At 41.7% G+C, this 70,973-nt stretch overlaps 6 protein-coding genes and 1 long non-coding RNA gene across 8 annotated transcripts; 5 read left to right on the top strand and 2 right to left on the bottom strand.

Moving 5' to 3' along the window:
- Positions 1–5,392: 5,392 nt before the first annotated feature.
- H1-2 (H1.2 linker histone, cluster member) lies at positions 5,393–6,165 on the top strand. The gene has a single exon (XM_033219527.1). It carries the CDS (start codon positions 5,435–5,437, stop codon positions 6,074–6,076), a length of 642 nt encoding a protein of 213 aa, XP_033075418.1. The 5' UTR covers positions 5,393–5,434; the 3' UTR covers positions 6,077–6,165.
- Positions 6,166–18,038: 11,873 nt separating this feature from the next.
- On the top strand, positions 18,039–18,703 carry LOC117088340 (histone H2B type 1-B). Its single transcript, XM_033219544.1, has one exon. The coding sequence runs from the start codon at positions 18,087–18,089 to the stop codon at positions 18,465–18,467; it is 381 nt and encodes a 126-aa protein (XP_033075435.1). The 5' UTR covers positions 18,039–18,086; the 3' UTR covers positions 18,468–18,703.
- Positions 18,704–28,589: 9,886 nt separating this feature from the next.
- Positions 28,590–29,320, top strand: LOC117088334 (histone H2A type 1-B). Its single transcript, XM_033219537.1, has one exon. It carries the CDS (start codon positions 28,848–28,850, stop codon positions 29,238–29,240), a length of 393 nt encoding a protein of 130 aa, XP_033075428.1. The 5' UTR covers positions 28,590–28,847; the 3' UTR covers positions 29,241–29,320.
- A 1,008-nt stretch (positions 29,321–30,328) lies between these two features.
- On the top strand, positions 30,329–37,895 carry LOC117088347 (histone H3.1-like). Its single transcript, XM_033219550.1, has 2 exons — positions 30,329–30,705; positions 35,875–37,895. Exons 1-2 carry the CDS (start codon positions 30,374–30,376, stop codon positions 36,197–36,199), a joined length of 657 nt encoding a protein of 218 aa, XP_033075441.1. The 5' UTR covers positions 30,329–30,373; the 3' UTR covers positions 36,200–37,895.
- A 604-nt stretch (positions 37,896–38,499) lies between these two features.
- LOC117088343 (histone H4) lies at positions 38,500–42,084 on the bottom strand. Its single transcript, XM_033219547.1, has one exon. The coding sequence runs from the start codon at positions 41,368–41,370 to the stop codon at positions 41,059–41,061; it is 312 nt and encodes a 103-aa protein (XP_033075438.1). The 5' UTR covers positions 41,371–42,084; the 3' UTR covers positions 38,500–41,058.
- A 3,390-nt stretch (positions 42,085–45,474) lies between these two features.
- On the top strand, positions 45,475–46,282 carry H1-1 (H1.1 linker histone, cluster member). The gene has a single exon (XM_033219874.1). The coding sequence runs from the start codon at positions 45,579–45,581 to the stop codon at positions 46,224–46,226; it is 648 nt and encodes a 215-aa protein (XP_033075765.1). The 5' UTR covers positions 45,475–45,578; the 3' UTR covers positions 46,227–46,282.
- Positions 46,283–53,351: 7,069 nt separating this feature from the next.
- Positions 53,352–65,928, bottom strand: LOC117086834. Of its 2 annotated transcripts, none has more exons than XR_004438594.1 (3): positions 65,665–65,928; positions 60,350–60,732; positions 53,352–54,292 (listed from the first exon to the last, which is right to left on the bottom strand). It is a non-coding gene; the product is annotated as an uncharacterized LOC117086834 (long non-coding RNA). The 2 variants fall into 2 exon arrangements; XR_004438593.1 differs by lacking the exon at positions 53,352–54,292 and adding an exon at positions 58,411–58,933 and having other exon boundaries at positions 60,564–60,732; positions 65,665–65,885.
- Between the last annotated feature and the right edge of the window lie 5,045 nt (positions 65,929–70,973).

The raw sequence follows: 70,973 nt of genomic DNA, 5'->3' as shown, positions 1-70,973 counted from the left end.
GGGGTGGCTGTTATTATTAGCCTCATTAATTGGTGAATCAGGTAAAAGCAGCTTTAAATCATTCAAAGTTCTGGCCTATACAGGATATATTAATATCAGGTTAGCTACATCCAAAAGCTGAGGGAGCCTTACTCAAGGCTGGGCTTGGTGGTTCACACCTATAATCTCAAAACTTTGGGAGGCTGAGGCAGGAGGATCACTTGGTAGCAAGAGTTTGAGACCAGCCTGAGCCACATAGTGACCCCTGGTAGAGACCCCTGTCTCTACCAAAAACAAAGAACTCTAACTGGTATAGTAGAAGGAGAAAGTGAAAGAAAAACCACTGTCACCCTCATTCCTTACACCTGTCCCAACAACTCCTGTCACTCTCTTTTGAATGTATCTTGGCTGTTTGAGTCTCTCTCTAGCCCCATTACTGCTGTTTGGACTTGACATTTTGCTCTGCATTTTTAGCTTTTTCTACCAGGGTTTCCAGAGCCTGAAAAATGTGGCATGAAACAAAACTAGTCAACCTATAATATTTATGATGTGTGGTAAATACAAGAATACACAATATATTGCATGACAATATTTTAACTGTGTCCTTTTAATTGTGGCTTTCTTGAGGACATCAGTTTTGAGTGGGATGACCACATCCTTAATCTGAACTTTCCTTTGGAGGTCAGTCTTTTTTTTTTTGAAATGGAGTCTCGCTCTGTCACTCAGGCTGGAGTGCAGTGGCACAATCTCGGCTCACTGCAACCTCCGCCTCCCAGGTTCAAGTGATTCTCCTGCCTTGGCCTTCCGAGTAGCTGGGATTACAGGTGCACGCCACCATGCCGGGCTAATTTTTGTATTTTTAGAAGAGACAGAATTTCATTACGTTGGTCAGGCTGGTCTTAAACTCCTGACCTCGTGATCCGCCGGCCTTGGCCTCCTAAAGTGCTGGGATTACAGGCATGAGCCACCCTGCCCGGCTGGAGGTCATTCTAATAGACTTTTTTTTTTTTTTTTTGAGACAGAGTCTTGCTCTGTCGCCTGGGCTGGAGTGCAGTGGCTAGTTCTCAACTCACTGCAAGCTCCGCCTCCCGGGTTTACGCCATTTTCCTGCCTCAGCCTCTGAGTAGCTGGGACTACAGGCGCCCGCCACCTCGCCCGGCTAGTTTTTTCTATTTTTTAGTAGAGACGGGGTTTCACCGTGTTAGCCAGGATGGTCTCGATCTCCTGACCTCATGATCCGCCCGTCTCGGCCTCCCAAAGTGTTGGGATTACAGGCTTGAGCCACCGCGCCCGGCCTCTAATAGACTTTTTTTTATTGTTGCTCACAGGCTTGTTCAATCTTATTTCAAAATTTGAGAAATACAGTTTCCATGGAACACCAACCAGATATCAGGTTGCTATGGAGTTGACAGTCAAAAACTTTGTATCTTCCAGTTTTTCAGAATGGCTTCTAAAGGTTCTGATTCAGAGCTCTTAGGCCAAATTGAACAACCAAGTGTCAAAGTACAACATTCAGGAAGTTAAAAACATGACTGACATACATGTACTATATATAGTGAGCTTGTGTATGTGTCAAAGAATGATTTAACTCATTGATGATGAGGAAGCAGAATCACAATTAGGTCAAAGGAAGATACGGGAGAACAAAATATGTATTTGGTCAGGGAAAGAATGAATACGGGAAAAGGAATGGCAAATCAGATATAAAGTTGTTTAATGTCTTATTAGGCAATACAATAATAACTTTTGGGGTCATTTTTTCTATACTAAGAATTCATTTCCATCTCTATGACAAAATCCTTACTAATTTATTAAACTTCTACAAGTGAATGTTTACTTTTAGATAATATGGGCCCAATAAAATATAAACATCAAGTCAGAGTTACTTTCACATAGAACAGTGTTGTCCAATAAGGTACCACTAGCTACATGTGATCATTGACCATTTGGACTGTAGCTAGTCTGATTTAAAATGTTCTAAAAGTGTAAAATACACACCAGGTTCTGAAGATGTATTATTTAAAAAAGAATGTCAACTGTCTTTTTTTTTAGCTTATTTATTATGTTGAAGTGATAATAGTTTCAATATATACATTTAAATAAAATATATTAAAATTAATTTTACTTGTTTCTTTTCATTCTTTCAATCTGACCACTAGAAATTTGGAAAGTATGGCTGGGCACGGTGGCTCACGTCTGTAATCCCAGCACTTTGGGAGGCCGATCACGCGACGTCAGGAGATCGAGACCATCCTGGCTAACACAGTGAAACCCCGTCTCTAATAAAAATACAAAAACATTAGCCGGGCATTGTGGCGGGCGCCTGTAGTTCCAGCTACTTGGGAGGCTGAGGCAGGAGAATGGTGTGAACCCAGGGAGGTGGAGGTTGCAGTGAGGTGAGATCAAGCCACTGCACTCCAGCCTGTGCGACAGAGCGAGATTCTGTCTCAAAAAAAAAAAAAAAAAATGTGGAAAGTTTTTATGTGATTCACATTCTCTTTTACTGTCTAGTATTGCGTTACATCATCAGGTACACCATAAGCAGACTTTTTAGATAATTCTCTAATATAGCTTGGAAGGATATGGAGAAATATTTTTGCCTGGCTTTTAAGTTTTGCATAACTTTTTCAACACACTTTACAAGGGATCTAGAAAGGGCTTGGTTACATATTTCTCTGTCTTCTGGCCTCCACCATGTTGCCAGCAGGCTGGGGACAAGATTCTGGGTGGCTGGATGTCCTAATGGCTTGAGGTCTTCAGACTTGCATGTAAAGAGATGTGATTAGCTTGAGTTGACCGGAAAAATCATATTAGAGAACTGAATCACAGTGATTAAATTTACATGTCGATTTATAAACCAGGATACCAATTTATAGTGAAAGGAGGTCCAGTTACCTGGTAATCAAGACTCCTCATAGCTATTTTCATGGTGGATACACTTAGCTGAGTTTTAAATGAGAAGGGGGTTCATTGCATCTAGAATAAGATCTACATCACATGTTCTTTTTTTTTCTTTTTTCTGTTGAGACAGAGTCTTGCTCTGTTGCCCAGACTGGAGTGCAATGACACAATCTCAGCTAACTACAACCTCCATCTCCCAGGTTCAAGGGATTCTCCTGCCTCAGTTTCCCGAGTAGCTGGTAATACAGTTGCCTGCCACCATGCCCAGCTAATTTTTGTATTTTTTTAAGTAGAGACGAGGTTTCACCATGCTGGCCAGGCTGGTCTCGAACTCCTGACCTCAGGCAATCTGCCCGCCTCAGCCTCCCCAAGTGCTCCCAAGTGCTGGGATTATAAGCATGAGCCACCAAGCCCGGCCTAAGTGACATGTTATTATATTGTTGCTTTCTTTTCTTTTCTTTTCTTTTTTTTTTTGCGACTAAGTCTCACTCTGTCGCCTAGGCTGGAGTATAGTGGCATCATCTCGGCTCATTGCAACCTCCGCCTCCTGCGTTCAAGGGATTCTCTTGCCTCAGCCTCCGGAGTGCCTCCACCCTCAGCTAATTTTTGTACTTTTAGTAGAGATGGGGTTTCACCATGTTGGCTAGGCTGATCTCAAACTCCTGGCCTCAGGTGATCCACCCCCGTGAGTCTCCTAAAGTGCTGGGATTACATGGCCTGGGCCACCGGGTCCAGCCTTATATTATTTCTTTTACTACAATATATTAGTATGATGCAACTGTTTCAATTGTTTATATACTTTACATAATTTTGTATAATTCTTATACCCTGTCACTCTGAGGAATGGCCGGTCTAAAGTGTTTTTCCACCACTGCTAATTCATCCGTCACTAATCTCATTAGACTGTTAATTCCCAGAGGACATAAGCACACAAGTAGACAATGTTTCCAAATGTTGGACAAATGTTATTTACTAAAACAAGGGGGTCACCCTTAGTCTAAAAGATGTTTCACTTTTCATTCTTCATTGAACTCAATTTATAGGATACCTTTTGACTTTCCCACAATCTAAGGCTGTTCTCTAACACATACTTTCATGAAAACATATATCTGAGTAGAAATTGTTGGTGAGTTGTAATATTACCTTTGTCCCTAAATATAAATCTATAATTATATCAAATGTATGGGCAGACAATTTACTTTGCCTTTAATCTCTAGGAAAAAAATAGCAATTATTTGGGTTCGGAGAATAAAATAAGAAGTAGTGAACCTTAAAGTAGTAAACTTTAGAGCAGAATAGCTTCAGAGGGGAAAAGAAGAGGTGATTTTCAGTTCATCAACAACAGATCTTATAATAAACTACATGTTCTGGTACTTTTCCTATCTTTCTGTGTAAATTTTTGCTATTTAAAAAATAAATTTCAAATATATTGTTCATCTTAAAAGTCAAGAGTGTGTTTTATTAAAGTCAGTTGCTTTATTTGCAATTCAAAGATATATTTGAGTTTCAAACTGGAGATTGTCCTGTACAGTAACTTGTGTAAGGTATGGTTACTGAAAGTAACCTCTAATTTTCATGGGCTGAAATTCATCTCTAATATTGCAATGTACAAAAATAAATAAATAGATACATGCTTGTTTTCTTTGAAAACATTATCTCAGTGCCTGTAACTGCCAAATCTATTGGCTTTCTTTGCAGGCTTAAGGGATCTCCCTTTTTCCTTTATATCTCTATCTTGAGGGCCAGACCTCCTGCCTTACACAACTCAGAGGGGGACCTCAGAGCTTTTTAAAAAGAGCCCAATTTCTCGCCTGTAGAGAAGTGAAAAGGATGCCCCGCCCCCATCTATGAAAAGAAGGATTTGATGGTTTCAATGTCTTCAAATCAAAGATTTAAGTCTCTAGCCCCCCACCACACCGGACCCTACCAAGGCTCATGAACCCCCTCCCATCCCGCCCTAATTACTTTGGACTGGCCCTGGAATCCTTGTCCCAGTCCACAGTTCCTGTGCGTCTGCAGGAAGAATTCACAGAGGACCTGTGTTACTTCCCTTGTGAAGAAACAGAATTATCATGAAAATTTAGGTGGAAACCATTTCGTTTTTATTTTCAAAAATAAGGGAAGCATGTGCCCAACCACCCCTGGGAAAAAGAACTTTCAGGGGCAAAGGAGCGAACAGGTAATTTATAAGAAAAACAGAAAGTGGTCTCTGACTGCCCCAGACTTCCTTCGGAGTTGGGGGAATTGGGGACGCCTGGAAGCGTTGTTTTTGTGGTTGTGGAAAAAATAAATGAAGAGCATGAAGCCCGAGGCTTCTGAGATCCTTTCCTGACCAAATCCGGGTGATTTGGTGCGGGGAATTTTAATATTTTTCCCCTTTTGTGAGGTGGAACAAACACAACTTGGGAGCAGCGCAGCGGCTCAGAGCCTGCCAGCCAGGCGGGCTACCAGAGCACCAATCAGATCGCTCCTGCGCTCTATATATACAGCGGCCCTGCCCAAGCGCTGTTTCATCGGCGCTTTGCCACTTGTACCCGAGTTGTTGATCCTCAACATGTCCGAAACTGCTCCTGTCGCTCCCGCTGCTGCGCCTCCGGCGGAGAAAATCCCCGTAAAGAAGAAAACGGCCAAGAAATCTGGGGGGCCGCCTCGTAAGGCATCCGGTCCTCCGGTGTCAGAGCTCATCACCAAGGCGGTGGCAGCCTCTAAAGAGCGCAGCGGGGTTTCTTTGGCTGCTTTGAAAAAAGCGTTGGCTGCTGCCGGCTATGATGTGGAGAAAAACAACAGCCGAATCAAACTTGGTCTCAAGAGCCTGGTGAGCAAGGGCACTCTGGTGCAGACGAAGGGCACCGGTGCTTCTGGTTCCTTCAAACTCAACAAGAAGGCAGCCTCTGGCGAAGCCAAACCCAAGGTTAAGAAGGTGAGCGCAGCCAAGCCTAAGAAGCCGGTTGGGGCAGCCAAGAAGCCTAGGAAGGCGACTGGTGGCGCTACCCCCAAGAAGAGCGCTAAGAAAACACCGAAGAAGGCGAAGAAGCCGGCCGCGGCCACGGTGACCAAAAAAGTGGCCAAGAGCCCAAAGAAGGCCAAGGTTGGGAAGCCCAAGAAAGCTGCCAAAAGTGCTGCAAAGTCTGTAAAGCCCAAGGCCGCCAAGCCCAAGGTTGTTAAGCCTAAGAAGGCGGCACCCAAGAAGAAATAGGTGGACGCCTGCTTCTAAAAACCCAAAAGGCTCTTTTCAGAGCCACCACTGATCTCAATAAAAGAGCTGGATACTTGTTTTTCCCAGTTGCCCTTGTTTCGTTTTTTGCTCACCCCTGCTACTTAAGGTTAGTCGCACGGGAACCTTATGATAAGACATAAGTAACGGGGGCTGGAGAGTGGCCGTGGTGAGGTTATAGCATTTAAACCTTTACTGCGACTTCCATGTCCCTGACTGCTGCTTCGAGGCGTTTCCCGCTGGCGGATGTTTTTGGGATGGCAGTCAGCCACGCCCCAGGCCTGTGAAAAGCAGAAAAGATCGCAAAACAAGAGCCAGTTTCTTCGTCTAAAGGGATATCCGGATTGGACTAAAAAGTAATTCAAAAGTCCCGCCCTGCTCCTGGGTTGGTCCGTCGTTCTAGTCCATGACTTTCATTCTATATTTAATTGGATGGTGGCAGACGTTGCTTATTCCGTGTGTGTTGCTTTACTGTGACTTAAAAGTTTTGCCTCCTCTTGATACTAACGTCCGGGATTTCGGACGCTTTCTATGTAGTCGGTAGTCAAGTTGATGTCTCCTGGAGGTAGTGGCAACATCCAGCCCTGGGAGGAGAGTGCGTGTGCAGCTACCTTTGTCCTACATTCCTCTGCTGTTAATTTCTCATTCCTGTGGCAACAGGAATGCATTTGAAAAAACAGCCACTACAGCGGCAATAGCCCTTCCTCCACCCAAGGCAATCGTGAACCTAGGGAGCTTTTTGTTTCTCGTATCATGCATGTAGCGTTCCGCTAAACTGACAGATTTGAGCGTATCGATTTTGAGCGTATCGAAAGCACAACTTTTAGCCAGCCATTTTGTCCTCGCATGACGGTTACTTATCCTCAGTTTAAGCAGACATCAACATTTAAATATCGAAGTTCTTTTAAACGTATTTTGTTTGGCAGTACAAATGTTTCTACGCGGGGAACAATTTGTACTATTAACTATTTAAAGTGTATGGATAAATGAGAGACATTTCTAATAAAGGCCTTCGTTAATGGTTCCCTCTATTTGATATCCATGGTGCTTCTGAATACAGAAAACCTAGCGTCTTATATTCGCTTCTTTTAAAATCTGATGGGCACATTTCGGTGAGACCTAAATTATGTGGACCGGGGCTTCTGGAGATAAGTTGCTCACTTATTCTACCATCTCCACAATGATGAATGTAGTGAGTTAATTTCTCTATTAGTGATAGTGACCACGGATTCATCCCAAGAAAGGGAGAAAGGGGAGGGAGGCAAGCAGAGAGACAGGGAGGCAGAGGCAGGGAAGAAGGAAAAAGCATTCTCCCATGGGTTAAGTAATTTTGTGTTGTTAATTTTACATTACAACACGGTTTACATGGTGAACTCTCTATTTTGGTGTAAGGTTTAATGTATGGACATATTTTCTCCCAAGACAATTTATGAACTTTCATTTCTGCTTCCCCTTTCTTCCTCGCGTGCCACCCGCCACACTCCTATCAATTTTGGCTGTTTTTGTCATAGGCTAATAGGCTAAAATTTCATGGACAGTTGGACTGTCTCAGGTTTCTCAGGTTTCGGTTTTATTTCTTTAGTCATTCCCACAGTTCTTAAGGTAGAATTGTACTGTTTTAAACACTGTGCTATGTGCTACCCTTAATACTGAGATGATTATGTGACAAATGACAGGTGTTCAACTAATACCTAAATCTGTAGTACCTTATCAAGCCTAATGCTACTTCATAATGCCTACTCCATTCACCTCAGTTTATCTCATCACAGGCATTCTATCATCTCACATCATCACAAGTAAAACGGCAAGCTATTTTGAGAGAGATCACAGTCACATAATTTATATTTATATATATTTATTTATTTATAAGACGGAGTTTCCCTCTGTCACCCAGGCTGGAGTGCTATTGCAGGATCTTGGCTCGCTGCAACCTCCGCCTCCCGGGTTAAAGCGATTCTCCTGCTATGCCTCCCGAGTAGCTGAGATTACAGGGGCCTGTCACCATTCCCGGCTAATTTTTGTATTTTTAGTAGAGACGGTTTTCACCAAGTTGGCCAGACTGGTCTCGAACTCCTGACCTCAGGTTATCCGCCCACCTCGTCCTGCCAAAGTGCTGGGATTACAGGCGTGAGCCACCGTTCCCAGACTCATAATTTTTATTACAGTATGTGGTATAATTGTTCTGTTTTGTTATCAGTTATTGCTAATCTCTTACTGTGCCTGATTTATAAATTAAATTGATCATTGCTATGTATATATAGAAAAAAAAACAGCATATATAGGGTTCAGTAGTATCTGTGGTTTTAGGCATCTGCTGGTTGTGCGATTTATTAAACATGCATTTACATTAGTCTCCCAAAGATAAGGGGAGACTAATGTAAATGCATGTTTAATAAACCGAGATGTTATAACTTGACTTTAATAGCTGATACAGCTAATTTTCTCTCATTATTCTTCTTTTTCAGAATTGTCCTGATTATTCCATGTTTTTATTTTTCCATATATATATTAAGATCCCTCCCACCTCCTCCTGTTTCTCCATCTCAACATAACACAATTAAAAAAAAAAAAAAAAAAAGCCGGACGCGGTGGCTCACACCTGTAATCCCAGCACTTTGGTAGGCCGAGGCGGGTGGATCACGAGGTCAGGAGTTCAAGACTAGCCTTACCAATATGGTGAAATCCTGTCTCTACTAAAAATACAAAAATTAGCCAGCTGTGGTGGCAGGCGCCTGTAATATCAGCTACTCGGGTGGCTGAGGCAGAGAATTGCTTGAACCCGGGAAGTGGAGGTTGCAGCGAGCCGAGATTGTGCCACTGCACTCCAGCCTGGGCGACATAGCGAGACTCCGTCATAAAAAAAAAGAAGCCAGAAACGGTGGCTCACGCCTGTAATCCCAGCACTTTGGGAGGCTGAGTTGGGCAGATCACCTGAGGTTAGGAGTTCGAGACCAGCCTGGTCAAAATGGCGAAACTCCGTCTCCATGAAAACACAGAATAAATTAGTTGGGTGTGGTGTTGCACACCTGTAATCCTAGCTACTCGGGAGACTGAGACAGGAGAATCGCTTGAACCCAGGAGGCAGAGGTTGCGGTGAGCTAAGATGATGCCACTGCACTCCGCCTGGGCGACAGAGCAAGAGTCTGTCTCAAAAAACTAAATAAATAAAAATAAAGTTATGGTACATTGAGCTTCTGTGTTCCTTTCTTCCTTAGACACTTTCATGGCTACCCATTTAGTTGATGTTCATATCATCTCCAAGAGTTAGTCAGGAGAGGAATCAACCCAAGCAAAAATAGCAGATTTTCTAATTTTCCTTCAATGCCCTTTGGGGTCTTAATCTATTTGAGTTATATATTTTCAATTAATCACAACCTCGAATGTCTTCTGCAAACATGTTTCCACAGATGAAAGCAGTGAAATGAAACACATTCCTTTAATTTATAGAGTTAAAAATTAGAAAAATTTTCAATTCTACCTGGCCTTTAGATTCAGTCTTCCATATGTTTTCTCAATTTTGTTCATGTCCTTTAGTTTTGTTTTATTACATCACAATTGTTCACCTAGCTGACTGGCTTAGGTCTAATGAACCATTAATTTGGAAATTAAAATTGGCCATTTTAAGATGAAAAAGATTCTTGCCTCAGTTTTATTTAAGTTTTGAAACTGTCAATAAGGAAACATTTTTTTCTGTACTGTTAGGTTCACTAAGTAGGGTCTTGCAAATTTAACTGACAAAGGACAGATTAACATGCGAAAAAAAGCATACAATTTTATTAGTATATTACTTGCACAGAGTTCACAAAGAAAAATAAAATTGAAACCTTAAAAAAGCAGTTAGACTCACAGACTTATATACCATTCCAACAAAGGAAAGGGAGTTTGCACTTCATGGGATAACAAATTTGGGAATGTGACTAAGAAATACATGGGCAATAAAAAACCATGGAAGATAAAATGAAAGATAGAAATAATTATAGTAAGGTTTGTTTCTGCAGATTCATCTCAGTGCCAACCTTCCACATCTAATGATAAAGAGTTGCTCTCTGACCGGGCGCGGTGGCTCAAGCCTGTAATCCCAGCACTTTGGGAGGCTGAGACGGGCGGATCACGAGGTCAGGAGATCGAGACCATCCTGGCTAACACGGTGAAACCCCGTCTCTACTAAAAAATAGAAAAAAACTAGCCGGGCGAGGTGGCGGGCGCCTGTAGTCCCAGCTACTCGGAGGCTGAGGCAAGAGAATGGCGGTAAACCCGGGAGGCGGAGCTTGCAGTGAGCTGAGATCCGGCCACTGCACTCCAGCCGGGGCGACAGGGGGAGACTCCGACTCAAAAAAAAAAAAAAAAAAAAAAAAAAAAAAACAGTTGCTCTCTTTTTCCTGGTGTAGCAATTGGGGACATTTTTACAAGGGAAATTTCTGTCACCTTCACAAAGGGAAATACCCTACTTTACTTGGGTAAAGAGAAGACAGAGAACTCTTCCTACACCTGTTGATTTTCAATTGCCTTCAGTTGAAAATAATTCTTATGCCAAAGTAGAATAATTTGGGGGTGACATCCTGACATTCTTCAAAACTTATATTTAATTTCACATTATTATATCATTTTTGATTTTTAAATTAGTTTTATAAAATAATTTTGGAAAATAGTAATGATATTCAAATAATTCCAGAAACACTGCTGATTAGCCAAAAATGTCAATGAATATTGCATAAACAACTGATAATTCAACCATGAAAATTTATGACATTGTTCATGTGTGATAAAACTACGAGTAACATAAAAACCAGAGAGGCTACTTGTAATGCGTTATTCTGAACTTTCTTTTTTTTTTTTTTTTTGAGACATAGTCTCTCTCTGTCATCCAGGCTGGAGTGCAATGGCGCAATCTTGGCTCACTGCAGCCTCCACTTCCTGGATTCAAGCGATTCTCCCTCCTCAGCCTCCCGAGTAACTGGGATTACAGGCGTCTGCCACCAAGCCTGGCTAAATTTTTTTTGTATTTTTAGGAGAGACGGGGTTTCGCCATGTTGGCCAGGCTAATCTCAAACTCCTGACCTCAGTGATCCACCTACCTTGGCCTCCCAAAGTGCTAGGATTACAGGCGTGAGCCACCGTGCCAGGCGCATTATTCCAAACTTTCATACACAGTGCTCTCATGGGTACAAAATGAAATATCTTATTATATACCCCAAGGCAAAGCTCTGGATATTTTGGCCATATAAGCCTGAGGGAAATGTAGAAAAGGCATTGTGGTTGAAATTCATACTAGAAATCAACAGGCCCATTGCAAGACAGAATTACATCACTAAAGGATATCAGAAGACAATAGGGATTTAGGGTACAGTGGCAACAACAGTTTTGGGAACTAGCATTTCTTGAGCACTTATTTACAATATGCCAAGCACTGTTGCTGATTATATTTATTTTCAAACACATTCTTGTCATAGCACTTTGAGGTGCCATTGTCATTCCAACTTCAGAGATGAAGAACTAAAGCTTGGTGTCATTGAGGCTGTAGCTAGTTAGCTCTGTGTGTGTGTGTGTGTGTGTGTGTGTGCTTTTTTTTTCATTTAAAGTCAATAAATTTTTATTTGAAGAATTTCGTGTCAAGGTAACCTAGTTCCTCTAAACAGCTGGAGTCAAAATGTATTCATCTTCAAGTTAGCCCTTCTTAATAGAACTGATGCTTAATCCACAGTTGTCAGCCCACAATTCTTTTATTTTGATTTTTTTAAATTTTTTTTTGAGACGGAGTCTCGCACTGTTGCCTGGGCTGATGGGCAGTGGCGTGATCTTGGTTCGCTGCAACCTCTGCCTCACGGGTTCAAGCGATTCTCCTGCCTCAGCCTCCTTAGTAGCTGGGACCACAGGCACATGCCACCATGCCCGGCTAATTTTTGTATTTTTATTAGAGAAGGGGTTTCACTATGTTGGCCAGGCTGGTCTCGAACTCCTGACCTCGTGATCTGCCCGCCTTAGCCTCCCACAGTGCTGGGATTACAGGTATGAGCGACAGCACCTGGCCTTATTTTCCTTTCTTTAATCTCCATTTGAATACAGATATACTGATGAAAACTTCAACATTCTGCACCAAGAATATTTGGGATTTAATTTCTTCAACCACTTTACTTTGGGGTCATTTTAAGATTAGGTGTATCTGCCTGGTTCTCAATTTGACACTCTTTGTCTCTAAACATGAATGAGTTCCAATCATATTTATTCCTAAGCTATCACACTCAAGTATACTACAGATCTGTGGAATATGCCAAAAGTTAAGGTAAAAAATTAAATTATTAAGTATTTCATACTTTTTGCTAGTTTTTGATCTGTGAGTGAATATAACTATCCTCTATATCCTGGCAGTGTTCCTCAGAAACATAGGGGCCACATACGTAATTTTAAATTTTTTAGTAGCCACATTTTAAAAAGTTAAAAAAAAAAGTGAAATCTATTTTAATGATTTTAATCCAGTGTAATCAAAAATTGTTTCATCAAGGTATCTAATATTAAAACATTGAGTTTTTACTTTGTTATTTTACTAGGTCTTTGAAATCTGGTGTGTGTTTTACACTTAAAGCACATCTCAGTTTGGAGTAGCCACATTTCAATGCTTAATAGTCACGTATGATTAGTGGCTACCATCTTGGACAGGACAGCTTTTATACTCTGGGAAGACACAAGCAAATACTTGCTCTGCATCAGAATCCGGATGTTTTTTTAAAAAAAAACAATTTTTCTGACCTGTTCCTGAAACCCTGGGAGTGTCTCTAATGCTTTATATTTTATTGGCTTGTCCTATTGTAACCACCTAATGGGCTCTCCTTGTCCGCTGCCTAGACAGAGCTGATTTAGCAAGAGAGGGGAATTGCAATAAGGAGCCAGCTGTACAGGAGACTAGAGTTTTATTATTGCTCAAATCAGTCTCCTTGAGAATTTGCTGACCAAAGTTTTTAAGGATAATTTGATTGTAGGGGACCAGTGAGTCCGGAGTGCTGATTGGTTGGGTCAGAGATGAAATTATAGGAAGTCTAAGCTGTCCTCTTGTTGTAAATCAGTTCCTTGGGGTGGTGGGGTGGGGGTCACAAAACCAGATAATCCAGTTTATCTATCTGGGTGATGCCAGCTGATCCATTGTGTTCATGTTCTGCAAAACAGCTCAAGCATTGATCTTCGGTTTTAAAATAGTGATTTTTATCCCCAGGAGCAATTTGAGGAGGTTTAGAATCTTGTAGCTTCCAGCTGCATGACTCCTAAACCATAATTTTAATCTTGTGGCTAATTTGTTAGTCCTGCAAAAGCAGTCTGGTCACCAGGCAGGAAAGGGGTTTGTTTCTGAAAGGGCTGTTATTGTTTTTGTTTCAAAGCAGAACTATAAACTAAGTTCCTCCCAAAATTAGTTAATCCCAAGCTCAGGAATGAAAAGGACAGCTTGGAGGTTAGAAGCAAGATGGAGTCGGTTAGGTCAGATCTCTTTCACTATAATAATTTTCAGTTATGATTTTTGCCAAGGCAGTTTCACTGTCCACCTCACATCAGGCCTCTGACTAGAGGATTCCAACAATACTTAGGCCAGGCCACCACCATGTCTCCTCATCCACCCTGAGGCAGTCCAATTTCTGAAACAAAGGAAACTATATATGATAATATGAAACTATATATGAGAAGGAAATTATATATGATAATCAATTTCAGGGTTATCTTATTGATTAGAAGATATTAAAGTGTGACACTGCCTGGCAATGATTATCTGCTAGTAGTAAGAATTTGGCCAATTTACTGAAATTCCTGAGGCTGAACCTCCACTTCTGTAAAATGGAGGCAGTGAGATAATTTGCATTACAATGCTGAAGTAAGAATTTTACACAATAATTCAGACCAACCACTTCATGTAGTACTTGATCCATGGAAAACTATCAATGACAGTTTATAGTTTATAGTATTAATGAATCCTTTATTTATTGCTATTTCCTTCTACACATAGTCCTCTCTAAAAGAAGGTAATATTCAATACAAATAAAGTTATAACAGCTTGCAAAGTTGTCCCAGGGAATTCACTTAACCACTGAAGTGTTCAAATTGCTTAAGGTTGACTTTATATTCTCCTGACTAAGCTTTCTCCTTCTGGTATTTCTTCTGAGAACAGCACCACCATCCAAAGCATCATGCAAACAGTGGTCATCCCAGAACAGTAATTCTCAACTCATAGGGTGCTCCTGCAGAGATGTATTTGAATAGAGTGGTAGGATGCTAAAGAAGGCCACGTATAATTTGGCCAGTGATCTGAGGCAGATTTATCCTGAAACTAATGAAACACAAGTGTAAGGGCCTGTACTTCCAAGGTGCTGAGAGGGCCCTACAAATGTGTTAGTTTGTCTCTCTCTTTTTAAAATTTGCAGTATTAAGGTATTTTAACCACAGAAGGTTAAGACTGTTAATTCCACTCAATCCTCCTTTTTATTAAAATTCACCATTGTCTGATTATGTTGGAATCCTGATGAAAATATTTGGAATTTGAGTAAGAGAAAGTTTAGTTGAAGATGTATCTAGTATGGGGATAATAAGTTACGTGATTTGCATATGTGTTCATGTGTAGTTCATTCGTTGCCAGCCAATCTGATGTAAGAATGGCTCACTGGAATAACTCACCTAAATTCCTGGCAAGATACAGGTCTAGATAAAATGTTATAACATCTAAGTATTCAAAACACCTTCCCAGCACTGAGAGTGAGTGTCTAGTGGAGAGTAGAAATGTATAGAGCCAGAAGCTAGTCTGCAAAGAATTCTTACAGAGTTTACAACTTACATGTGAAAGGAGCTTGACAGAGGATTTTCCAAATTTGAAAACAATCCTAAAAACTTACTTGACATTACCAACAATGTGTTTTGAAACTGAAACTCTTCTAAGTTATCAAGAAAACATATTATCAATAGCCACCCTGGAGGAAAGATTGGATTCTATTTCCATTACCTGTAGACAATATTACAAAATAATTTCAATCTGAAGATGGAGAGTATTCAGTCAAAGGTATAGGAAAATATACATTGTTGTATCATATTCAGAAATTAATAAAATTTGCTATTTTCTGAATTTCGTGATGGCTATTGTCAGCTTTTATAAAATTGGAATTTGATTTTATTTTCCCATTATAAATTAATATTTACAGTTTGCAGTACTTCTGAATTTTTAATTTTACATTAAATATTTATTAAAAGAGGACATGGGTAAAAGAGCTTTGCAGTTGCTACCCTTCATTCTCACATCTCCTGGATTTTAAGGATGACTGCATAATCTTTAGATGATCATACGCAAGTCATATGTATTTGTTGCATAAATTTAGTGGACTTCTGGCTGTGTTCTGAGGCCAGTTTTTTCCACCAGAGCTCTGACTCCACTTCTAATAGCCCAGTACCAATACTGACTTTTGGGGTATTAATGTTTTTGTGAACTTTGGGTAACTATACGAACATTGTCCTTACGATAGCTTTAATAAAAATGCCATCGGACCTAAAATTGGCAGGTGGATTAAAAGGAGTAAATTTCGCCAGAAGCCTACTTCGGAATGTTAAGTATAAACATATACATGTTAAAAAGACAAGATCCCTAGGATTTTTTAAACAAGGGCAAAAAAGTAACTCAACTGGTTTTCTCGCAGTAAAACCGCCCCAAAATAAAAGGCCTGATGTACTCGTCTGCAGTTATTCAAAGCGTGTGAACCTATCTTAAAAAAAAAAAAAAAAAAAAAAAAAATCCTTTAAATCTCCTGGGAACTACCGAGTTGGTTACAACTGTTTTTAAGTGAAATTGTAAGTGGCTCTGAAAAGAGCCTTTTCAATTAGGAAGAAATAAGCAGACTTATGCCCTTTCCCCACGGATGCGACGTGCCAGTTGGATGTCTTTGGGCATGATGGTGACGCGTTTGGCGTGAATAGCGCATAGATTAGTGTCTTCGAAGAGCCCCACTAGGTAGGCCTCGCAAGCCTCCTGCAGCGCCATCACCGCAGAGCTCTGGAAGCGCAGGTCGGTTTTGAAGTCCTGCGCGATTTCTCGCACCAGGCGCTGGAACGGCAGCTTCCGGATCAGCAGTTCGGTGGACTTCTGGTAGCGGCGAATTTCGCGCAAAGCCACGGTACCGGGCCGATAGCGGTGAGGCTTCTTCACTCCACCTGTGGCCGGAGCGCTCTTACGTGCCGCTTTAGTAGCAAGCTGCTTTCGCGGCGCTTTGCCGCCGGTGGACTTGCGAGCTGTTTGCTTAGTACGAGCCATCTGCGATGACAACACACACAGAAGTGTACTGAACTGAGATCAAGTGGTCTTTAAATATAGTTAAAAGCATTCTGATTGGTTCTGTAATTTTTCAAAAGTCCCGCGCGATAAAACCATTGGCTGAAGAGTGACCAGACTGATTGGTTCATTATTAGGCAATCTTATTGGATGAATCGCCCCACCGCCCATCCTGTCCTTTTTGTTTCAGTTACCTGCAGGGATAAACTGTCTAAAATTCTAGTTCATCCAGCCGTAAAGAACAAGGTATATTACAAAGCATCTAAGGATTTTTTTAAATGTAAATTCCGATTCAGTAAGTTTGAGTGGGACTTGAAATTCTGCATTCCTGACAGTCTTGAAAGTTATCAATGCTGGTGAACACTCACTAAACCACCAGAAACGTTGACTGCCTCATGTCGGAAAATACTTACATTCAGAGAATGAGAATTCCATGCTATTTTGTTACTGGTCAACAGCCAGTTTCCTTACCCTTTGTTTTCTAAGTCTAAGTCACATTCCCACCCTGCCTGTTCTCAAACTGTCTTATTTTGGTTGGCTTTAGTTTCACTTTCTATACTCTAAAATGTAGTTTCTTAAGGAAGGTTTTTCCTCGAAACTTAACTTTTAAACCATTAGGCTATGGGGGCGGTGGCTCACGCCTGTAATCCCAGCATTTTGGGAGGGCAAGATGGGACGATCAACTTGAGGCCAGGAGTTCAAGACAACCCTAGCTAAAATGGTGAAAACCGTCTCGAATAAAAACACAAAAATTGGCTGGGCGTGGTAGCAGACGCCTGTAATGCCAGGTACAAAGTATACAAAGTAGGCTGAGGCATAGAACCGCGGGGTGGAGGTTGCAGTGGGCCGATATCGCGCCGCAGCATTCCAGCCTGGGTGACAGAGCGAAACTCTGTCTCAAAATAAACCAATCCAAACCAAAACCAAAAGGTACTCGAAACACAAGCAAGTTACCATCCTTTCTTGTGAAACAATGGACGGTTCTGAAAAATGCCGTTGCAAGTTTAAGGTACGTTTTCTGGTTTGAGTGGACTTTAGTTGCTCTTGGCCTTATCGTGACTCTCGGTTATTTTGGCAACAGGATGGCAGGACGCCTCCCCGAGTAATAGTGACTTTGCCCAGCAGCTTGTTGAGCTGCTCGTCGTTGCGGAAGGCCACCTGCAGGTGGCGGGGGATGCTGTGGGTCTTGTCACGTACGGCGCTGCGTGTCAGCTCCAGGATATCGGCGGCCAGGTATTCTAAGCACAGCGGCGCGCCGGCTTCGACAGGCTGAGAATAATTGCCCTTTCGAAAAAGACGATGAACCCTGCGCTACTAGAAACTGCAAGCCTGCAACCGATGAACAACTTTTTGCTTTACTTCCGTTTTCCACGTCCAAACATAGTGACCTCTGAAAACGGAAAGACAAGCAAGATGGAATGGCGCCTGAACAAATACTTTTATACAAACTGCAAGGCTGCAATAGAGAGTTATCCTATTGGTCAATTATGTTTCGTGCTTTATCCAATAGAAAAAGAGTCTGTAAATTCCATATTTGCATAAACCCCACCCCTCAGTGAAACTGTGTTTCTTTTATCCAATCAGAAGTGAGGAATCTTAAACCGTCATTTGAATCTCAGGACTATAAATATATGGGCTCTGAACTGTTCTCTCTACTACTCCGGTGAAGAGTGTTAGTAGCTTTTTTATTTTGTTTTAGGAATAGCAATGCCTGAACCTTCTAAGTCTGCTCCTGCCCCTAAAAAGGGCTCTAAGAAGGCCATCACTAAGGCGCAGAAGAAGGATGGTAAGAAGCGTAAGCGCAGCCGAAAGGAGAGCTATTCCATCTATGTGTACAAGGTTCTGAAGCAGGTCCACCCCGACACAGGCATCTCCTCCAAGGCCATGGGGATCATGAATTCCTTCGTCAACGACATCTTCGAGCGCATCGCGGGCGAGGCTTCCCGCCTGGCGCACTACAACAAGCGCTCGACCATCACCTCCAGGGAGATCCAGACGGCTGTGCGCCTGCTGCTGCCCGGGGAACTGGCTAAGCATGCTGTGTCCGAGGGCACCAAGGCTGTTACCAAGTACACTAGCTCCAAATAAGTGCTTATGTAAGCACCTCCAAACCCAAAGGCTCTTTTCAGAGCCACCTACTTTGTCACAAAGAGAGCTATAACCACAATTTCTTAAGGTGGTGCTGCCGCTGTTCTGTTTCAGTTCTAGAGGATCAACTGGAATGTTAGCGAAGGCAAGTTTTAGAGCCAAGGTTAACTTGGACGGGGCAGCGCGCCGTGGCTCTCGCCTTTAATCCCAGCATTTTGGGAGGCCGAGGCGGGCGGATCACTTGAGGTCAGGAGGTAGAGACTAGCCCGGCCAACATAGTCTCTACTAAAAATACAAACGTTAGGCGGGGATGATGGCGCTCTTTCTCATCTGCCTTTAGCAAACTTCTTTGTTCCCCCTGGGTAAGCCTTCGGGTACTAGTTCTAATTCCTTAGATATGGTCACTACTCCCTCCCTGGTCTAGCACAGGAAACCTTCCTTTCTGGATAATGAAACAAGTAATGCAATTCAGGGTACAGTGTTTCTGTGGGAGTCATTAGCCGTTAACCGCTTGAGATGAGGGGGAGGGGAGCAGAAAAGTCTAAGAGACAAAAGGGCATGTAGTTTGCCTATGCTGTAAATTCTTACCTCCAGTATTGAGGAAACAAGCGAAGTCTGATTTCCCGGGCGCCTTTATAGGGAGTATTTCCCGTTCCACAAAATGAAATCGCAGTAGTTTTGCGTTATAATTGCTTATCAATGACAACAGCTATATAGTTTACATATTTCATGCATCCCAGAAATCCAGATTCCCATTTCCTAGGCCACTTAACTTTCGGATTTCCAGCTCTGCGAGATACAAAAGGGTTTGAATTTTGTGCCCTTCCCCATCTGGCCCTACTGCAAAGATACTAGGAGAGCCCCACTTGGAGAGGGAAGCATTTTTCAAGACATCCGGGACGCCAAAAACAATATAGCTAGAAAAAGGCAGGAAGGGCACTAGTTGAGGAGGACTCAGTAGGCCAATTCTGGGTCTGGGGCTGGGGGAAGAAATGGAAGAAGAAAAGAACCTGTTGATTGCACACTAAGTAGGAGGGGATGGGGGAATCGGAGGGGAGTATTTTAAGTGAACTTATGGGCATTATATGTAGGTGACATTCAGCAGTGTCTTTGGATGAAGAAATAAAGTTTCTCAAACAGTTTTTGTTTTTGTTTTGAGAAATGGTCTTGCTCTGTTGGCCAGGCGCCATCATAGCTCACTGCAACCTCGACTTCCCCAGCTCAAGCTATCCTCTAACTTCAGCCCCTTGAGTAGCTGGGACTACAGAAAAGCGCCACCACACCCAGTTAATTTTTTAATTTTTTGTGGAGGCAAAGGGTCTTACTATGTTGCCCAGGCTGGTCAAGTGAACTCCTGGGCTCAAGTGATCCTCCTGCCTTGGCCTCCCAAAGTGCTGGGATCATAGCAATGAGTCACTGCACCTGGCCCAGATTTAATTTTTAAGAATCTTTTAAAAGAGGTTCTGGGCCGGGTGTGGTGCAGCTCAGGCCTGCAATACCAGCACTTTGGGAGGCCAAGGTGGGAGGATCACTTGAGCCAAGGAACTCAAGACCAGTCTGGGCAACTTAGTGAGACCTTCTGTCTCCACCAAAAATTTAAAAATTAACCAGGCCTGGTGGCACATTTCTGTAGTCCCAACTACTGGGGAGGTTGAAGTGGGAGTATCATTTGAGCCTGGAAGGTGGAGGTTGCAGTAAGCTGTGATGGCACCACTGCACTCCAGCCTGGGTGGGGACAGACCCTGTCTCAAAAATAAAAAAAAAATCTGGATGCCACACAAAATGTCAGTGAACAACTGTAAGTGAAGCACTTCCCATCCTAGTACTGTATATGCAAACTACCGTTGTGAAAGAGACGCTTGTGTTTTAAAAAATCTATAATTTTTTTTTTAAATTATAAAACTACCACCTCCCCCAAAACATTACTGAGGAATTGAGGCTGCAGTTTAAGAAACTGATATTTAGGATCTTTCCCCGGTGAAATGAGACCTGCTAATATAAGCATTTAAAAATGACCTTTTGGGCCAGGTGCTTCATGCCTGTAATCCCAGCACTTTGGGAGACCTAGTCAGGCAGACCACTTGAGCTCACAATTCGAGACCAGCCTGGCAACATGGCAAAATCCAGTCTCTACAAAAAATATAAAAAATTAGCTGGGAGTTGTGGCATATGCCTATAGTTCCAGTTACTAGAGAGGCTGAGGTGGGAGGATTACTTGAGCCTGGGAGGCAGAGGTTGCAGCAAGCCAAGATTGCAGCGCGACAACCTGAACGACAGAATGAGACACCCCCCCCCAAAAAAACCCAGCATGACTCATTTTTAAAAAAATTTAAAAATATTAAGTTTTGAAGCAGATATTATTTTGTCATATGTTCTTTCATAAATTTTTTGCCTGCCTGCTTTCTTCCTTTGTTACAGAACTCCAACACTTATCCAAAGGTAGCTGTAGGGTCAGGGTTTCTGTATTATAGTCCCTTCTGTGGTGGCCAGAAATATGTTACAGGAAAGAGGTCCCCATCCAGACCCCAAGAGAGGGTTCTTGTATCCCGCGCAAGAAAGAGTTCAGGGTGAGTCCGCAGTGCAAAGTAAATGCAAGTTTACTAAGAAAGTAAAGTGGTGAAAGGACAGCTACTCCATAGACAGAGCAGGACATTCTGGAAAGTAAGAGGAGGAAGGCATCCCCCCTCTAGGTACAATGCTTGTATATATGGGGAGATGGACTCTGCTACACGGGGTTGTGATAAAGGATTAATTTTCTTAGTTACTATATTTTGCAAGAATAGACATTATTATCTTTAAACAAAATTAGGAATGCCTTTGTTCTCCAGATATAGGGATAACTGGACACTCCCAAGTCTGAGTCTGTTTAGTAAACATTATTTATTTGTTCCCTTAACCACAAATATCTAGAAGCTAGGAATGACTGACTTTCTGGGAATGCAGCCCAGCAAGTCTCAGCCTCATTTTCCTAGCCCTCACTCAAAATGGAGTCACTTTGGTTCAAATGACTCTGACACTTTTCTTCTCCTTTTTCCTTCTTTCTTTCCTTCCTTTTCTTTTTTTTAATAAGAAATCAAGAATACTTGATGTTTTATCTAAAACAATACCCATAACTGACAAGCCAATACAAAAACCTAGGTTTTCTAACTCAAAACTAGGATGTTTTGCTGTCTCTGTTGATAGTCCGCTGATTGTTAATAGGTAATTAACAAACAAGCCTTCCTATGTCCCCCTCAGTTTATTACCATTAGATCATATGCCTACTGTCAATCATATTAATTCACAACTATGCATTTCACTAAACTTACCATAAAAATACACAGGTTTCCTGCTTCCATCGAGTTTTCATTTCTGAAGGGTCCCATGTAATACAAAAGTTATATTAAATACATTTGTATGCTTTTCTCTTGCTAATCTTTTTTTTTTTTTTTCTGAGACTGAGTCTTGCTCTGTCAACCAGGCTGGAGTGCAATGGTGCCATCTCGGCTCACCGCAACCTCCGCCTCCAGAGTTCAAGCAATTCTCCTGCCTCAGCCTCCCCAGTAACTGGGACTACAGGCATGAACCACCACGCCCGGCTAATTTTGTATATTTATTAGAGACAAGGTTTCTCCATGTTGGTCAGACTGATCTCGAACTCCTGACCTCAGGTGATCTGCCCGCCTCGGCCTCCCAAAGTGCTGGGATTACAGGCATGAGCCACTGTGCCTGGCCACATTTCTAAGTTCTTTGCAAGTATAAATTCATTCAATCTTCACCAAAACTCAATGAAGTGTGAGTACTATTATTACCACTGTTTTACAGATTACAACAAGTAATGCAGCCACTTACTGAGTTCTATACACTTGGTAATTTTTTTGTTTTGTTGTTCTATCGATTATTGGGGGAGGGGTGTTGAAATCCATACCTTTAAATCATGTATGTGTCTGTTTCTCCTTTTGGTTCTATCAGTTTTTGCTACACATATTTTGCAATGCTGTTATTTGGTGCATATACATTTAGAATTGCTTGTTTTTCGTATTGGATTGACCCTGTTATCATTATGTAATATCCCTGTCTGTTCCTAGTAATTTTCTTTGCTCTGAAATATACTTATCTGATATATCATCCAAAAGACCACCAGGATGGCTAAATAGTAGAAAGAGAGATTTACTGGCAATACTAATTTGCAAGCCAGGAAGAGATGGTCCCAGAACCTGCCAAAATTACTCTCTCTTAGGGGAGAAGGAGCAGGTTGGTTATTTTCATGCCTCATGGGATATATATCACACAATAGAGTCATACATATTCGGTAGGTTTGGGGGGACAGCTATATATATTATAAGGGATGCCAAGTGCATTCACAATGGATAAACACATGTGTAACATACCTCCCATGTTCACTTTAAGGTGGAATTTTAGGTTAAAATGAGGTAGAATTTAGCTCTTTACATCAAAAGGTGAACTATAGGAACAAAGACAGTTTACGTGCTGCCTCCATAAGCTGGCTGAAAATGGCTTAAGGTCTACAGTTACTTGTAAGACTAGAACGTGTGTCAAGCCGATCATCTGTCCAATCAGAGTTGTAGTGGCCTGGACTGTAAATCAGAGTTAGGAGGGCTTCTGATAGCTCCTATAGTTAAGGAATTTAGAAAGTGTGAGTTTTTTGTAGTCTTTGGAATTTAGGAATTTGCCATACCAGCCAAGCTGTGAACGCTCAACCAGTAGGTAACTTTGTTTCCTTAATCTTAGAGTCTGTCTTAGTTGGTATAGGGGCATCTACTTTGGTCTTTCAGATCACAGATATTAATACAGATACTCTTGCAGTTTGGGGCTGATGTCTATATGGCTTATCTCTTTTGCAGTCTTTAATTTCAACCTACATTATGTTTATATTTGAAGTGAGAGTCTTGCAGACAGTGTAGAGTTGGGGCATTCATTGTTATCCACTGGGCCAAACAGTTTGTTTGGTTTTTTTTTGAGACAGAATTTCACTCTTGTTGTCTAGGCTGGAGTGCAGTGGCACAGTCTCAACTCACTGCAACCTCTGCCTCCTGAGTTCAAGGAATTTTCCTGCCTCAGCCTCCTGAGTAGCTGGGATTACAGCCATGTGTCACCACGTCCGGCTAATTTTTGTACTTTTAGTAGAGACGGGGTTTCACTATGTTGGTCAGGCTTGTCTCAAACTCCTGACCTCGTGATTCGCCCACCTCGGCCTCCCAAAGTGCTGGGATTACAGGCGTGAGCCCCGGTGCCCAGCCAAACTGTTTTTTTATTGGTGTATTTACACTATTCACATTTAATGAAATTATTGATAACTTAGGGCTTAAGTTCATGAAGGGTAGTGTGGGGGCGCCATAGTCTCTTGATCCACTAAATGTTTGCCAGAAATCCCTGACAAGGCAGATTGGTTAATAGGTGAAAAGGCATACCCAATTATTTAACGTGTCTACGTGGGAGCATTCAGAATTAATTACCTAACTTCCCAATGAGTTACAGATGCTGATATACCATTTTTAGATCACAGAAAGAATTGGGGCTTAGATTCTGGTAAAACAGGTTATGGGAGGCAAAAGAGGTTTGGCTTGCAAAGGTGGCCTTGTTATGTAGGTAAAACCTCCCTCAGAAAGAATAGATGGTAAATGTTTCTTTTACGATTTTTAAGTGTCAGACTCTCAATCTCTCCTGGATCTGGGGAAAGGTACAGAAAAGGGAGGAGGCATGGCTGCATTAATGGAGATTCTCTATAGATGTAAAATTTTTCCCATTTAAAACAGTTTTGCACGCCCATTTCTGCCTGCTGGCCAAACAGCAGCCATTTCAAAATACATCAAAGAAATATATTTTGTGGTGAAATATTTTGATTTTCTTTAGACTGGTGGCTTTATAAGAAAAGGAAGAGACACCTGAGGTGACACACATACTCTTGCTCTCTCAACATGTTATGATGCAGTAAGAAGGCCCTCACCAGATACTAATGCCATAATGCCATGCCCTTAGCTTCCCAGGTTCTAGAACAGTAGGAAATACATTTCTTTTCTTTAGAAGTTAGCCAGTCTGTGGTATTCTGTTATAGTATCACAAAATGGAATAAGTAACTATATTATGATCATCTTACATGACTGATCCCTCCTACATCATACACATATACAGGCCACATTTGGAACATTGCTAGAGGTTCCACTGTCCAATAGAAATGTACTACAAATTATATATGTATTTTTAAATTTTTGAATGTCTTCAATAGTATATTTTTTTAACTTTTATAGTCAAAATGTCATTATAACATGTTTTCAATATGCATACTTATTAGTGAGATGTGTTACATTCTTTCTTCATACTAAGTGATATGGTTTGGATATTTGTCCCTTCTAAATCTCATGTTGAAATGTAATCTGGTTCTTTAAAAGAGTGTGACACCTCCCCCATCTCTCTCGCTCAGCTCTCACCATATGATATGCCTACTCCCTCTTCACCTTCCACCTAGATTGGACGTTTCCTGAGGCCTTGCCAGTAGCAGATACCTGCACTACACCTCCTGCACAGCCTGCAGAATCATGAGCCAAAAAAAATTACTTTTCTTTATAAATTAGTCAGTCTCAGGGATTCCCTTACAGCAATGCAAGAATGAACTAACACACTAAGTCTATTTCATATTTACAGCATAGCTCAATCTGAAGTACCCTTTTTCAACTTCACAGTAGCTACTTGTAGCTAGTGTACACTGATTTGGAGAGTGTTCAAGGGTGAATTATATCATGCAATTAACAGAATTTTTTTTACTGTTTTTGCAAACCACAAGGCATCAGATTGTCTTGCTTTCTCTGCTCCTGGTGTTGGAGTTGTTATTGGGAAACAACTTATTTTCCTCTTATATTTATAGGGAATAAATAATCCCCAATATTTCCCTCCCCAATATCTGCCTGTTGTATGTTTTTTAAAGGCAAGTGCCTAAAATTTACTGTTTGAGGCACTTAACTGAAAGGATTGCCATCAAGTTGTTTTGCTAATAGCACATGCCAGGCGCTTGTTGGTTTGCTTAATTCAAGGTAACTTGGATGACAAGAGTTTTTCTCATCCATGGACCAGTGGCGTATAGATTACTGATATTGTGACTGGATATACTCCTGCTTTCTAGTCTGAGTTTTTGAAGCTACCCTTAATCTTGGTTTCAAATTTTATCTAGCCCTGTACATATCCAGGGCTCTTTCCAAAATGGCCTACGATTTGTTCAGGAAGTTACAATAGCTGTACCTTCTTACCCTTGGTTCCAGACATTTTCTTGGCTTCGAACACATCCAGCATTTTATTGAAGTATTTATCCATCCTACTTGGCTGGCTTCTTCACTTCCTTTCAGGTCTGAATTCAAATGACATTCTCCTGATGAAACTTTTCCTCCTTATCCCTATTCTTTTTTCTTAACCCCTTTCTTTATTTTTCTGCATAGCACTCATCACTTATCTCTACATTTTCACTATGTATTTACCTTATTATGCACCTCCTCCTACAAGACAAGTAGCACCCTAAGGAAACAGGTTGTCTGCTTTTTCACTGCTATGTTCCCTGCACCTAGAACTCTCTGGCACTTAGCAGGTTTTCAGTAAATATATGCTGAACTAATGCTGGATATACACCTCCCTCGTGAACTCTCTAACTCCTTCTAATTTACAGTGATCAATCTTCTTTTCTATGTGCTTTTGTATGATATATTGCTCAAAATCTTTATTTTCTATGCAGAATGTGCACTGCTATTTAATCTTCAGGTATGTAAGTCCTCCCTTCTCAGAGTATAATCTCTTTAGGGCAGTATCTGAGATAACTTTTTAACATCTTCATCATGAATCTCGCACCTTTTCTAAGAAAATGAGCCAGTGGTTACTGATGTTTACTGCTATTGTTGAGGGAGAAGATCATTATCATTTTGAAAAGGGAGGTTGAATATTGTGAAGGGAAAAATATCACCAGAGTCAGAAGACTTGGGAAAAGGCAAAAAAGAAACTAAAAATCAGCACTTTTAGTTTCCTCACAGTTTCTCTGCATCAAATCCATAGTTCTGTGACAGTATTGGCTTAGGAGCAGATTTTTTTTTTTTTTTTTTTTTTTGAGACGTAGTTTCGCTTTTGCTCAGGCTGGAATGCATTGGCGCGATCTCTGCTCACTGCAACCTCCCTCTCCAGGGTTCAAGCGATTCTCCTGCTTCAGTCTACGGAGTAGCTGGGATTACAGGCTCCCACCACCATGCCCAGCTAATTTTTTGTATTTTTAGTAAAGCCTGGGGTTTCACCATGTTGGCTAGGTTGGTTATGAACTCCTGACCTCAAGTGATCCACCCGCCTCAGCCTCCCAAGTGTTGGGATTACAGGCATGAGCCACCTTGCCCAGCCAGGAGCAGATTTTCTTACACCCATGTCTCTTTTTCCTTCTGCCATCTGTTTCAGTATAAGTAGACCAAAGATACAAGTCGTAGATACCTCAGAAATTCCTGGAATAATTAATCCACCTTCATCTATACCCCATCTGCTCCTATCTCATGGAATATAAAAGGAAAAACAGCAAGATTTCTCTAGGCAATCTCTCTTGATTTTAGGTTCCTCAACGTGAGAGTGAGACAATGGCTGTAATAATACTGTTGGGGCCAAGGAAAAACTTCCCCTTTGCCCTCCCAAGGTTTACTGAAAATTACTGGCAAAACACAGATTAATTGGAGAAAAGGCATATATGTTTATTTCATCACAATTTCACCGGAGATTTTAGAATGAAGACTGAAAGATACAGGGGAAATTGCCCATTTTCATGCTTAGGTTCAACAATATAAACAGCTATATAGGGTACATCGAATGCTAACAGACTGAGTAGGGAAGTCCCGCAAGGCTTGTGTGTCAAGATTCTTTTTGACCTCTCAGTGCAGCGTTCTTTCCTTCTGGTTATGGGACAAGACCCTCATTTAGAATGAGGGGGTCTTATGACCTACGGGCAAACAAGGTCGCTTAGAGTAATATTTTTAAGTTTTATGGCTGGCTCTGGGGAAAAGGAGTTCTGGTTTGTATAGCCTACCTTGAGGAGGAATTCTGGTTTCTATGGCTAGCCTTTGGGGAGAATGGGACTTAGAGACAGGAAAGCAGAAGAAGGTCAGAGAAACACCTTTATGATAATAATCCCATTTTGAGTACTTCTGTGTTATGGAATGTTTGTTCTCTCATTTCCTGAAAGATTCCAGAGACTCCTCATTCAGTGTTATGAAAAAGTTCAGGAAATGCAACTCAAAAGTATGCCACTTTGTTATGCTGATTTCTTTGAACTGAGGGCACCTAGGAAACAGTAAATTCAGGGAGGAGCTTTCTCTGAACTCCTATCAAAAATTTAAAAAATTAAAAAAAAATTCAAAAAGAATTTAGTTAAGATTCACTTCCCTGGGGAATCTCATCAACCAGAGAAGATTAACTGTATCACAGTAGAGGAGACTGGCGGTTAACACCATCTAAACAGACTTTGTCACAGCTGTCACCTATTCTTTGAAACACCCATTTATTTTTCTCCCGAATCATATACTCTTCCCTAAGTTGCTTACATCCCCTTCTCTTTCCCTTATGAATCAGAGAGCTTATAAGCTTCCACAGCTGGGATTTGAGGTATTCCCTTTTCTTCCCTCCCCCACACCCAACCTTTTTTTTCTATGAGACAGTCTCCTGGCTCGGTCGCCCACATTGGAGTGTGGTGGCTCTAACTGAACTCACTGCAACCTCCGCCTCTCCGGTTCAAGCGATCCTCCCACCTCAGTTTCTCGGGTAACCGTAACTACAAGCGTGCACTAACTACCAAGCCCGGTTTTTTTTCTTTTTTTTCCCCCTTCTTTTTTTGGTATTTTACTGGAGACAGGGTTTCTCCATGTTGTCCACGCTGGTCTCGAACGCCTGGCCCGCCCTCCTCGGCCTCCCAAAGTGCTGGGATTACGGGAATGAGCCACTGTGCCCAGTTTGAAGGACCTCTTAAATATCTATTTAGAAATTGGTCGGAGTCCACTCCTTTCCAAAACCCTGAGTCACAATCCCGGAAAAGCACTAGCGGCTAAAAGTCAAAATAACCAGAACAAAACCTCCATTCATGGTTAAAAAAGGTATTTTGACAAAATCCTAATTGGTTCAATTATTGTTAGCATTCAAGTCGAAGGCTCCTCAAGCCATACTGGGGTTTGGGTCAAACATAAACCTTACACCAGATGGAAGGATTATATGCAAATGAAGGATGAAGATTCTGATTTCCCATTGGGTATTTGACATTAGCCAATGGGAGAATTCCCCACAGCCTACCTCCAGTCAGTATAAATACTTGTCTGCCTTCCCTCCTGACATATTCTCGTTACATTTTCTTGTGGGTATTTTTTTTTTCTGCCTGAACTAGTTATGTCTGGTCGCGGCAAACAAGGCGGCAAAGCCCGCGCCAAGGCTAAGACTCGTTCTTCTCGTGCAGGCCTGCAGTTCCCCGTGGGCCGGGTGCACCGCTTGCTCCGCAAAGGCAACTACTCCGAGCGCGTCGGGGCTGGCGCGCCGGTGTATCTGGCGGCGGTGCTTGAGTACCTGACCGCCGAGATCCTGGAGCTGGCGGGCAATGCGGCCCGCGACAACAAGAAGACCCGTATCATCCCGCGCCACCTGCAGTTAGCCATCCGCAACGACGAGGAGCTTAATAAGCTCTTGGGGCGTGTGACCATCGCTCAGGGCGGCGTTCTGCCTAATATTCAGGCGGTACTGCTGCCTAAGAAGACTGAGAGTCATCATAAGGCCAAGGGAAAGTGAAGTGTTAACGCTTCATACACTGCTCTGTTTTTCTGTCAGACAAAATCAGCCTAACAACAAAGGCTCTTTTCAGAGCCACCTACGACTTCCGTTAAATGAGCTGTTGTGCTTTGTATTATGCAGCCCACACAGATGTTTTGAGGTGTTTTTGGTGATTTTCGTGTGGCACTTTTAGTAATTTGTCCTGCAGAAATCTAGATCCATGGAAACCTTTTCAGAAACTCTAGATACGTGGGAGAAATGCCATGCAGCACAAAAAACACTTTTACAGGCAGGGGTGATCCTCGCTAAGTTTCACATACAGCAGTTACATTTTGGAGGAAGGAAATTATACCCATGGGTGCACTCCTTAAGTATTTTTAATGGAAGTGTTAAGCAAAACCCGCATACCCCACATGGTAAAACAGTTTGAAAATGTCACACCATTTGCTCTAGCAATTGATGGCATACACAATTGAGAGCGTACACCTTACCACTGAACATTTCAGCATGTATTTCCCCAAATAAGGAGCTTTTTTCCAGTTTGGGGGATATTTTGCTTTGTTTTGAGGTGGAGTCTTCCTCTGTCGGCCAAGCTGGAGTGCAGTGGGGTGATAATAGCTCACTGTAACCTCGAACTCGGGCTCAAGCGATCCTCTTGACAGCCTTCCGAGTAGCTGGGATTACAGGCGGGAGCAGCCACACCCGGCTAAGGGCATTTTGTTAATTGCCCACACTACTCATGCCACACCCAGAAAAACATCATTTTAAATAAATAACACATGGAAATTTCCCTAATCGCCTCCAATATTCCTTAATTTCTTTTTTATATTTTAACTAGAAACAATTGGAGGTTTCCGCGTTGTTTTGTGTGGTTGTAAATTTTAAGACTAGGAAGCTTTTCCAGTACAAGACTTGCCACAGTGTAATAGCAGGTAAGGGGTTAAGAAAATGACGTCAGAGTAGCTACCGTAATGAACAGGAGCCTCTCTTAGTCTTCAAACAGGCACAGAGATGGACCAATCCAAGAAGGGCGAGGGGATTTTTGAATTTTCTTGCGTCCAATAGTTGGTGGTCTGACTCTATAAAAGAAGAGTAGCTCTTCCTTTTCCTTCACAAACGTCTCTTGAGGCGAGCATTATCTGCCTGTTGCCATGGCTCGTACTAAACAGACTGCTCGCAAGTCCACGGGCGGTAAAGCGCCACGCAAGCAGTTGGCTACCAAGGCTGCTCGCAAGAGCGCGCCAGCCACCGGCGGCGTGAAAAAGCCTCACCGTTACCGCCCGGGCACTGTGGCTCTGCGCGAGATCCGTCGCTACCAGAAGTCGACCGAGCTGCTGATCCGGAAGCTGCCGTTCCAGCGCCTAGTGCGAGAAATCGCCCAGGACTTCAAGACCGACCTTCGCTTCCAGAGCTCAGCGGTGATGGCACTGCAAGAGGCTTGCGAGGCCTACTTGGTAGGGCTCTTTGAGGACACAAACCTTTGCGCCATTCATGCCAAGCGGGTGACTATTATGCCCAAGGATATACAGCTTGCTCGCCGCATTCGCGGAGAGAGAGCGTAAACCTAGTTACATTTTGATCAGTCCTAAAACCCAAAGGCTCTTTTCAGAGCCACCGAATTATTCCAACGAAAGTAGCTGTGATAACTACGTTTTTTTGTTAATTTTGACAACACCAAACTAATTAAGGATCCCCAGAAAGCACTAGACTATGCTCTTAAGCTCATTAACAGAAATGTAGTTTAGCCAGTTTTGCAGTGTAGACTATTTGATCTTCTTACGTGTTATTTGGGGAGGAGAACCTGTATAAGTCCACCTGTCCATCATTCAGGCCTCTAGCTTGCTATAATTGGCATTTTTTAAAACAACTTTCTAAGGCTAAGAATACAAGGGAAAAACCAGGCAAGTGGTTAACTGGCACTAGGCTCTTGTGAAGCTTTGAAAAGATTGAAAAGTTGTGTCTTGCGACTTCCAATGTCTTCCTCAAAATGCTTAGAAGAATTTTCTCAGTTCAATACATAGTCTCCTAGATTTCCTCATATGTGTGTATATGTATTTTTTAATTCATTTGGCTGTCCACATTAACCTGAAAGTTACTCTGGTGCAAAATGTGAGGCAGGGATCTAACTGGCTCTCATTTTATCCATAGCTAGCTACCCACTTTTCATCTGTCAATCTGTCGACCAAGCATAATTTAATCCCTTATATATTAATTATTTTATATGTGTAGCTTTGCTTGTAAATAGTCTAGCTGGTTGCATTGCTTTGTCTCCTCTAGGACTATGCACCATGACATGCCACATTTGTTTTCCCACTACTTGTTGCCTGTAGTTATCTATTAAAATCTAGAATTTACAAATTTTAACCATTTTCTTTCTGTTGATCTTGCTTTTCGGTTTTCTGGAGGTTGGGGGTTGAATACTGAAAGAAAATTTATAGGGATGGGAATACTGAATGTAAACAAAAGTAATGTTTAAAATTTAATTTGAATATTTTATATTATTGTAGTTTTTTTATCATACAGCTTTTAGATTACATTTTACAAACTAACTTTATAACAACCACAGATTGTCGAACATTACAACTACTAATTCCAAAGACCTTGCCTCACATTCTTTTTTACAATAAATATTGTTTACACCTAACATTCTTTCTTGGCCTACATCTAGAATGTAAATTGATGTACCATACTAAAATCACCTGACCAACTGTCAACAACAACAAACCACACACACAAAAGATTAAATTTGAATTGCATTGTTTACTTAAATTCACTTGTGTTCCAGCTTTTAATAAAGCAGTGTTTGGTTTACAAAGTAATATTTGCATTTTAAAAATTATGAAAATGAGTATGTCTGTGTGTTTTATATTTCGTTTTTCTTGACTCTTATACAAGCTACTCTACCTGGCATAGGCATTTGTTATCCATAGACAGAGTATGTTAGAGATGCCAATGGACTTGGTCTATATCAAGGTGACTACCCCAAGCTCTGGGCCCAGCTGAAGGTATTTTGTTTTTTCCAGTTACAGGTGTGCTGGATCTGATGTACAGTGCTTGACTTTTTATATTTTCTTGATCTGTAGGAAAAAAAGGTGTTGGAGGTACGGGGTCTGACCAATAGCATAAAATAATAAAGTGACATTACTGTCTGAGGATCAGATGGACTGGGGGTGGTAGCTCAGTCCAGCTGTTCACTCCCTCATTTACATTCTTTGCCCCCTCCTCAACAGAACAAGGATTCTGCTGTAACTCTTCATTTACAGTTGATACTTAAAGAATGGGCCGGGCGCGGTAGCTCACGCCTGTAATCCCAGCACTTTGGGAGGCCAAGGCGGGCAGATTACGAGGTGAGGAGATCCAGACCATCTTGGCTAACACGATGAAACCCAGTCTCTACTAAAAATATAAAAAATTAGCCGGGCGTGGTGGTGGGCGCCTGTAGTACCAGCTACTCGGGAGGCTGCCGCAGGAGAATGGCTTGAACCCAGGAGGAGGAGCTTGTAGTAGTGAGTCGAGATCACGCCATTGCATTCCAGCCTGGGCGACAGAGCCAGACTCCGTCTCAAAAAAAAAAAAAAAAATGGATGAAATCCTCATTTGTGAAAGAAAATTTATTGAGCATTTTGTATTCGTGAGTAGTGCAAACATTTTAATATCAGTATATTAAGAATCTATTGTTTTTTATTAGAGGAGTAATTAAGGTGAGATTGGAGACAAAAAGGGGGTGTTGTTTGCAGAATATAACATCCAAAAATAGACCACGGTGGGATCAGGATTCTTTTGAGCTAAAGGGACTTCAAAAACAGCAATTCAAAAAGAGAATTCTTCTAACCCTTTCTTTCTGAAAACAGGAAATAAAACTTCCAATGTGAAAAATGCTCTCCTTTTACCCGGAGAAAAGAGATTTTTTTCAGCAGAGTCATAGATGAGATAATTTTGCACAAACACAGCAGAGAGTCATAGCCGAGAGGCTTCTATACACAAACAAACCTTGTTAAAATAATCCTATTTTCCTTTAATCTCCCCATATGGTTCACTTTCTCACAATTGCCTCTGTTTAACTTAATATGAAAGCATTTAGTTTTTGCCATTTCTTTGGGTCTTCACTTTCTTATGAGGGTTCTCCTGTCCCATAAAATTTACATTACATACATTTGTATGCTTTCGTTCTGCTAATCTGTTTTATGGCAAATTAAATATCAGGTCCAGTTGGAGACCTTAACAAAGTAGAGGTAAAATTTAGCCTCCCTACAACATTTTGTGTGCATTAACTGTTGATTGTTCCCAGTTGTTCAGTTTGTCAGGCCTCTGAGCCCAAGCTAAACCATCATATCCCCTGTGGCCTCCACCTATACATCCAGATGGCCTGAAGTAACTGAAAGAAGTGAAAATGGCCTGTTCCTGCCTTAACTGATGACATTACCTTGTGAAATTCCTTCTCCTGGCTCATCCTAACTCAAAAGCTCCCCCACTGAGCACCTTGTGACCCCCACCCCTGCCAGCCAGAAAACAACCCCCTTTGACTGTAATTTTCCACTACCTACCCAAATTTTGTAAAACGGCCGCACCCCATCCCCCTTCGCTGACTCTCTTTTCGGACTCAGCCTGCCTGCACCCAGGTGAAATAAACAGCCTTGTTGGTCACACAAACCCTGTTCGGTGGTCTCTTCACAGCGACGTGCCTGAAACGGTTAAACAGGGTTTTTCCTGCCCAGTCACCACAAAGTGATGTTATGCTGCAGGCTGAAGTTTACAGCTAATGCTGTTTGTTTCACGGGTCCGTGTGAAGAAATCACCAAATAGGCTTTGTGTGAGCAACATGGCTGTTTATTTCACCTGGGTGTAGGTGGGCTGAGTCCGAAAAAGGAGTCAGCAAAGGTGGTGGGATTATCATGAGTTCTTATAGGTTTGGGGATTAGTGGTGGAGGTAAGAGCAATGTTTTGGAGGCAGGGGATGGATCTCACAAAGTACATTCTCAAGGGTGGGGAGAATTGCAAAGAAACTTCTTAAGGAGACTATAAAGTACATAGATCTGTTAGGGTGGGGCAGAAACAAATCACAATGGTGGAATGTCATCAGTTAAGCTATTTTCACTTCTGTGGATCTTCAGTTGCTTCAGGTCATCTGGATGTATACGTGCAGGTCGCTGGGGATATGGTGGCTTAGCTTGGGCTCAGAGGCCTGACACTGTTGAAGCCTAAAAATCAGTTTTGGTTTGTTAGATTTGGGTGAAAAGGCTAAGATTCTCAGACAAAGAAGTCAAGTTCGGGGTGCATTTTTCAGACTTAAAAATTTAGCAGTAGCTCTTCCAGTTTTTCCAACAGAAGTGATTTACGAATGTTTTCAGGAAATGTAAAACAACAGTGAGAAGCGTGTATGGAGATTTGAACTACACTCCAGGCTTGGCTATAGGAAAGCACAAAAGCTGCTATGGTTATGCACCTTGTAAAGAGAACAAAGGAAAAATTTCAGGCAGTTTTAACATGTCACATATGAAAAGCAAAAAAATCTGTCAACACCTTGTACGTTATTACAGGCTATGATTTTAAAAAAACAATCCTTACTAATACACACATAGTTGCTGCTAGCGATATAGTGTTGGGAGTGAAAACCCAAAAATGAGTTCAGGACAATATCCCAACTCTGGGCAGATTTTTAAAGTAGTAATATCTAAAATTAAGCCATATTATGTAATATTTATTTCTTTTCCACAGTCTCTGTTCTCATGCCTCGTTCACATCAGCTAATTAAAAGTTCCTTGAGTATCATCATAACCCAATTTACAGAAGAAGGCATGTTTGCAATGTAACATAGCTAACAATCACCCTCTTCTGAATGAGATGGTACAGTGTGAAGGACAGCAAAACTCCACCCCCATCCTCTTAGGGCTCTGGCTGGACCAGCAAATTAAATTAATATAAAACGGATTAACAGGAGAAAGGTATATGCATTTATTTAACACAGGTTTTACGTGACACAGGTGCTCTCATAAGGAAATGAAGGCCTAAAAAAGCAGTTACTTATATAATGAATTGGACAAATAGTAAAAGTGTAAAAATGCGCTAAAGCAAAGGCTAGAATATGTAATTGGGTAGAAAAGCAACCAGCAAGTGCTAGTGCAAGGTTTGTACAGAATTCTCTTGGCTTTAGCCTCCCATCCTTGAGAAGAATGTTGCTTTGTTTAAAGTACAGAGAGAACATCTTTCATATGAGAATCTCAGCTACTGCTTCTAAGAAACAGGTCAGATTTCAAGAAAACAGGAGGCCAGAGTGATCTTTTCACACCTGCTCTTTTAAGTACCTTTAAATAGTCAATATGTCTTCAGGCACTTGAAAGACTTAAAAAGGCTACCACTCTGGCATATTAATGAAAGCCCTTAATATAAGCCCTTATTAAAATTCTCAGTCTAGGGTATAGCTTCAGATTCAAATAGTAGTGTCGTAAACGGGAGTGAAAAACTGAAGGGATTAAAAAGTGAAACTATTGTGTTGGCTCTCACAGTCCTTAGGTCACTGCCCCACGAGGGGCGGAGCAAAGGGTGAGGCAGCAACGCCTCCTTAGCCTCACTCCCGCTTTCAGTTCTCAATAAGGTCCGATGTTCGTGTATAAATTCTCGTAGCCTGCTTTGTTTCTGTACGCTTTTCTGTTCATATTTACCTGACTATGTCTGGTCGCGGCAAAGGCGGTAAAGGTTTGGGCAAGGGAGGCGCCAAGCGCCACCGGAAAGTCTTGCGGGATAATATCCAAGGCATTACTAAGCCGGCTATTCGGCGCCTTGCTAGACGTGGTGGGGTTAAACGAATCTCCGGTTTGATTTACGAGGAGACCCGAGGTGTTCTCAAGGTTTTTCTGGAGAACGTAATCCGGGACGCGGTGACCTATACGGAGCACGCCAAGCGCAAGACTGTCACTGCCATGGATGTGGTTTACGCGCTCAAGCGCCAAGGACGCACTCTATACGGTTTCGGCGGTTAATATTTTAGTCAGTTTTCCTTCCAATGGCCCTTTTCAGGGCCGCCCACTCTTTCTCAGAAAGAGCTGTGATCGTATCCTTTCGGAAAATATCTCAGCTTTACTCAGCCACTTTGCCTAGTATAAACAACTTCTACAGGCCGGTTGGGAGAGACCAGGTTCTTTGGTCTGAGCGGCTGCTAAAGCAGAAGTCAGCTGAGCAAACGCGGTCTCTGGGATAAGCGGGCTATGAACTTTAATGCTATGGTTTTGACTCATAAAGCAACTTAACACTGCAGCGCGAGTCCGATAAATGAGTTGTTCAGCTTTTTTAAAAAAACAAATTGCATTATTTGTACGGGAGTCTAAGATACTAGCCGGCTGCGAGTGATTAGGTGAATTAAAATAGATGTCAGGTGTTTCCCAGGCGTATCTGACTTAAGCAACGTCAGCAAGATCTGTACTTTTAGCCTCCCTGGTAACACCTGCCCTCAACCGCACCCCTGCCCGTAGCGCCAGAAGCCTTTACTTCCATTTTTAGTTGAGCTTGGCGTCGTGCTGAGTGATGTCACCTACCCTTTCCCCCGAGTAAGAATGGCAGTTCAAGCTGCTTTGCTATTTTCAGTCCTCAGGCTGGAGGCTATCCTAGGCAGGCTGCCTACGCAGTTTGTAAATTCCCACTTAGTAGACTAAGGGAGTCTGTTTTATAAATAAGGACTCACATTTCCTCTGACTCCGAGGTCCGTGGCAGTAGCTATAAAATGGAAGCCGTTTCTGATAAAGGATTCTTCCATGACTCTTGCATAATATTCACTGTACCTGTCAACCCAACAGTCTTCTATTCCTGCCTTAAATTGTAAATTCCAAAACTGATTTTTTTAATTGTGCAAGTTTCAAACTGTACGACCTAGGAAGTGTTTCAAAGTTAGGTGACCAAATTTAGAAGTCAGCCAAATATTCAGCATCTTTGATTTAATAACAAATACATAGAGGGCTACTTCAGCAAAAAAACAACTTTGTTGTCTGGTTACTTTGCTAACAAGCCTCTCCCCACAGGAGGACATAGTGAATAGATAGTTGAGTAAGTGAGTTCGGGTGAGAGGTCTGAGCTGGAGATAAAAATGTGGGAGACATCAGCAGATAAATGCTGAGACCGGATGAGACGGCTAAAAACAAACATAATGTAGTACAGCATTGTTTGCAGTAGTAAATGAGTGGGAACTGTAAAGTTTTCATCAGAAGGGACTAGAGTGTGATCTCTATACCCATAAAAGAGAGTATCTCTACATAGCCCTACTAAAGAATGAGAAAACTGTACTCCACTACATACTCTGGTGTACTCTGGCTCAGTTCTTGGACTCCTTTTCTCGGCTAACTCAACTAGCCTCACCCCTTACAAGCTCTGTGTTCTGTGACATAGTTTATGTTCAACAGAACACCAAGGCCTAGCTGTAAGTGCCACGTTAACTTCTAGCAATGCCAAAGCCTGTGATGGTGGCAACTTCTGGCTGTTTCTTATTCCCAGGATGCTTAACCACCTCTCCAAATTCTATCAGGTTGCTTCCACCCACTTCAAGCTTCAGAACGAAATATAGAGCTTAAGAAAAATAGGCCCGGCACGGTGGCTCACGCCTGTAATTCCAGTACTTTGGAAAGCTGAGATGGGTGGATCACCTGAAGTCAGGGGTTCGAGACCAGCCTGGCCAACAATGTGAAACCCCGTCTCTACTTTAAAAAAAACAAAAAAAAAATTAGCTCGGCATGGTTGCGAGCGACTGTAATCCCAGCTATTTGGGAGGGCGAGACAGGAGAATAGCTTGAACCCTGGAGGCAGAGGTTGCAGTGAGCTGAGATCGTGCTATTACACTTAGGACTGGTAGACAAGAATGAAACTGTGTCTCTAAATAAATGTTTGCAATTATAAACCATCTCCCTGACCTTAAATCTCTAGACTCATATACAACTGCATATTTGAGGTATCTATTTGAATATCTAATGGGCATCTCAAACTTGTCCAAAATAAATATGTTTACACATAAACCCCAAGTCTGTTCTTCCTCTGATATTTGTCACATCAATCAATAGAACTCCATTCTTCAAGCAGCTTGGGCCAGGAATTGTGCAATCTTGTTTGTTCTGAGCTTCTTAAAACTTTCATCCAATGCAGTCAGCTCTGTTGAAAATCAATCAGAATACCTTTCATTGTTTCCTCTGCTGCTTCTCTAGGAGCAAGCTGCCATGGCGATTTGTCTGAACGACCACAGTGAGCCCTAACTGGTCTTTGTTTTCACTTTTAATCCCCCTATCATACAATTTTTTCTCTATCCAGTAGCAACAGTGATCCTTTTTAAAGGTATTATGTCCACTGTCTACTGAAAACATTCCAGTGGCTCTCCATCACCTTCATAATAAAATCCAGCATCCTTATCATAGCCTACAAGTAAGATGACCAATCATTACAGTTTGCCTGACTCTCAGGGGTTTCTCAGGGTGTAGGACTTTCAGTGCTGAAACTTAGAAAGTCCCAAGCAAACTAGGATGAGTTTCTCAACCTACTTAGGAGTCCCTACTAGATCTGTACTCTGGCTACCCTCTGACCTCATTCTCTTCCCAATTCTTTCTCTTCACTGACCTCCTAGCTGTTTCTGGAATGGACCAAGCATTTCCAGCATCAGCACCTTTATATTTGTTGTTTCTCCCTAGAAGGATCTTATCCTGGATATCTGAATAGCTCTAGATCTCATCTCATTCAAGCCTCTCCTCAAATACCAACCTTAACAAAGAGACCTCCCATAATCATCCTTTGTAAAATAATATGCTTCTCTGCTCATTTAGCATATGGTATATAGCTGAGTATCCTCAATAGCATATATATATATAAAATTTCCCCACCTGTAACTATATATGTAACAATATATTTAACAAACAGAACAGGGCTGACACTTAACAGTTTATAGAGGTTTGTTAAATGAATGCATGCTTGAATCTTCTATGTAAGTCTCCAGGCTCCCCACTAAGCCCACTAGAATGCTAACACAATCAATTCCCCATCTCTCATTCCTTGACCTGCCACTGCCTGAAGCAATCAGTGTGCAGTTCCTCTTTAGAAAATCTGGGGGGTTAGTCTAGGGGCTGCAAATTAAGCAACATCTTCGTTCTGAACAAGGACTGCATGAGTGTTAGGATTGAAGAAGGCCCAAGGTGGTGGCAAGTATGCCTAAGATGAGTATGACCTATCAGCAATGCTATGAGTTAAAAAGGCCAGGCAAAACATAACAGGAGCTAGTCATGGCTATTGTTACAGCGACTATAGCTCCCATATGGGTAATCTATATCCACACACCCCTCTACATTGACTCTGAAATTCAGGAACGGGAATTAAAATTTGCTAACTTATGTACCCCAATGTCTACAACAATATCTGGCATACGAGATCAATAAATTATCTTTAAAATACCAGCTAAGAAAGGCATAAAATGACCCACACTCCATACTAGGCTCATTTTTGCTCCTCTGATTCCAGGATGCAGCTATGAATTCTCTCCATTGTCAGTTTTAAATTAAACCAAGCTGGGTACTTGTTTTAAATTAAGCCAAGCTGGGTACTCAAGAAATCCTGGATGAAAACTGTCAGGTGGAAAACAGGACCTCAAAATAAAGAGGAATCCATCACTGAAGCTAACATAGTGAGGCTGAAACCAGTCCTCTATAACAATGGTACCAAAAAGAACACAATGAGAGGCATTTGTGAATATTTACTCAGATGAGAGTAAGATATTTCCCTATTAGCTAATCTCAAGTTCACATCTGTTTTCCAGCTGAGTTCTGAAGCTAGATGTACTACCGGAACACGTAACTGCCTCAGGAACATCCTTTAAAACTGTGGCTACAATGACTTGACTGGACAAACCCCAGGCTTAGCACAGGTTTAGCACAGGTGGCCCTTCACAGACCAACATTGTCTATGCTACCAACCTCATGTCCTGCCACCCTGCCTGCATCATTTCTCTCTCTGCATATATAAAAATATGTAAATGTATATAAAGAAATCAGCTTTATTGATATTTAACATACCATAAAATTTGCCCACTTTAGCTACAATTCAATGAATTTTACCATGTTTACTTAGTTGTACAACCATCATCACAATTTAATTTCAGAATATTTCTATCACCCAAATTTCAATTTCTACGTAAAGGGGGAAAATAAAAGGCCAACTGCTGAAGGCCGGGTAACACTGAAAAAAGTGACTTTTCTCTCTAAAACAGATTTTAATCGCCCCTGAATTTAGTGTCCTGGGTATTCCAGGAGTCTAACTGGGGTTTCAATTTTCAGGATCTTTTAAATCGAGGCAAAGTGTATTGGTGGCGATAGAGTATTGCTCTCAGTACATGATTGAGGGATACTTAAAAGTCTCTGTTATTTTATTTCCTAATCGCTAAAAAATATATATATATATATTTACTAAAACAGGGTTTTGTCCTTTCTCAATAAGCTTTTTAGCTTCCCCTCCGACTCTCTGCTTGCCTCAGGAAACATTAGCTTATCAGTTCTGATTGGTTGACAGGTACGAATGGCGCTCACTGATTGGGCAGCGCTTCTCTTTGTCCCTTGGAAACTAACACAAATTTTTAACTCAATGTTTTTTCCCACTCACTCTTCAGAGTTGGAATATCTTTGTTCCCCTACCCGTATCTAGTGAGTGGAGGGCAAACTTGCAGTTCCAGTAATCTTTCCTCTCTAGGATGTCAGCTCATTATCATTCATGTTAATTATACATTCAGCTTCTTGGCTTAATGGATACAGCTCTTCTTTTGTTCAGTTGGGCGGCCCTGAGAAGGGCCTTTGGTTCAGAAATGCAAGCTGTGGAGAAAGCAGCAACCTTAGCCGCCAAAGCCATAAAGGGTGCGTCCCTGGCGCTTGAGCGCGTAGACCACGTCCATAGCAGTGACCGTCTTGCGCTTGGCGTGCTCCGTATAGGTGACAGCGTCACGGATCACGTTCTCCAAGAACACCTTGAGCACCCCGCGAGTCTCCTCGTAGATCAGACCAGAGATCCTCTTGACACCGCCACGTCGGGCCAGACGCCGGATGGCCGGCTTGGTGATGCCCTGGATGTTGTCGCGCAACACCTTGCGGTGGCGCTTGGCACCCCCCTTACCCAAACCCTTCCCGCCCTTACCACGTCCAGACATGACTTCGTAAGAAGTGAACCAAGAGCAAGTGACAGAGAATAGGGGAACCGATCTTTATATATCTACGTTATCCCTTCCCCCAAACCCAGCGCACACAGAATGAAAGCGCGCAGGCGGGAAATGTGACGCCTACAATCCCCTCCCTCAACCCCTCCTCCAAGCCCCAGGAAGTGGCGGGAGCAGCTGTTGGGGGAGGGTGGGGAGACGGGGGTGGGACCAAGCTGGCTTGACCAATGACTTATTTTCTTAACAGAGCTACAGGCTTTGAGGAACTGGGTTAAGAATTAACCAAAGAGAGAGAGAGAGAGAGAATAGGGGAACCGATCTTTATATATCTACGTTACCCCTTCCCCCACCCCCAGCGGACACAAAATGAAAAGCGCGCAGGCGGGAAATGTGACGCCTACAGTCCCCTCCCTTACCCCTCCTCCAAGCCCCAGGAAGTGGCGGGAGCGGCGGTTGGGGGAGGGTGGAGAGACGGGCGGGGGGTGACGAAGCTGGCTTGACCAATGGCTTTTGTTTTCTTAACAGAGCTACAGGCTTTGAGGAACTGGGTTAAGAAATAAAAACCCATTCAGACTCCAGAACTATTTTAAGTCGAATGTTTTTCTTTTTTTTTTGAGACTGAGTCTCGCTGTCGCCCAGGCTGGAGTACATAACCGCGATCTCGACTCACTGAAACCTGTGCCTCCCAGGTTCAAGCGATTCTCCTGCCTCAGCCTCCCGAGTGTAGTTGGGATTACAGGCGCTCGCCATCACGCCCATCGTGTTATTTTATTTTTCGTAGAGACTGGGTTCGGCCATATTGGCCAGGCTGATCCCAAACTCCTGACCTCTGGTGATCCGCCCGCCTCAGCCTCCCAAAGTGCTTGAATCACAGGCGCGTCACAGTGAGCAGCCAAAATCGAATGGTTTTGAAGCCTTCAGTGACAAATATTAAAACGAAAAGTGCTCCCAATACATCCCCTTTCGTCTATAGATTGGCTTCTTACAGCTACCTTACTTGAAAAGGTGGTGGCTCTGAAAAGAGCCTTTGATTGGACCGTCAGAGCTGCCGGAGTAATCACGCCCGCTCTCCGCGGATGCGGCGAGCGAGCTGGATGTCCTTGGGCATGATAGTGACGCGCTTGGCGTGGATGGCGCACAGGTTAGTGTCCTCAAACAACCCAACTAAGTAGGCCTCACACGCCTCCTGCAGAGCCATCACAGCAGAGCTCTGGAAACGCAGATCTGTTTTAAAGTCCTGCGCAATCTCGCGCACCAGGCGCTGGAAAGGTAGTTTACGAATCAGCAGCTCGGTGGACTTCTGATAACGGCGGATCTCGCGCAGAGCCACAGTGCCCGGCCGGTAGCGGTGGGGCTTTTTCACACCGCCAGTGGCCGGAGCACTCTTGCGGGCTGCCTTAGTGGCCAACTGTTTGCGTGGCGCCTTGCCACCAGTAGACTTCCGAGCAGTTTGCTTAGTACGAGCCATGACAGGAAAACAGCACAAGATAATATCCAACACTAGCGCAAATACGTCCGCGAGCTTCTCTGCTATTTATAGTAAGTAAAGTACAGTGATTGGATGATAAAAGACGCTAAATATGACGTTACAAGCTCTGGTTGGCCTATCTTTAAGCCATCAACAATCTGCAGTTTCACCGGCTACTATATTCTATTCCAACTCTACAGATTATTATTTTTAAAGTGGTATTATTATTATTATTATTATTTTATTTCACTTTTGCTTTGTTCCCCAAGCTGGCCTTAACTTGGGCTCAAAGGATCTTCCCGCCTCAGCGTCCGGAGTAGCTGGGATTATAGGGGAGCGCCACTACACCGGCTTGTACTTTAATTTTTTAATCTGTTGTCCTCTTATACATCTGGTTTTCATAACGTGAAGGCTGTGTTTATTTTCCATAAAACAAGGCATTGATTCCAAAGGTATAATTCTCCAGTTCTGTATAACCTTCAGCTCTTTAGGGGGAAAAAAAAAGAGGGAATCCTCCTCTCCGGAAATGTAGCCTTTACGGGAATTTCTGAAACCTTTCACAAGAATTGCATTCCTTTGTAATACTTTAATTGACTTAGTAGCGACATTGAAATCTACAAAGCATCTCAAACATAGTAGGATTACACTATTCCTCATAGAAACATTTTCTATGAGACGTCTTTTTCTTGATTATGCTCTTTGAATCCTAAACTTGCAGTGTTCTGCAGCTTTTTTGTTTTCTAAGCCTAGGTGTACTCTGCCAGTCAATAAATGGCGTTTCTCCAGCACTGCCGCCAGGTACTACTAGCTGGGAATTGTTGCTCTTGCGGAGCAGGAGGTGGACTTGGCCCAAGAGAAACTGGATGGTAGTCCGCAAGGAACATAATTTAGCACTGCCAAGAGCTAATGCAATTATTTAAAAAGTCTCAAAACACTAAAAAGTGGATTGTGGCCTTTTTAAATTCACAGGAGACAGGCCACATTCTATCTTTTGATTGGTTTAGGCTATTTTCTTGAACAGCCATTTAGAAAGCAGATCTATCATCCTTTATTTGCATGGAGCGTTCCCATTTTATTTGAAGCCAGTTTAACCCAATGGAAACAAGGGAGGCAGAACCCATTATTTAAAGTGGAAGCTCCTTAATCAGATAATTCGGAGTATTTCCTTTTAAAAGTTGCGTTTTTTTTTTTTCAGATACCTCGCTTATTACATTAAGAAAGGTTTATATCTTTCATAAAGGGTGTACTTACAAAAACCTTCCAATTTTGTATACCTGTGTTTCATAACTGACTAGCCGTCAAACCAATATGTATAGTTTCCAACTGTTATTTTCCAAATTTTAAGAAATTACGTGAAATATTTGAATGTGTGGCTTCTCAATAAAATGGACGTAGGAAGCACTGGTAAAGAAGATGGGTACAGTAGTTATATGGGACCACTACATTATTTGGTTGGCACGTTGTTTGAAGAAAAAGGGGAAAAGCTCAGGTTACTTGCACAGTTCAGACTTATTTGAAAACTACAACAGCACGAACGGAAATAAGACCGCATTCCCTCACTCTCCGCTGTGCTAGGGGGTTATCCAGAATAGGATTGTAGAAGTGGATGTCGATTTAATAGTTTTTTTGTTCTGCCGTTAGCTGAGTCTCTGGCAATGTGAGATCGTTTTAGCTTATTGATAATTTGAAATGCTCTTAACAGCCACAAACAAGCTAAAGAGAGGTTACCATAAAATCTTATCCCCAGGGTGTGCTTACACTTATCGTTTGTTTTCACACTAAGGAAACTTAACTCCCCAGCAGAATGCCTGTCGGGGAACCGGTTTCTTGGACCCAGCAGCCTTTCGCAGGTTTGTGAGGCCCATAAATCTTTGCTGAATAAAAGAATGACTTGACCATGTCATGGTGCGCTGATTACATGTGCTGACATGGAACACAGGTTGTAAACCTTAACACCCATTTGGGGCATGTTGTATGGATGAAAACGGCATTGGAAATTCCTGAAGTGCATCCCACATTGGACTGTGGAGTAAGTTGCAAGTGCAGAAACGTTTCTACACTTGCAGTTTGAGTATTAATTGCAGCGTTAGTGAATTCTGGTGTTGTGTACGATTCATTCTTCTTTAATGTGAAAGGTATTCGCGAGACACATCGCTCTAAAACATTGCCAGAAAATGTAATAGAGTTGATGACAACTAGCCCTAACACGGCCTAAAACCCGCACTTTCCTCTCCCTCCCCAACTATTCAAAACACTGTATTTTACATTTCTTGCAAATTAAAACAAACATCTCTGGCAACGGAACTCTAAAAATTTCTAATAAAACTCTTTGGATGCTTGTGGGGCTGCATTTGCAAACCGCTCCCCATCAACCTACTCCCTAAAAAAGAGCTGCTTTTTGAGAGACAAGCGGCACCCTCTGATGTTACTGGGCGGGAGTCGGCCTATAATTTCCTTCACAATGAGGCAATTGGAGCGGCTTTTTCGGTATGTTTGCTTGCGTTGAGGGGAGCAGGACCATAGGCCCTAGAGGTCCCCAGGTGCTCTCTGAGACTGGGCGAAACCCTCTGCAGCGCGCAGGGGGCGCTAGGGTGCGAGGGGCGGGCACTGACGGGCACCAATCACTGCGCAGTCCCATCCTATAAATAGGCTGAGTCGGGGCCTTATTTTTGTTTTTTTCGCATCTGGTTGGTCAGGTTTATACCAGTTTACTTTGTGTGCTGTATTAGTCACCATGTCCGAAACGGCGCCTCCCGCTCCCGCCGCTTCTGCTGCTCCTGAGAAACCTTCAGCTAGCAAGAAGGCAAAGAAACCTGCTAAGGCTGCAGTGGCCTCTAAGAAAAAGCCTGCTGGCTCTTCCGTGTCAGAGCTGATCGTGCAGGCTGCTTCCTCCTCTAAGGAGCGTGGTGGTGTGTCGTTGGCTGCTTTTAAAAAGGCGCTGGCGGCCGCAGGCTACGATGTGGAGAAGAACAACAGCCGCATTAAGCTGGGTATTAAGAGCCTGGTAAACAAGGGAACGTTGGTGCAGACGAAGGGCACCGGCGCCTCGGGTTCCTTCAAACTCAACAAGAAGGCGTCCTTCGTAGAAACCAAGCCCGGCGCTTCAAAGGTGGCTGCAAAAAGCCAGGCAACGGGTGCATCTAAAAAGCTCAAAAAGGCCACGGGGGTTAGCAAAAAGAACGTCAAGACTCCGAAAAATGCTAAAAAGCTTGCAGCAACAAGGAAATCCTGTAAGAGTTCCAAAAAACCCAAAGCTGTAAAACCCAAGAAAGTAGCTAAAAGTCCTGTTAAAACCAAGGCTATAAAACCCAAGGCGGCCAAGGCTAAGGTGACGAAGCCAAAGACTGCCAAACCCAAGAAAGCGGCACCCAAGAAAAAGTAAATTCGGTTGGAAACTTCTACTAACCCAACGGCTCTTTTAAGAGCCACCTACACATTTCAGGAAAAGAGCTGTAGTACACAGATGAAATTTCCCAAGCAAATGCAATACGCCCTCATTTATATTGGAATCACTTGGAGAGTCAATAGGAACTTTAACATAGGTTGAGTAGTAAATTCTTGCCAGATGAGGCTATCAAAGATAGCAAGGTGAATTCAAATGCACCGAGTTCAAGTCGAGTTTGAGATCACCTGTTTTTTTTTTTTTTTTTTTTTAAGTAGCCCGAAGTCCCGCATCTCACGACCTCAAGCTAATTAGTCATAACTGTAACGAACCAAGGTTGAAGCCTAGTCCCAGGCTTGAGGCTTTTTAATTACGCAACGTTAAAGTGCGGACATTGCGTTCTTGGGTCAATATTGCTAAACTAGTCTTTTCTGAAATTGGGTGGTCCTAAGAAATGCTTCTGGGATAGTTAGCAAAATTCATGGTTTAATCACGCCCTCTCCGCAGGAGTGGCTAGCGAGCTGTCTGTCCTTGGGAATGACGGTGACCCTGCTGGCGTGACTGGCGCCCACGTTGGCGTCCTCTGAAAGCCCCGCCAGGTAGGCCTAGCTCGCTCGCTTTCTGCAGCGCCATCATGACAAAGCTTTGAAACGCAAAATGCTCTTGCTTTGCGCAGCGCCTTACCAAGGGTGCACTTACGGGCTGTCGACTTGGTTTAGGCCCTCATCAGGACAAAGGAGCTTAGTTGCAATGGAGTTTTAGAGCTGCAATTCTAAAGCCCTTGCTCGGTTTCTCTGTTTTTAGAAACAGTAGCGCCCTGATTGGATAATATTTGAAAATTACTGTGCTTAACTGGATCGTGTTTCATCAATCGTGCAGGATTTTCAACCCTGGTGGAGCCCACACATTCAATACTGAAGATCCTTTTCTCAGAACTGCCCCTTTAAGCTTTTGCAATTTTAATTCTGGGGTTCAGATTTTAATAACTGAATTTTTTTGTTTACATCTGACAAAAAGAGCATATGATGAGCCAAGTTTACTCACTTAGTGCAGCTAAATTCTAAAAGTTTATGTTTGAGCGTGTGCATATGAGTCAATAATTAGTTGTATTTTTCAAACGGTCGGTCTTTTTTCAATTGTTTTGCTTAGCTCCTTCCATCGTCTAAAGTCAGGGATACAGGCACATCACATCCCTGTTCCCGCTTCCTCAAACTAATATGTAGCTACCTGTTTTCCTTTAAAAAAAAAAATTCTTACCTATTTTTGTGAGAAATATACATGTTTTTCTTTGAACTAAGTATTTTACATACACCTATCTATACACATGCATAGTTTTTTGTTTGTTTTTTAAAAAAAAAAAAAAAACGTTATCTTTTGAGACTGGGTCTCAGTCTGTTGCCCAGGCTGGACTGCAGTGGCATAATCACAACCCACTGTAACCTCCAACCCCTGGACTCAAGCTATCCTGCAACCTCAGCATCCAGAGTAGCTGGGATTGCATGGACACACCACCACGCTGGGCTAATTTTTTATTTTTATTTTTTGTAGAGATAGTCTCACCATATTGTCCAAGCTGGTCTAGAAATGGCCTCAAGCGATCATTGGCCTCCCAAAGTGTTGGGACTACAGTCACTGTGCCTGGCCCCGTATGCATAATTGTTTTGTCTTTTGATTAGGGTTATTAATTTAAAAAACAAAAAAAGGTTGGGTGCAGTGGCTCACGCCTGTAATCCCACCACTTTGGGAAGCCGAGTGGGCAGATTGCTTGAGCTCAGGAGTTCAAGACCAGCCTAAGCAACATGGTGAAATCCCGTCTTGACAAAAAATACAAAAAATTAGCCAGGCCCGGTGGCACGCACCTGTAGTCCCAGCTACTTGGGAGGCTGGGGTGGGAGGATGACTGGAACCTGGGAGGTAGAGGCTGCAGTGAGCAGAGATCGTGCTGCCACTGCACTCAAGCCTGGGTGACAGAATGAGACCCAGTCTCAAAACAAAAATAATACAAATTTTGTACAATGATGTTATATACATTTCTGCATGTTGCTTTTCTCTTAACCCAACATTTCTAAAACCCTGTCATGAAAAAAGAAATCCTTCACATGGAGTAGCATAAGTTATTCATCCATTTCTTATTGATGAGCATTGATGTTTCCAGTTACCACCGCTGAACATGGTGCAATTGAATAGAATTCCAGGGCTGAGATTGTTAGGCTTTAGGTTGTATTTTGTTATTTTATTTATTTAGACAGATCCTCACTCTGTCGCCCATGATGGAGTACAGTGGCATGACCTCAGCTGCAACCTGCGCTTCCTGAGTTCAAGCGATTCTCATGCCTCCGGTCTCCCAAGAAGCTGGGATTACAGGCACCTGCCACCGTGCCCGACTAATTTTTATATTTTTAGTAGAGATGGGGTTTCACCATGTTGTCCAGACTGATATCAAACTCCTGACCTCAAGTGATCTGGCCACCTTGGCCTCCCAAAGTGCTGGGATTACAGGTGTGAGCCATGGTTCCAGACCTGGACTTTGTCTTCTGTTTCATACCAATTGTAAGTTGGGAGGTCTGTGGTTCCCAATCAACCTTAGATTAGTAATTTGCTAAAAGGACTCACAGAACTTGCTGAAGCTGTTAGCCTCATGCTTACAATTTATTATAGGATATATAGCTTATTATATGTCATTCATATGCATGTAAAATTATACAACTACTTTAAAAAAGATTTTAGCATTTGACCCAACAATTCCACTCTTAGGTATACAAACAGCCAAACAGCAGATATGTGTGCACATATATACCAAGACACATACACAGCAAAATTCATTGTTTGTAATAGTTGAAAAGGGGAAACAACTCAAAGAATACAAATTAAAATCAGCTGAGGAAAGAAACACACAGGGCAGTATTATGGATCGAATTGTATGCAGATCTCCCTTGTCCCCAGAAGATATGTTTAAAGTCCCAACTCCCAGTACCTCAGAATTGTGGCCTTATTTGGAAATAGGATAGTTGTAGATATAATTAGTTAAGATGAGGTTATATCATAGTATGATGGGCTGGTGACTTATAAGAAGTAGTGTGTGTGTGTGTGTGTGTGTGTGTGTGTGTGTATATATATATATTTAAATAGAACTAGTATTCTTCTAAGGTGGTCACGTGAAGACACACACAGGCAGAGACTGCAGTTATGCAGCTTCAGGCCAAGGAATGTCAAAGGTTGCCAGCAAGTACGAGAAGCTAGGAAGAGTCAAGGAAGGATTTTCCTATAGACTTCAGAGGAAGCAGAGATCTAATGATACCTTCATGTCAGATTTCTAGCTTCCAGAACTGCAAGAGAATGTATTTGTTGTTTTAAGCCACACTAGCTTCTGGCTCTTTGTTACAGTAGCCCTAGGAAACTAATATAGGCACAATCCAGGCAAGTTCCAAATATGAGCTTCCAGTTGTCCTCTCCCAGTAATATCATGAACAGTACTACTTTCCCAGCATTAATGTGTGACAATACACATGAAGGACAGAGCAGTCCCCACTTATGCACAAAAGATATGTTCCAGGATCCCCAGTGGATACCTGAAACCATGGATAGTACTGAACTCTATCTAACTGGTTTTTTCCTACACATACATAGCTATGATAAAGCTTAATTTATAAATTAGGCACAGTAAGAGATTAATAACAATAAAATAGAATTGTTAATAATACACTGTATAAAAGTTAGGTGAATATTTATTTCTGAAATTTACCATTTATTATTTTTGGACTGCAGTAGACCACAAGGAACTAAAACCATGTAGAGACTAGATACAGGATAACTGTATCTGCCAGTCAAGGAAGCTCACCCACCCGAGCCTCAGTGTGCAGTTTTAATGGCCTGCCATGGTTGACTGCTCACATGGCTGATCTTTTAGTCTACCTCCACAGGTAGAGCTGATACTGTGTGGCTGAAAGTTCCTATTATAAATCACATTGTTGACTGTGTGGTGGTCAAAACCTCCAGGTAAACAAAGACACACTTATCAGGGAGGACATTTCAAGGCTCTAAAATTCATCTCCCAGTAGCTGAGGGCAAAGGCTAGACCTCTTTTTGGGTAAGATTAATTTTTTACCATATACTGTTATAAGCTTTATTTTGCTTTTCATGTTTAGTTCCCCTGGAATTGTTTTTTGTGTATAGTGTGAAGTAGGGGGTCAAGTTTCTTTGATTTTTTCCTTTTTGTTCTTTGTCTGTTTAAAAGGATATACAATTGTCCCATGCCATTTATTTACAAGAGTCCTTTCACCACTGTTCTATGGTGCCACTTTAGATGTAAATCAATGTCCATATTTGTTTAAGCCTGTTCCATTCATTTGTTTGTCTATTTTTGGACAACACAATCCTGATTATTGTCATTTTATCAGTTTTGATATGTAATAGAGCAGCGGCTCTGTCTTGTTATTTTTAAAGAATGCACTGATTTTTCTTGGGTCCTTGGATTTGTGTATTAAATTTGAACCCTGTTTGTCAATTTCTATCATAAAGCTTATTGGGAATCTGATTAGGATTACAATGGATTTGTAAATCAGTTTGGGGACAATTAATACCTTTAAAATATTGCCCACTTCAACTGTTAATATACTCCTCCATTAGTTTTCCTGTTTAATTTCTCTGAGTAATACATTATAGTTTTCTTCGTAGAAGTCATATATGTAGAAAATTCAAAGGCTGAGTGCGGTAGCTCACGTCTGTAATACCAGCACTTTGGGAGGCCGAGGTGGGTGGATAACCTGAGGTCAGGAGTTTGAGACCACCCTGGGCAACATGGTGAAACCTCATCTCTAGTAAAAATACAAAAATTAGCTGGGTGTGGTGGCGGGTGCCTGTAATCCCAGCTAATCAGGAGGCTGAGGCAGGAGAACCGCTTGAACCCAGGAGGCAGAGGTTGCAGTGAGCCAAGTTCCTGTTACTGCACCCCACCCTGGGCAACAGCGCAAGACTTCGTCTCAAAAAAAAAACAAACGAAAAAAAGAACATTCAAATAATCGATGTAGATAATTCAAATAACTAAAAAATGAATAGTTATTAAAGTATCAGGACATAAAAGCAAAAAAATCAATAACCTCCATATATACGAAGTGGCCAGTTAGAGAAAAAGAAAAAGAATAGACAAGACTTAAAAAGGCTGGGAATCTCCCTGAAAATCTTTGAGAGCCCTGGCCCTGCCCTCAGGGATTTCTCTGGCTTCATGCCCAGATATGGGTACAGTTCCTTGTTTAAAAAATATTACCCCATCAATTAAGAAGGAGCTCCTTCCCCAGAGCATAAGGACTGCCTTAACACAGGACACTAGATGTCTAAGGGACACCTCTCAAGGAAGTTAGACTTCCAAGGAATGGTGTTTCCTCTGTCCCCAAACCCTGGAACTCACAGCACAACTGCTCCTTGGAGTTCAGTTTCAAATCTACAAGGCCGTCATGGAGGTTGCAGACCAAGTCCATGGCCTCAGTGTCTGGATGTACAGTGGCCTTGGCACCTGAAATGTGAGAACATGACCTCCCTGAAACCATCACAAATATTGTTTCATGTTATATATGTTTTTTCTTACCTGAAATTCCTTTTCTTTAAAAGTTCAATTTACGTATTTTTCAAGCCCCTGAACAAGCTTCATGAGCATTTATTGAACCCACAGCTTTTAAAACCTACTGAACACTTTGCTATATGTTGTCATTCACTATCCACCAATTATTTAATTATTGATCAATATTCTTTCCTTAGTGTTGGGATCATTTATACATGTATTTCTTTTATATTGCATATTTTATATTTCTGCATTACAGTTATTACATATTACTTTTGCTACAGTAATAGTTCAGAAGTGTACATCCAAAATTTAGCTGTGGAGTGAATGGACTGAGTGAGGCAGAACTGGAGGCAAGAAAATGTCACAGTAATTGTAAAAAAGATAATGTACAATTAGAGCAAGAAAGTAGCAGTGAAATTGAAGAAATATAGATGTGTTTGAGAGAAAATTGGGAGGTAGAATCAACAGCTTAGATGTAAGGATGAGAAGGGTCAAGGATGACATTAGGGTTTTTAACTGGACCAAGTAGGTAGATGGAACATTTCTTCCTGAAAGGGCAGATCAGATCATCTGTTGTCTCAAACGGCATGAAGAGTAGAAAGCCTGGGACAGATCCTGAGATGACCAATACCCATGGTGCAGGGAGAGGGAGAGAGATCTGCTAAAAAGACTGCAAATGTCAGGATAGTAGAAAATCATGAGTGTGTGATGTCCTGGAAGTTCATGTTTGAGAACATTTAAATGGTAAGTCTGACAAAAAGCTGGAGGCCAACTGTGGACTCCCATGAAAGTGAGAAGCTCCCACAATTTTGTGGGCATCAGAAAGCCCACCAGGTACTTGCAGTGAAGATCTGAGAAGGATCCTCTTGTGGCTTTGGCAGGGAGAGAAGAATCATTATGAAATACATCCAGAACCTTCTTCAAAACAAAAGCCTACTCTAAGGGAAAACCCTTTGCCAGTCTTATCCCAGTTGGGAGAAGGTAATTCTTCTCACTGCAGCCTCCTCTAGGCTTTCTGTCTCAGTTAAGGGAGGAAAAATAGTCAACAGGGGTCAGAGCTTCATGAAAATAAATTGGAAATGGTGCAGCCAGGAAAGGAAAAAAGGTCTGAGGAGGAGGAGGAAGAGGAGGAGGAGTTGTACCATTATAAACACTTGTGAAGGTCCCAGCCCCAAGATACAGGTGTGCTAATAAACTGAGGTTTAACATTTTGAGTACAGAATGCTTCCTCTCCCTAACACCATCAAGACTCCAATTGAATAACAATGAATTATGAATGAAAGAGCTGTAAGGAGAGACAAAAATGAGAATGAGACAAGTATTGGTATCTAGAGATTCCAAGAAGGCAAGGAAGATAACTAAAAAGGCACTCTGGATTTAGAAATAGGAAGTCATTAGTGACCTCGTAAATAATAGAGCCAGAGGAATACCAGGGGCAGAAGCCTCACTGTAGTGTGAGGCTTGTTGCACCTGTCAGAACAGAGACAGGAGGTGTAACTGACTCTCCCACAGTGTGGCTTTGGAAGAGAGAAGTCAGCAGCTGGATGGAGATTTGGGAGAGGGAAAGCTTTTTTTTTTTTTTTTTTTTTTACTGAGCTACGTGTAAATAGAATAAGATGTTAATAGAGGGGAAGGGTGTAGTCACAGGAAAGAGGGCAGACAAAAACAAGTGCACAGTTATCTGAGGAGGGAAACAATGGGAACAAGCTGCAAGTATATAAATTTGTCTTGATAGAAGAATCCTTGATCTGGTTTATTCCGTGTTTGGTTCAAACCCAGATCTCTGTTCTGCCTGTCTCTGACTTGCTCTGTGCCCCAGAAGCCCAGCTTCTATAGATGGCATTAGCTGGGCAGCCCTGCCCTCTGGCACCAGCTGGATTTGGCCAGTGATCAGCCCAGCAGGAATGTAGATGGCAAAGGAGAGAGAGGTCAGTGTACTTATTCCCTGTATCACCCCCCTGCTCGGTGCCCACTGAGCTCTTCCTCCACAGTCCCAGCTCTGGCCTGGCTCTGGTTACAAGTTCCCTCCCGTTGCCTCTTCAGATTTAAAGGTGTGTCTGTCAGGGTGTAACTGGGAGCTAGAAATTGCACTGAAATTGAACAAAGAATTTTATGGGAATGGTCATTAATTGATTATAAGAGGACTGAAAATGGAAAAGTGGAACTACAGTATCAGAGACAGTAATGACAGAAAGCAACTACCACCTCCAGGGTTAGGAGAACAAGGAAAAGATTCTTTGAAGACATCCCCAGAACTAGGACCTCTGAGGAGTGGATGCTGGACCACTGATGTTGATGTGTCTGTAGACAGAGGCATGATGAGGCTGATTTTAGGAGCATGGAAGATCTCCAAACTGAAGCCAACTGCTGTTACTGGATTCAACTGCCACTGCCAGGTTGAAGAACCCATTTTGTGAGGATGTCAACAAACGAAGTGGGAAATCTTTTCACATTCTTCCAGTCCTCTAGTCTTCCTCCAGTGCTTCCTATTGGTAGTTTGGGGAGGCGGCTAGCAAAGCGGGATTGGAAAAGATAGAAAAGATTAAATCTTCATAATCAGCACAGGGTGACATTGGATCACCACTGTTGCTGATCTTGGGCTGCCTCATACCCCTTGTTCTTCCCGTTAGCCCTGTCACAACTTTGTAGATATCCCTTCATTATATGCCCTTCATATATTCTTTTGGTTTAACTTTTTCTGTTGGAATCCTAATATGGCACTCCTCCATTTTTCAGGACTGAAAGAGTATAAAAGATTATCTTTTACTAAAAAAAAAGATAAAAAAACTGATCTAATTCCTGATCATTAAATAATCTATACATGTATCAAAATATCACATAGTACCCCATAAATATGTACAACTGTGTCCATTAAAAATTAAAATTAAAAGATGGTAAATATAGCTCTGTCAGGCAGTTGGCATTTTACCACGATGGCTTTTATTTCCCCCATGAAGTGGGGAGTGAGGGAGCAGCTGAAAATAGGTGCTTATAGGGGTTTAGAGGGGCTCAAAGCTTTGAGAGAGGAGAATGTCTGAAAGAGCTGCCAAACAACATGCAGGTCCCATGAGGGCAGAGCCTCTACTCATTCACCAGTGCCTCCTCAATACCTACACTTAAGCCTAACACAAAGTGTGTGCTTAATAAGTATTTGCTGAGTATGTAAAGTGGAGACAGAACCAATCTGGCAAACTTTGTAGGACTGGTGGGCGATGATCAGTCAGGTAAAATCTGTGGATATAAATTTATATTGATCAAAAAATTCAAGGTTAGGTGTTTTTCTTCAGTCATGCTCAACCATGCTTCAGCCATGCTTAACTCTTCCTGTAGCCACAGAAAAAGTTTTACCCATAATTGAGCTGTAGCTGTGTCTGAAAAGACCACGGTGCAAGGGAGTTGGAGACATAGAAACATTTTTGAAGTAATGGGTAATGGAAGCATGCTACCAGGGAAGGGAAAGAAGTGGCAATAGGAAGGAACAGAGATCTGTGGTCCTTTGTCCCCTGAGCATATTCCCATGTTAAAGCTAATTCAGTTTTCAATCATCATTAAAATTTTCTTCCTAAATGTATTGCCATTCTTTTCCACAACCACACTAAAACTTTATTACCTCTGGCAAGTGACTATGTAAGTAACTAAGAGCAAAAAATCCACAACTACCATTTGAGCTATAAATTTAGGGAAGTCATCTGGATATAATCTAAGTGACCCTCCACTGAATGTCAGTATCTTTGCATATGTGATTTAAATCTGGGCCTTCACAACACCATAAACTGTTCTTATCTTGAATATCCAGATTGAAGGGAATAAACTGAATAGTTACGAGTCCTGAAGCTAGAAAGATGGAAATCCCATTTGCTCATCAGAAAGCCTTAGAGCTTGGGGGCTGGAGGGTCCTGTCTCACTGGGACAGAGGGGTTCTTTCCTCCCCATCTGACACAGTCTGATAACTAGAGAAGCCGGCCAACTTATTCTCCAGGAAGGAGCCATCTTAGTTCCTCCTGAAATATTCATATTTAGAAATTATTGTTTGTCAGTAATTTAACCCCTTATAGGCTTGCCTTGTGGTCCATATCACTGAGTGCAGAGCTTGCCTGGAAGAATTGTGAGGGTCATTCCATCTTCCAAGCTGTAGAGTTCAGTACTTCTTTAAAATTGCTGCTGAACTCTATATTTGAAAAGAAAGAATCATTTGGGTGTGGTAGCTCATGCCTATAATCCTATCGCTTTGGGAGACTGAGGTAGGAGGATCATTTGATGCCAGGAGGACCACTTGAGACCACCCTGGGCAACATAGCAAGACCCTGTCTTTAGAAAAAAAATACAATAAAATAAATACAATAAAAATAAAAGCAAAAAGAGTCTATCTTAGGGACAGACTATAACTGCTCACTGGAGCTTACCTTTACATAGTTCAGGATCAATTATAATAAAACACTTTTGTGCAGACTCAATAGGATTATTTTAATCCCCATCATCTCTCTGAGTTTCCAGTCAGTTTCTCTCCGTGTAGACCCCTTCTCCAGCCCACCACTGTCTCTCCTCCTATAGCTCCACCAACTAATCAGAGCTTTTTCTAACTGCACCTAGTGCACCTAGAGTCTCTCCAGAATGCTCAGGGAGAAAGTTTCTAAAAGGTAAACTCAGAATGATATTTGTAGCTAAAGTGAGACTTGCTAGAGACAATAAGCTGATAGTTGTAGACTTCAGTGGAAGAGGGATGGCACTGCAATGTCAGGGTGCAAGACTTCAAGAGGGCAGAGTATGGAAACCCAGTGGGAAGAATGCTCACCAGGAACATGAAGAGAAGGAATTACATGTAAGGATGTCTCAATGTGTTCCCAAATTTGCCCAGCAGAGGGAGGCCTCGGGTTGATGGCAGGCTGACCACACAATTAGAGAAGGCTGAACCTGGGGGCTTTTAACAACCATCGTGGGCTCTATATTGCAAGCATTTATAAAAAGAAAGTTACCCATTCAAAAATATATATTTTTTAAATTTCAGAACAAAATTATGATGAGCTATATTTACTTTTCTACATTCTAATTTTTATACATCTGAGTATATTTTCCATATATTGTTACAGTACATATTCAATTTTACATTTTGCTTTTTTCACGCAACCATTTTTACTAGATTACTATGTGTTCATAATAATCACTTTTTTAAAACTTTTATTTTTTATTTTTTATTTTTTGAGACAGAGTCACACTCTATCGCCCAGGCTGGAGTGCACTGGTGCAATCCTGGCTCCACCTCCTGGATTGCAAGCAGTTCTCCTGCCTCCACCTCCTGAGCAGCTGGGATTACAGGCATGCATCACCACGCCCGGCTATTGTTGTATTTTTAGTAGAGATGGGGTTTCAACATGTTGGTCAGGCTGGTCTCCAACTCCTGACCTCGTGATCCGCCCACCTCGGCCTCCCAAAGTGCTGGGATAATCACTTTTTATGCTGCATAATTCTGCAAGTTTGTTGGTATGACTGTATTTACAATCACTCATTTGTTTTATTAGAAGGAATTCCAGAATATTTTGGCTGCCCTAATTAATTTTACAATTAATATGATTTTGACAGTGGGTATTGGCTCCTTCTGAATTGTTTTATTAAAATATATTCTATTGTAATTTATGACATTTTCATCATATTAGCATATTTATTCTGTTAGAATTTCCTAATTTATAAAGCTACAAACTATATATGATATAGATTAGCTCATAACTTTATGCAGTTACAAGTAGAAATAAAATGTTCCCCTCAAGATTGTTTAAAATTTTGTTTATTATGAACAAGTGTAAAAAACAAAATAACTAAAACAATCCCTCTTTTTTCCCCCAAAATGTATGTTTCCATTTTAATAGAACCCATATTTAATCAGCAGATTTCTATGGTGGCTAGATTTGTAGACTAAATATTAAAAGTCCCAAAGCAAATGCATTTTTCTTTTATATTTTACTGACTTTTATCCAAAGAAAATATAAGAGCTCTTCATCATAACGTATGTTTCTTGCTCTTGTTATTAAATATGACACATTTAGGCTTAAACTGATTTTGAAGGTTTATAACATTGTTATTACATAATTAATTCATAAAGATAATGACTAGTTTGAACTACTGACAGCTCACACACCATCAGGTGAACAGCTGAAACCTTATTAAGCTACTTTCTTATGTTTCTGTCTCCCAGCTACTAAAAGAAACGAAACCCTTCCAAGTGTTAAGGCAAAACTTTCCTCCCCTTTTCTTCCATAAATCTGATTCCATGTTAGTGAAATTTCTACTGATGGCTTTGGTTTCCTCTGTAGTAGGATAGAGATCCTGTGGCAAAAGTTATGTCTGACAGAAATTGGGAAAAGGAAGGTCTGCAAGAGCCAATGTGAGAAATGGGGAGAGGACTGACTACAAAAACCCAGCAGGAATTCCAGAAGAAAACTCAGGCCGGGCACATTGGCTCACACCTGTAATCTCAGCACTTTGGGAGGCCGAGGTGGGCAGATCACTTGATTCCTGGAGTTCAAGACCAGCCTTGTCAACATGGCGAAACCTCGTCTGTACAAAAAATAAAAAAATTTGCCAGGCATGGTGGCACGCATCTGTAGTCCCAGCTACTCAGGAGACGTAAGCGGGAGAATCACTTGAGCCTGGGAGGTGGATGTTGGTGAGCCGAGATCACGCCACTGCATTCCAGCCTGGGCGACAAAGCGAGACCCCATCTCAGTCAATCAATCAATCAATCAATCAATCTCCTGGAAAAGCAACACTATGGAGAGACAGGATTCCGTCAAGGCCTGGGGCACGCAGGAAAATATTAAGGCAGAAGAGAGTTTCCTTCCCATACCACACTGTATCCCACAGGCACTGCGGATGTGCATATGCAAGAGGGGTTGATCCTAAGAATTTAGAGTCACAGAGGAGGAGGCACCAAGCAGACTGTGGAGAAGATCATGACCAGAAAGGGACAGAATGTAAAGCTTCACCTGATTATCTGGCCTCAGGGATTCCAGAGGAACTGGTCCCAGTGGTCTCCTGGTGATGTAGGTTCTTAGGTTTCTTTTATGGGGGTTTTCTGGGAGAACTTTGACCCAGTTAGCATTCAAGCAGCTTCCACCCTGCACTTTCATTCTTTCCCCTTCACCTGCTTAGGTTTTATCTGTGCAGGCAATAATAATAAAATTATTGAGCCCTGGACATTTACCTGTAAAGCTCCTGAAAGATGATGCCTTCTAACTCCTCATTCAACAGATACAAAAACATTACAATAAAATGACTCATGAAAGATGCCCAGGTAGTTTATAGCAGCTAATAAAAACAGAGTAACTATAAAATATGATAAGTTTATAAAAGTTACATTGAGTATACTTTATAAGAACTGCTTATTGAGTTTGTCTAATAACCACATAGCACAATAATATGTATATATTTTTAAATATGTGTAAATATGTGTAATACAAACTTGTAGAAGGTATATCTGAGTACAACCCTGTTCTCTTTGGTTAGCTTTTCTAGTTCATTATGTAAGTGGCATAGCTATCTAAGGACTTATGCTTATAAATGTTTAAAAACTCAAAAAAATACAGAGGACATATGTGGATAGATAATGGAAGAGATAAGATAGGTAGGTGATGGCCGGAAGGACATGGCAGAGGGCGAAACAAAACAGCGTTGGGAACAAGCTCTGTTTAAAAGGTGACTTGTGAACAGCAAAGAGTAGAAAGGGTTCTCTTACAAGTGAAGCCCACAGGAGACAGATGGAAGACAAATGTGTACTGTGTGAGTTTTAAGGCAATAGGAGTAGTGGGACCTATGGCACACCAGAGAGCATATTAACTTTCAAACTTTTAAAAACATCATATCTGCTGGGCACAGTGGCTCACACCTGTAATCCTACAACTTTGGGAGGCCAAAGTGGGTGGATAGCTTGAGCCCAGGAGTTCGAGACCAACCTGGGCAACATGGCAAAATCCCGTCCCTACAAAATAAACAAACAAAACAAAACAAAATTAGCCAGGCACAGTGATGCGCACCTGTGGCCCCAGCTATTCAGACGCTGAGGTGGGAGGATCGCTTGAGCCCGGGAGGTAGAGGCTGCCTTGAGCCATGATAATGCCACTGCATCTCAGCCTGGGCAACAGAAGGAGAACGTGTCTCAAAACAAAAACAAAAACACACCATACCCAACCACAATGCATCTATCTTAAGTACCAGTACCACACCCCTCTAGTCACTACTAAATAGGTGAGTTCCCAATCCCTGGTAGCAGGTTTAAGCATGTTATATTAAAGGTCGTAGGCTAGTGACTCATTGACTCATTAAACAAATATTTACTGTGCATCTACTACGAACTAAGTACTGTGCTAGGTACAAAAGCAAATAATCTAAGCTCTATAAACTTTACTTTCTTCATCAACAAAAGGAGATATTTTAGGCATCTACTCATCGTTCTGAGCTCCATCTTTTGTGACTGTAGTTGGCAGAGCTTTTTATCAGTTTCTCTAAATAGCTCTACCAATCCCTGGTAGATGCTGGCATGCCCCAATGATCCATCCTGACGGCCCTGTCCGCTTACCTTTGCTGCCTGCCAGCACTGCTCTGCTCTTCTGCAGGACTTTCCTTACCCTTTGGGGTCTTGTGCTGTTAGGCTGCCCTGCTTGTTTTGATCTGCTTTGCATCACATGTATGTAAAGTCCCTTTCCTGATTTACCCATGACCAAAATATTATGAGATTCTGGAATTTCCCCCAAACCACACTGATTGCTGGGAGAGTAAAAGAAGTGGATTACAAGTGGAACTCAGAAGGGGAGTATTTGAGAAGACTTCTCTGCAAATCCATTTAGAGACACCTTTCTCCAGTGCTGACTCAAAGATACAGCTACTTTCATCCTGTGGCTTGGCCATCTTCAGCACATGACTCCCAAGGATGTCCTCAGGATGGTCTCTAATGCAAGGAGCCTGAAGAGAAAAAAAGGCATGGAGTATTGTGAGTGGTAGGTGGTTATGGACCAGTTATGGAAGAATACACATCACTTTTGCCTGCCTTCTACTAACCAGAACTCACACAGCCATAGACACCGACAAGTAGGACTTAACAAGTATCTAATTTTTAGTCTAGGAATAGGATTGTAGCAAATATTTAACAGCTTCAAACACAGGTACATTACTATCACTATGCCTGGCCCAGGCCTGTCTCCCTTTCCTGCCAAGTCCTAGGGGCCAGCATTTATGTCTAGACTGGGCTGGTTGGGATATTAAGATAATAATGAACCAATGCAACATCTTGAGCATAAAACCAACTGATACAATGATGTACAAGTCAGATGATTCTGATGGTTATGAATCATGTCAATAAAAGAAATGTGATAACGAAGGTAATTTTTGTTTTTGCAAATTTTTGTTTGTTCATGACAGGATGAAATCCTGTCACTTGTAGCAACATGGATGGAACTGCAGGATACTACATTAAGTGAAATAAGCCAGAAACAGAAAGTTAAACACCACATGTTCTTACTTATATGCAGAAGCTAGCTAACTAAATAAGTAAGTTTATCTAATTGAAGTAAAAAGTACAACAGAGATTACTAGAGGCTGGGAATGGTAGGGGAAAGAGATGATAAAGAGAGATTTGTTAAAGAAAATAAGTTACAGCTAGATAAGAGGAATCAGTTCTAGTGTTCTATTTGTACTACAGAATGGCAATAGTTAACAGTAATATATATTTTCAAAGAGCTAGAAAAGAGGACATTGAATGTTTCCAACACAAAGAAATGAGAAATGCTTGAAATAATGGATATTCTAATTAATTACCCTGATCTGATCACTATACACTTTATGTCTGAAAAATACCACTATGGGCTAGGCGCCGTAGCTCACGCCTGTAATCCCAGCACTTTGGGAGGCCAAGGTAGGCAGATCACTTGAGGTCAGGAGTTAGAGACCAGTCTGGCCAACATGGTGAAACCCCATCTCTACTAAAAATACAAAAATCAGTCAGGCATGGTGACATGTGCCTGTAATCCCAGCTACTCAGGAGGCTGAGGCAAGAGAATTGCTTGAACCCAGGAGGTGGAGGTTGCAGTGAGCCGAGATGGTGCCACTGCACTCCAGCCTGGGTAACACAGCAAGGCTCTGTCTCAAAAATGAAGAAATACATAAATAAATTTTTTTTAAAAAAAGAACATCACTATGCACCCCATATATACATATAATTATTATGTCAATTTGAAACATAATTTTGAAAAATGAAAAAATGAAACACAAACAAATATGAATCAATCTTCTCCAAGTTGATATATTTAAAGGGAAAAAAGTCCAAGGGCTTAAACTATTCAATTTCAAAATTTCATTAAAATGCTATAGTAATCTGGAAAGTATTTCAGAATGAATTGGTATAAGATTAGACACAAAGATCAGTGAAACAAAATAGAGAACCCAGAAATAGATTCACACATCTATGGACAACTGGTTTTGACAAAGGTGTCAAGGCTATTCAATAAGTAAAAAAATCGTCTTTTCAATAAATGTTTCTTGAACAAGTAGATATCTTGGTGTGGGGGAGAGGAGCAGGAGCCTTACCTCAAACTTTATGCAAAAATTAACTTAAAATAGACCATAGACGTAAATGTAAAAGCTAAAATTATAAAACTTCATTAAAAAATAGGAGGAAATCGTCAATACCCTAGGGTTAGCAAAGATTTCTTTAAAACAAAACAACAGGTTTATAGTTTATGAAACATAAACAACAAAATGATAAATTAAATTTCATCAAAAGTGAAAATCTGCTTTTCAAAAAACATTATAAAATGAAAAGCAAGAGGCTGAGGCATGAGAATCACTTGAACCCGGGAGGTACAGGTTGCAGTGAGCTGAGATGGCGCCTCTGCACTCCAGCCTGCGTGACAAAGTGAGGCTCTTTCTAAAAAATAAAATAAATTAAAAGAAAAGAAAAAGAAAAATCACAGGCTGAGAGAAAATATTTATAATACATGGATCTGACAAAGGACTCGTACCTAGAAAATATAAGGAACCTTGTAACTTACTATGACAAGCCAAAACAAAGAGTAAAAGTTTTCAACAGACATTTCACAAAATAAAACAAACAAATGGCCATGAAAAGATTTTAAACATCATTAGTTACTAGGGAAATGCAAGTCAAAACCACAATGAGATACTTCACACTCAACAGAATAGCTAATGTTGAAAGGACTGACAATTTCCAGGGTGAGCAAGGGTGTGAAGGAAACTACTCTCATATATTGTGGATGTAAGAGGACAATGTTACAACTACTTTGAAAAAAGTTTGGCTGTTTCTAACATAAAATTAAACACTTATACAGCCCATCAGTATTTCTGGGTCATTTCTCCCAGATAAATGAACACATGTCCACACTATGACTTTTATACAAATGTTCATACTGGTTTTGTTTCACAATGATATAAACTGGAAACAATCCACGTGTTCATCAACAGGTGAATGGGTAAATAAATTGTAATATATCGGCCGGACACGGTGGTTCAAGCCTGTAATCCCAGAACTTTGGGAGGCCAAGATGGGCGGATCACCTGAGATCAGGATTTCGAGACCAGCCTGGCCAACATGGTGAAACCCCGTTTCTACCAAAAATGCAAAAATTAGCCGAGCATGGTCACGGGTGCCTGTAATCCCAGCTACTCAGAAGGCTGAGCAAGAGAATCGCTTGAACCCAGGAAGTGGAGGTTGCAGTAAGCCCAGACCATGCCATTGCACTTCAGCCTGGGCAACAAGATGGAAACTCTGTCTCCAAAAAAAAAAAAAATTGCAATATATCTATATCTTGGAATATTATAAAGCACTAAAAGGGAATAAACTACTGACACATACAGCAAAATGGATGAATCTCAAAAATGTGAAGGAAAATAAAAAATACATATGATATAAATTCCATTCACATGAAATTTTAGGAATGGGAAAACTAAGCTGTAATTATGGAAAGCACATCAGTGGCTGCCTGGGGCCAAGAGTATGGAAGAGGAGGCACAGGTGATACTACAAATGGAAACTATCTAGGTTGACGGAAGTGTAACTTGATTACAGTAGTAACTGTTTGGGTATATAAAACTCATCAAATTGTATAATTAATACAAGTATATTTTACTGTGTATAAATTATTCCTCAACAAAGTTGATTTTTCATTAAATATATTATTTGCTAAAATGAGGAGAGACAACTATTATCTTAGTTAAGCACAATAAAAATTAATACTATAATCAACTCATTATATATGGAAATTAAAGGAGAAAAATAGTGGTATGATTAATTAAAATAAAAAGAAAACCTTCTAAATTTTATCTTAGCTCATAGTTTTAAAAGCTGCCATCCCTAACCAAGGCCACCCTTGACCCTTTCTCATGTTCCATCATTCTGTTTGTTTCATAGTTTATGTGTCACCAAAATCTATCACATAAACTTATTCATATGAAGATTTAAAGATATTACATGTTAAGCCTTAGTGAATACTTCAATATCTAAAGAAGGTACAAACAAAACAAAATCAACACTTAATGATAAAAGATTACATACTCTCCAGGGAAGACCTGAAGACTAGCCCCTTTCTGGATCCTCCCCGCATCCCACTCCCAGCCCTCCCCTCCAATCCCATGTGCACTGGGCATTCATACAAATAAGACCATCAGCTCTGGATATCTGTACTAATTGATGCTCCTGCTAACTAGCTGAATGCCTGCAATGTAAGGACAGCAGCCTTCCATGCTGATGGTCTGTTTGAGGATCCAGAGGGGTCTTTGGTTGGCAGGATTGTTTTACTTCCCCAAGAGGAGAGCTTTGAGGCAAAAATAGGTGAAGAAATCAGTACCACAAAAAAGCCTAGACACTACCATGCACACAATAGAGTAGAAGTAGCCTTAAAAGTTGGTGGAGAAAGGATGGTCTATTCAATTACTAGGACTGAGAAACTGGCTTTCATATGGAATAAAAATAAAATTATAGCTATACCCCATATCATACACAAAAGTTTCTACATCTAACAAAGACACAGATAGAAAACCTTTTAAAATTTTAGAAGAAAATAGGGCAGAATTTTAGTGCAGAATTTCTTAGACTAGATGCAAAAACAAAGATGATTAAGGTGGCCAGACACGGTGGCTTAACGCCTGTAATCCCAGCAGTCTGGGAGGCCGAGACAGGCGGATTAGTGGAGGTCGTGATTTTGAGACCAGCCTGGACAACATAGTGAAACCCCATCTCTACTAAAATACAAAAATTGGTAGGGGTGGTGGCTCACGCTTTTAATCCCAGCTACTTGGGAGTCTGAGGCAGGAGAATCACTTGCACCTGGGAGGCAGAGGTTGCAGTGAGGGGAGATGGCGCTACTGCACTCCAACCTGAGCAACAGAGCGAGACTCTGTCTCAAAAAAAATTTAAAAATAAAGATTATTTTTAAAAGGATAGACTATTTTAAATGAAAAAAATCGTTTAAATGATGCCATACACACCACCTATATTTGGAAAAGTACTTCTTAATACTTTTAATAAAAACAGGCGCTGAGAGCATACAACTTATCCTCAGAAGTGTGTTTGCCTCTAGGAGGGACGCAATTGAGTTCTTCCTTCATTTTAACTTGTCATTTTCATTTATTTTAGGAACATCTGAAGTAAATACAGTCACACGTTAACCTTTAAAAATCTAGGAAGTGCGTACGCATAGTTCCATTACTTCACTTTTTGTACTTTTGCATTTTAAAATATCACAGAGAAGCTCGGTACAGCTTCAAGGTTAGGAGGGGTGGCTCTCTCTTAAGCCCTGTCCCCGCCAGCCCCAGACCTCTCGCCCCGCCACCATTCCCCAGTCCCCACCCCCACTTCCCCACTCCCGCGGTCTCTTAATGCACCTCGTTTCTCGTCCCGTGGACTCAGATCTGTAGTCTACCACCAGGATCGGCTCCTTTTCCGGAGCTCTCCCCCTCAGAGGAAATTGAGACCAGCATCAGCGGAGACCCATCTGTGGCTCTCCTGAGGGCGCGGCATTCAGACCTTAGACCCAGCTGTGAGAAGGAACCTCAGGCTCACAACAGGAGTTGTGACGGGCAGGAGTCGCCCATTAGAGGCGCTAGAAAACAATCCTCGCGGGGAGGCGCGCAGGGCGACTGCAGGCTGTAGGGGGCGCTGGCGCCCTCACAGATCCCGGCAGGGCCGGCGCTGCGGGCGGGGCTCCTGCGGTGTCAAGGGCGACCCCAGGCCAGCAGCTGGCCCTGGCTGGGAGCCGCGGAGGGAGCATTTGCTTTTCTGCCGGACCCAGAGTCCTACGGCGGGCGGCCTGGTTCCCGCTCCCCGCCCCGCATCCCCCAACTCCCGATCTCTCTGCTGCGTCTGGCCTTGGGCTGAGACCCAACGAATCATCCCCCGCATCGGAACCCTTTATGATATAACTGAATTAAGTTGCATGTATAACTGAATTACGGATGTGAGAATCGCAAATGAGAACGAATGGTTTTTACGCACAAAACATGACACAAATCTGTAAGAAATATAAAGTCGTGACCACGTCCTTTCAGAACTTTAACCTGTTTTCTGAAGTACGTCAGTGACAATGGCGGGGAAAGGGTATCTTAAATTTCACCACAGCCTCAAAGAGGCCAGTTCGTGGATCCGCTGAGGCTTGGAGTCGGCCTTCTGACCGCGAGTCCTGCGGCCATTAAAGAGGAAGCCGCGGTTCAGGGCGTCCTCGCGAGTCGCGCAGCCCGCCCTGCTCCAGCTGGGGACCCCCGTGGTTACGGCGCTTTCCAGCCTCAGATCCAGGCGGCAGCCCAAGGTTTGGTCCTGCCGCCAAGGGTGGCTCTCGTAACTGACGGGCCTTGAACGCTCCCAGGACCCACATCTGGAGAGGGAGGTGGGGGTGGGGTGGTGAAGTCATTCTTGGGGCCCTGGGGGGCGGGCATGGACCTGGGTAAGGCCAGAGAAGTTGACACCTCGTGACATGCCGGGAAGAGAAGTACGTTCAGTGTCACTCCAGAGCTGAAAGATAACTGCCTTCCGGCTGGTCCCTCCTCGCCTACATACTTTTCTAATTTGTCTGGAGCAGGTCGGACATCTGTATTATCTGATTATTTAAATATCTGGTTATTTAAAAGCTCTCCATTAAATTCACATACACAAAAACAAAAATTAAAAAATTTTTAAAAATAAAGAAACAAAAGCTCTCTAATGACCAAGTCCTGCACAATAGTGAATACATTTTTTTGTGTGGTCCCTAAAATTGAATTCATGCCTTTTCTGAAGTAATAGACGCCCAGAGAAGGGATTGACTTACCCATCATGCCACAGAGATTAATTGGCCCCAGAATTCTTTAGCAGACTGTGTATATAAACGTCCTTTGCAATCATATAAATTAACGGTAAAAATCTCATTTAGTATGTTACATGCCTCGCGTTTTGTGCCTGAATACCTTACAAGAACCAGGGACTATTGCCTCAAAATTATATTTCAGGAAAGGAAGACCCAGACAGATGGTGTCACTGATCCACTTTTACCCAGTTGGTAAATGAAACCAGAAATTATAGCTGTACCACAGAAAGGTGAAAACATTTATTTTATAATTTCACATACAATCTTTAATGGACCCAGTGTCCAACACATTAAAGCAAGTGCTCAGGCGTGGCATCAAGATGTAAAAAATAGTCCTGTCCTGAGGGAGTTTAGGTCTTGGAGAAAAGAGAGCAAGGGGACATAAGACAGATGGGAAAGAGAAGGAGCGCTGAAGACTGAGGACCCTGCCTGTGGACTAGAGTGAGGATGGGGACAACCGATGCTCGGAATATGACAGTTTGGAGGGGCCTGAAGGACTCTTCCATGCTTTATCAAAAAAACAGAATTACTCTTCTAACTAGAAAGGGTATTTCAATTTATATTTTCCATCACAGCACTTTTCTGGTGATAATGTGTTTTGAAAAATGTATCACACTGATGACCTGGTGTGAAATAAATAAATAAAATTTTTAAAATTAAAAAATATAAACATCTTTTATACAAACATTAGGAGTTACAAGGATAACTATGTGAATTATAATTAGTAATTAATTGAAATACTGATTATTTTCAGTTTTATTTAATTATTTAATAAAACCTATTTAGCATTTATTTATCAGTAATTAAATCTAATTGTTAATATTTATTATAAATTATTTTAGAATTAAAAATAAGGGCAGAAGCGAGGCATGGTGGCTCAAGCCTGTAATCCCAGCACTTTGGGCGGCTAAGGTGGGAGGATTGCTTGAGCCCAGCAGTTCAAGACCAGCCTGGGCAACATAGAGAAACCCTGTCTCAATACAAAAAAATGAACCAGTGTGGTGGTGCATGCCTGTAGTCCCAGCCATTCTGGAGGCTGAGGTGGGAGGATCACTTGAGCCTAGGCAGTCAAGGCTGCAGTGAACCCTGAGCTTGCCACTTCACTTGAGCCTGGACAACAGAGCAAGACCCTGTCTCAATATACATACAGACAAACTTAAAATTTAAAATAAAAGCATACTACTGATGCAGAATTGAGTGGAGATACAAAGCTAGTCCTATAACCGGAACAATAAAGACAAAAAGGAGAGTGGAAGAACGTATGTCATGAATTTCATGATAAATGGCATTTCCAAATATCCTGTAGCAGAACAGAACAACAAAGTTGTAGATAAAACATATCCAACACTTTGGAAGGCCAAGGAGGGAGGATTGCTTGAGCGCAGAAGTTGGAGACCAGCCTGGGCAACATAGTGAGACCCTGTATCTAAAAATGAAGAAAGAAAGAAAAAAAAGGATGATAAAGTAGACAATATTAAAAGCCATTTTCTGCAAATACATAGTGAATTTGATCAGTAATTTTTTCCAACAGTGCAAATGAATAGATATTAAATGAATAGATATTATTTAATATCTATTAATATCTATTTAATATAGATATTAAAAATGAATAGATATTAGTTGCCTGAAATACAAATCAAATATCCAACAAAAAATATTGACTATCTAATAGTATCTAAACTAGTAAGTTTGGCCAGTTATAAAATGTCTTCGATTTTTATATAAAAAAAAGAAAACCATGTTTATAAGAAGAGATGATAAAGAAAAAGTATTTCAGTTATGAAGCTTTTGTAAGAAAACTATGAGAAAAAAACTATTTTTTTTTCAAAAAATGAAAGATTAAGTTACCAAACAGTTGCTAAAGAATACCAGATGGCAGAGCATGGCGGCTCATGCCTGTAATCCCAGTACTTTGGAAGGCCAAGGCAGGAGGATCATTTTAGGCCAGGAGTTTGAGACCAGCCTGGGCAATGTAGCAAGACCCCTGTCTCTATTGAAAAGAAAAGAAAAGAAAAGAAAAAAAAAGAATACAAGACCTTGCTGACCTTGCTAACAATAGCAAAGATCAATTAATTCAAAATTTGAAAAACTGTAATTTATTTAGCTTTAGAATACTTTTGTGATATGAGACTGCCAAATTAATACTTTGGGTACGTTTCCTTTCTCAAAGGACTTGCAAATTTACAAAGAAGTGTTGAAGAAAAGCCACACATTGGCAGATAATGTTTGCAAAAGACAGATCTGATGAAAACAATATTTTTAGAATATACAAAAAATACTTAAAACTCAAGAGTAAGAAAATAACCTGATTTAAAACAGGCCAATGACCTGAACATCTGTTCACCAAAGAAGATACACAGATGCAAGTATGCATATGAAAAGATGCTTAACATCATGTCATTAGGGAATTGCAAATTAAAACAACAAGTAGCTACCACTACATACCTAGTAGAATGACCAAAATTTAGAACACTGTCAGCACCAAAGGTTGCAAAGACATGGAGCAACAGCAACTTGTTCATTACTGGTGAGAATACAGAATGTGCAATCACTTGGGAAGACAGTTTGGTGGTTTCTTACAAAAGTAACCATACTTTTACCATAAGATCCTCCAATCACACTCCTTAGTATTTATCCAAAGGAGGTGAAAATTTATCTCCACACAAAAACCTGCACACAGATGTTTGTAGCAGCTTTATTCATAATTTATCCAAAACTTGGAAACAAGATGTCTTTCAGTAGGTAAGTGGAAACTGTGTTACATCTGAATAATGGAATATTATTTAGAATTAAAAAGAAATGCATTGACTTTGGGAGGCCGAAGCAGGTGGACTGCTTGAGGCCAGGAGTTTGAGACCAGCCTGGTCATCATGGGGAAACCCCAATTAGCCGGGCATAGTGGCGTGCGCCTGTAATCCCACTTACTCGGGAGGCTGAGATATGAGAATCGATTGAACCTGGGAGACGGAGGTTGCAGTGAGCCAGTGCCACTGCACTTCAGCCTGGGCAACAGAGCAAGACTCCTCTGTCTCAAAAAAAAAAAAAAAAAAAAAAAAAAAAAAAAAAGAAATGATCAAGCCATGAAAAGACATGAAGAAAACTTAAATGTATGTTACTAAAAAGCCAACCTGAAAATAATACATACTGTATGATTCCAACTGATGCAGGGCAAGCAAGCCAAAAATTAGGGCTTAGCCCAGGAAAGAATTCAAGTGTGAAGTGGTGGTGTTAACAACTTTTATTGAAGCAGCAGTGTACAGCAGCAGCACAGGTAACTGCTCCTCGCTGAGCAAGGCTAAGCCATAGGTAATGTGCCCAGAGTAGCAGCTCAGGGGCAGTTCAGCAGTCATATACCTGCTTTTAGTTACGTGCAAATTAAGGGGGATTATGCAGAAATTTCTAGAAAAAGATTGGTAACTTCGGAGTAGGTGCAGAGAAAAGAGGTTGATAATGTCCCGTCGTTGCCACGGCAACGAAAAACTGACATGGCGCTGGTGGGCGTGTCTTATGGAGAGGTGCTTTAACCTCCTCCCTGTTTCGGCTAGTCTTCAATCTGGTCCGGAGTAAAGTCCCTGCTTCCGGAGTTCACTCCAGCTCCCTGCCTCACAACTAACTATATGACACTCTTATGGACATAGTCAAAAGATTAGCAGTTGATAGAAATTGGGTGGCAGGAAGGGTTGAAAAGGCAGAGCACAGAGGACTTTTAGGGCCATGAATTTCTGTGATACTATAATGGTGAATACATGACATTATACATTTGTCAAAACCCATAGAATGCACAACACCATAAACCCTAATGTAAATTATAGACTTTCGTTGATAATGACGTGTCAATGTAAGTTCAGTTGTAAT

The sequence above is a fragment of the Trachypithecus francoisi genome, unplaced genomic scaffold (assembly GCF_009764315.1).
Source record: "Trachypithecus francoisi isolate TF-2019V2 unplaced genomic scaffold, Tfra_2.0 Lachesis_group10, whole genome shotgun sequence".
NCBI lineage: Eukaryota > Metazoa > Chordata > Mammalia > Primates > Cercopithecidae > Trachypithecus > Trachypithecus francoisi.
This window is presented reverse-complemented; position numbering and strand designations above follow the sequence as displayed.

Bases quoted from the DNA above. Each gene is read 5' to 3' on its own strand.
- H1-2 (XM_033219527.1), top strand. From the start codon at position 5,435: ATGTCCGAAACTGCTCCTGTCGCTCCCGCTGCTGCGCCTCCGGCGGAG.
- LOC117088340 (XM_033219544.1), top strand. From the start codon at position 18,087: ATGCCTGAACCTTCTAAGTCTGCTCCTGCCCCTAAAAAGGGCTCTAAG.
- LOC117088334 (XM_033219537.1), top strand. From the start codon at position 28,848: ATGTCTGGTCGCGGCAAACAAGGCGGCAAAGCCCGCGCCAAGGCTAAG.
- LOC117088347 (XM_033219550.1), top strand. From the start codon at position 30,374: ATGGCTCGTACTAAACAGACTGCTCGCAAGTCCACGGGCGGTAAAGCG. The intron at 30,706-35,874 runs CGCCATTCATGC...CTTTTCTGTTCA, and splicing joins TTTGAGGACACAAACCTTTG to TATTTACCTGACTATGTCTG.
- LOC117088343 (XM_033219547.1), bottom strand. From the start codon at position 41,370: ATGTCTGGACGTGGTAAGGGCGGGAAGGGTTTGGGTAAGGGGGGTGCC.
- H1-1 (XM_033219874.1), top strand. From the start codon at position 45,579: ATGTCCGAAACGGCGCCTCCCGCTCCCGCCGCTTCTGCTGCTCCTGAG.